Source organism: Neovison vison, chromosome 8 (assembly GCF_020171115.1).
Source record: "Neovison vison isolate M4711 chromosome 8, ASM_NN_V1, whole genome shotgun sequence".
Classification (NCBI taxonomy): domain Eukaryota; kingdom Metazoa; phylum Chordata; class Mammalia; order Carnivora; family Mustelidae; genus Neogale; species Neogale vison.
The window spans coordinates 14,757,736-14,818,683 of record NC_058098.1 but is presented as its reverse complement, the minus strand read 5'-3'; the positions used below and the strand labels follow the sequence as shown (position 1 = coordinate 14,818,683).

General features: G+C 48.0%; 3 protein-coding genes across 3 annotated transcripts in view; 2 read left to right on the top strand and 1 right to left on the bottom strand.

The window, feature by feature from the left end:
• Nucleotides 1-459: 459 nt before the first annotated feature.
• On the top strand, nucleotides 460-9,540 carry PIGT (phosphatidylinositol glycan anchor biosynthesis class T). Its single transcript, XM_044262952.1, has 12 exons — nucleotides 460-667; nucleotides 1,219-1,396; nucleotides 3,220-3,347; nucleotides 3,682-3,782; nucleotides 3,896-3,982; nucleotides 4,516-4,603; nucleotides 4,713-4,810; nucleotides 4,900-5,065; nucleotides 5,711-5,911; nucleotides 7,809-7,974; nucleotides 8,078-8,161; nucleotides 8,883-9,540. The coding sequence occupies exons 1-12, from the start codon at nucleotides 481-483 to the stop codon at nucleotides 9,133-9,135; spliced, it is 1,737 nt and encodes a 578-aa protein (XP_044118887.1). The 5' UTR covers nucleotides 460-480; the 3' UTR covers nucleotides 9,136-9,540.
• Nucleotides 9,541-15,316: 5,776 nt separating this feature from the next.
• SPINT3 (serine peptidase inhibitor, Kunitz type 3) lies at nucleotides 15,317-18,290 on the bottom strand. The gene is made up of 3 exons (XM_044262591.1): nucleotides 18,227-18,290; nucleotides 16,117-16,332; nucleotides 15,317-15,327 (listed from the first exon to the last, which is right to left on the bottom strand). The coding sequence occupies exons 1-3, from the start codon at nucleotides 18,288-18,290 to the stop codon at nucleotides 15,317-15,319; spliced, it is 291 nt and encodes a 96-aa protein (XP_044118526.1).
• Nucleotides 18,291-56,328: 38,038 nt separating this feature from the next.
• Nucleotides 56,329-60,948, top strand: part of WFDC2 (WAP four-disulfide core domain 2) — a 5,523-nt gene continuing 903 nt past the window's right edge. The window contains exons 1-3 of the mRNA XM_044262305.1: nucleotides 56,329-56,415; nucleotides 56,975-57,119; nucleotides 59,139-59,291. Of these exons, the coding sequence (XP_044118240.1) occupies nucleotides 56,338-56,415; nucleotides 56,975-57,119; nucleotides 59,139-59,290 (375 nt within the window). The 5' untranslated portion in view covers nucleotides 56,329-56,337 and the 3' untranslated portion in view covers nucleotide 59,291. The remainder of the gene's footprint in view (nucleotides 56,416-56,974; nucleotides 57,120-59,138; nucleotides 59,292-60,948) is intronic.

Here is a 60,948-nt window from a genome sequence, read left to right as displayed (position 1 = left end):
TATTCTTCCAACTTTGCTGATGTTTGACATATTTCATGATAAAGGGGCCAGTTATTTGGGGGTTTTACAGGAAAGCTCTGCACCCCATTTAGGACTGGGCAAATGGACACGCCTAGAAGCTGAGGAAGCCGCATACACCAGCCCTGCCATGTGACCCTCGCGAAAGACTCTTTTCCTCAACTATATCACAGAGGCAGAGCGGCAGCGCTCTCTATTATTAAGCACATTCTGATAGACACCAATAGCCCAAAGTGGGGTGGGGAGCGGTCCTCAATCCAGCCCCCAGTAGTGCCAGACGTCCACCACCCTTCGTGCCCCCCTCAAACCCACCCGCTCTGAGCGACCCAGCCCAGCCGCCTCTCTGGTAACCTCAACCCGGTTTCCGGGATAGCACCGGAAGTCATTTCTCTTACGTTCTTCCTATTGGAGGCCGGCCTTCGTGGGGGCGGGCACCGCTGAGAGACGGAAGCAGCCGCAGGCATGGCGGCGGCCTTGCCGCTCGCCGTGCTCGGGTTGCTGCTCCTGGGGCCGGGCGGCAGGGGCCATGCAGAGCCCCCACGCGACACCCTGCGGGAGGAGCTTGTTATCACCCCACTGCCGTCTGGGGACGTAGCCGCCACATTCCAGTTCCGCACACGGTGGGATTCCGATTTGCAGCGGGAAGAAGGTGAGAGGCTGAGACTGGAGAAAGACAGCTGCGGCACCTGCTGGGAGGGGGCGCGGAGGCAGGATCCCGGGGGCGGAGCCTGGTCCCTGGGCGGGGGGAGTTCTGGCCCCTGAGCGTGGGGCTGGATAAACTAGCTCTTTGGGGAACATGGGGTAGTTATTGAAGAACCCCATTGTACTGGTGGTGAAACTAAGGCCCGGAGAGGGGCACTGACTCCTCCAGACTCCTAGACCAGGTGCTCTTCCTCAGGTCTGGGCTGCCACTCCCATCCTTTAGTTAGAGCCCTTTGTCGACAACTCGGATGATGATGTTGTTGGCTGTTGCCGTCTAGCCTGGGAGCTAGGCACAGAGCTAAGTTCTGTAAGAGGTTGTGAGGAAGAAGTTAGAGATGTAGACAGATAAGGGCACTTGGTCAAGATCACATCGCTAGTGAGTGGCAGTTTGGTCCTGCATTCAGATCTCTCCTGCCTCAGAGCTCGGGGTCTATTGCTGCTTTGGGGTGGCTGAGACCCCGCCCTCCAGGTCATCACTCACCTACTCCCCTTTTCCAGTGTCTCATTATAGGCTGTTTCCCAAAGCCCTGGGGCAGTTGATCTCCAAGTATTCTCTTCAAGAGCTGCACTTGTCATTCACACAAGGCTTCTGGAGGACTCGGTACTGGGGGCCACCTTTCCTGCAGGCCCCATCAGGTGCAGAACTCTGGGTCTGGTTCCAGGACACCGTCACTGAGTGAGTGCCCACCCTGAGTCCTGTTGCAGGCAATGGAGGGAATGTGGCAGCGGCCAGTGTTGTCATCCTGCCACTGCTCTTGGGGGACAGCAGTTCCAGCAGGCAGCAATTCCTTGGGGGGTAAAGGCAGCATCGGAAATAAGAAACGATATTACCATATTACTGAGTGGCATTCTTTACTTTGGTGTTTTTCACTTCCCTGACACCTCCAGACCTCAGGTAGCACATGGATGTATCTACAGAGATAGGTGATAGATAATTTGAAGCTTACTTGGATGTAAGGCAGTAGAAGTCTGTGGCAAACTGGATCACCTTTTAAAAGACATTCATATAATGATGATGATGATGATGAAGATGATGGTACCATGAGGGCCAAACAAAACATCTGTGGGCTAGAATTGACCTACAGGATTCCAGATCTCGGCACTGGAGGACTAGCTCTTGTTTGGGAGAGGGACAGGTTTAGGTACCACGTTGTACCACAATTTGCTCTTAATCCCAGTATGAGAAATCTGTAGGACAAACATGATTTTAAAAGGGGGACATAATAGGGAGTGGTGGGGACTGTGGCAGGCTAGAGAGCTTGAGAGGACAGCTGTCACTCCCCCCCAGTGGATTGTGGCCATCTGGGAATAGAGGCCTAGTGTCATCAGGTAATCTCATTTTCAAGAGATGCCAGAAATCTGGATTTTAGGGTGAAAATTGGCAAACTTAAATATCAGTCAGTAATTTCAAAATGTAAGAAAAACGGCATGGGTCAGTGTGGTCCTCACCACATGAAACATAATTACAGCTTGTATAGAGCTTTCAAGCTTCAACTCTGCAGTCTTTACATGAGGCTTAACTATTGGAGCAATTGAAAAGTTCTGAACAGAGGGTTATCAAAAAACCCCAGGACAATGCTAAGATGATATAAAATGAGGTGCAAGCTGTGACTTCTAGATTTGCTGAGTCTTTCTTTTTTGCCTGAACTCTAACTCCTTTGTCCCCCTCCCCACCAATGCCCCCCTCTGCCTGGCTATCACTGTCTCCCCTCAGCTCATAATTTCCTATAACATGGTGCTGGTGTTTAGAATTTTGATTTTATACTTTCTGTTCTTAATATGGAGAGCAAATCTTTTGTGATATTTTTCTTTCTAAGTTAATTTGATATTTTTGTAGGGTACTAGAATGGTTGTTTTCCCTTGTTCAATTAGCCTTTATGGATGTAGGACTTCCCGCTCTGAGGGTAGAGGCAGGACTTACTTTCATGGCCAGGGTGTGTGCACCAGAAAGTGTGTTTTTTTGCCTAGCTGGGCACACTTCAGAGTGGATCAGCGGGCTGATCTAAGCCTCTGAAGATGTGGGCACTTTACGTGGTGTTGTGGGATATACATAAGTGACCCAGACTTGTTCCCCATCCCCAGGTTGCTCATAGCCTAGTTGAGGAGAAGAGATGTTTAGAACAAGAGGCTGCTGCTCCCTCGACATGTCCTAGGAGGGACCTCAGGAGAGGCTCAGATAGTCAGATGGCAGCACAGGAGGAGGCTGTGGGTGTGGAAGGCTGGAAAGTCTTTCTAGAGGAGGGAGCCTCTTTGACTGTGAGTGAAGAGGGGTGAGTATTGCATTGCCAGGCAGGAGGAAGAGTCACCTGAGCAGAGACTTACGGGGATGCCGGGATGTCCAGAAGAGAGTAAGGAGGAAGCGGTGGGTAGGGCGAGACCCAGGAGGCAGCTGAGCAGGGCAGGGGGCGAACGGCAGCTGCATCAGCTAGCCCGTCTGTTAAGTGCAGGCTTGGAGGGAGGGAGCCCAGTGCCAGTGAGTGGCTTTGTGTCTCCATCCAGTGTGGATAAATCTTGGAAGGAGCTCAGTAATGTCCTCTCGGGGATCTTCTGCGCCTCTCTGAACTTCATCGATTCTACCAACACGGTCACTCCCACTGCCTCCTTCAAACCTCTGGGGCTGGCCAATGGTGAGATAGCCCCGTGGCTCTTTCCTTCTCCCTCTTGCCCGAATGTTTGCCTCCTTTTATCTTCAGCTTCCTCCTCCTTCAGGGGCCGGATCCTAAATCCCCTGGGTGTGCAGACCCCGGAGGAAGCCTTCCTGAGACCGTGCTGTCTCTAACTTGCCTTCTCCCAAGGAGGGAAGGGGTGGAGGGGTCCCACCCCCAGCCAGCACCATTAGGGTGGTGGTACTGGAGAGCTGCACGGCGAGCAGGAGGGGGTCCTCCCCCACTGTCTTAGGAGTGTAGGTCCTGAATTATTGGGCCACAGGGTCCACCCCAGACAGACTTGTGTCTCCCTCAGGCACTGATCATTCCTTCCTGCGCTACGCTGTGCTGCCGCGGGAGGTCGTCTGCACGGAGAACCTCACCCCCTGGAAGAAGCTCTTGCCCTGTAGCTCCAAGGTGAGGCCAGAGCGCTCTAAGCACCCGCCGCTTCCCTGCCTGACCTCCAGGCCCCTGTGCAGGTGTCCCACAGTGAGGGGCCCTGACTCTTCCTCTCTTCCTGCTTCCTCCAGGCAGGCCTGTCTGTGCTGCTGAAGGCTGACCGCTTGTTCCACACCAGCTACCACTCCCAGGCAGTGCACATCCGTCCTGTGTGCAGAGTAAGTCATGGGGAGCGGGGGCAGGTGCCCTCAGGCGGCTCTGAGGGAACGTGCCGTTGAAGCACATAGCCTGGTGTGTTTTGCGGGCCACGCCAGTAGCGTTAGCTGGGATCCCGATTATTTGGGGCATTGGGACACACCGTGGAAATGGAGTGGCTGCCTGGCAGGCGTTCAGTAAATCCATGTCATGGGGCATCGTGGTGGAGGACAGAGCTGTGCGTGCAGCGGCCAGCCCGGTCACTCCGCGGGCATGACCTCGAGCACATCGTTTCATTTCCCTGAGCCTGATTTCGACATCCGTCAAGTGAGAATAACAGGAGTGCCAGTGCCTGTGGGTGGCGGTGGCGGTTTCTCCGGCTGGTGCACGTCCCGCTGCTGGCACAGGGCCGCATGCTCAGTTGTGAACGGCAGCAAGTGGATGGGTGGGAGGGCGCATGACAGACCAGGGACAAGCGCAGGTAGGAGTCCCCGCAGCGGTGCGTGGGTGTGGGGATGGGTGTGTCCCGACTGCTGCTGTCTGGCCCCTGTGGTAGAACGCGCGCTGTACCAGCATCTCTTGGGAGCTGAGGCAGACCCTTTCCGTGGTGTACGATGCCTTCGTCACAGGACAGGGGAAGAAAGGTAGGCTGCCTCGGCAACTCGCTGGCTACCCACCGTCGCGGGTCCCGCCCTTTGTCTGCCCACCCGGCCTAGTCTTCAGCCCCGCTCAACCCTCCTCTCCGCTCCTCAGACTGGTCCCTCTTCCGGATGTTCTCCCGAACCCTCACAGAGCCCTGTCCCCTGGCGTCGGAGAGCCGTGTCTACGTAGACATCACCGGCCACAACCAGGTACCCGCGTCTCCAGTCGCAGTCGTCCCCTCCACCCAAGGCCAGTCTGAGCCTCTGCTCACTTCGCAGCCCTGCCCTTGTGCCCCCAGGACAATGAGACGTTGGAGGTGAACCCGCCCCCAACCACCACATACCAGGACGTCACCCTCGGGACCCGGAAGACCTACGCCGTCTACGACTTGCTTGACGCAGCCGTGATCAACAACTCCCGTAACCTCAACCTCCAGCTCAAGTGGCGGAGCCCTCCCGAGCATGGTGGGTGCTCATGGGCCGGCAGGGCCCTGGGCTCCGGGGCTTTCCGTCTCAGGGGAGATTCCTGCCTTGGGATGCGAGGCGTGTGGTTCAACCTAGGTCCTGAGTCCATGTCTTGATTCTAACTCCACATCTAAGCTCTATGACCTTGAGCAGGTTCCTAACCTCACTGCCTCATCTAGAAAATGGGGACATAATTACCCAGAAGATTGGATGAGATTATTAATGCAAAACACAGAGTTTATTCACACATTCATTTAATTATTAGCAAAGATTTTTTGAAGACTGAAGATACCCTGCATTCAGGAGACGTAATGTCTGTCGACTGAGGCAGGTCTGAAACAATTACCGCATTCAGTGTTCCCGAGGCCAAGTGCAGACTATCATGAGGGCACCTGGTTTGGGTTGGAGGGGCACAGGGCTCGGCACATATGGGAACTTAGTACAGAAGAGTGGTTCTGTCATGCTGTCGGTGGGGGGAAGACAGGAATGATTCCGGGATGCACGCTTCCCAGGTCTGGTGGCCACGCTCTTCCCATGGCCTCCCGTCACCTCCCTGGCTGTGAGACTCTGGATGTGACCAGGGAAGCGGGGTCGAGGAGTGACCCTTTCCTTTAGAAGCTCTTAACCGTGAACTCATCTTCACAGAGGCCCCTCCGGCGCCGTTCCTGCACGCCCAGCGATACGTGAGTGGCTACGGGCTGCAGAGCGGGGAGCTGAACACGCTTCTGTACAACACTCACCCGTACCGGGCCTTCCCCGTGCTGCTGCTGGACACTGTGCCCTGGTACCTGCGGCTCTACGTGCACACTCTCACCATCACCTCCAAGGGCAAGGAGAACAAACCGAGTGAGCGCCAAGGCCCGCAGCTGCTGCCCCTCCCCTGCCCTGTCTTGTTCTCCCTCCAGATCCCCCAGACCCCCCTTTCTCAGGGCAGTGATTCCTCATGTACCTCAAAAAACCACACAGGCAGAATTTGGAAGAGTTTGAAATGTGGGGAGGGCAGCCCTACTGTGCCAGACCTGGAAGTAATTTATAAAGCAGAGATAATTAAAACACACAGGACTGGGGGTTCTTTTTTTAAAATATTTTATTTATTCATTTGACAGAGAGAGACCACAAGTAGGCAGAGCAACAGACAGAGAGAGGGGGAAGCAGGCTCCCCGCCGAGCAGAGAGCCCTATGTGGGGCTTGATCCCAGGACCCTGGGATCATGACCTGAGCCGAAGGCAGAGCCTTAACCCACTGAGCCACCCAGGTGCCCCAGGACTGAGGGTTCTTAAGAGGACTTCGTGAGAGCAGTGATTTCCTGACTTTTTTATTTTTTTGCCCCTTCCTCCTTGGTGCCCCGGGCACGTCCTTTTGTGCCAATTCATAGGCCTGCAGTGGAGAATGGGTTAGCTGCAAGGAAAACAGTATCGGAAGCCAAAAAGATAAAACTGGAGTAGATGGTTTTTGCCTCTTCGGGAGGGGTAAAGAGGTGCTGTTTTAAAAATTTATTTTTATTTGCCACGCTTTTTCTGGAGAGGAGTTAGTATTTACTGCGTGCTTTCTGTCAGGTGGCAGGCATAGCGCCAAAGTCATTGTGGTTTGGAGTGGAGGGAGACCTAACCCAGAAGACTTGTCAGGAAGAGGTTCTGGCACATTCCAAACACCCAGACTCGCCGTCCATGACTACCCCATCGTTGCCTGCACTTTCCAACCTGACTGTTCTCCTTACCTTCAGCACCACTGTGTCCCCTTCAGAATCTTCTCGAACATTACGCCTGTATTTTGTAGGCTTTTCTGGTTTGTTTTTTAACCTTTGGCTCTGGAAAGTGTCAAGCGCACACCCACGTGGGGGAGCGTGACACATTCCCACGCGGCCGGCTTCCGTCTCTCGCTCCCCCGCTCCGTGTGTCATCTCTGCCCTTGATTCGTTTTCTCGGTTTTGTTACTTTTCTGCTGGAGTTTCTTTTGATCCTAGACGTCAGATCCACCTTTCAGTGCTTCGGTCTACGTCTCTAACAGGGAGAGGGCCTCCCCAAAACACCGCCTGTCCTTATCATGCCCACTCGCCCCAGTGAACAGTAACACTTGATAGTTTATTTGAGTTAGAACTAAACAGGGTCCTCGTATTGCATTTGTTTATCTTGTTAATAGACTTCATTTTCTTAGGGCGGTTTTAGGTTTAGAGAAAACCGAACAGAAAGTACAGAGTTCTGTGTCCTCTCCCTCTCCTGCCACTCAGGTTCCCCAAGAACAGCATCTTGAATTGGGCTGTTTGCTTTTAAGTCTCATAATCTGTAGCAGTTCCCTCTCTCTCTCTCTCTCTCTTTGAATCTATTTGTGAAGAAACTTGGTCATTTGTTGTATGGAATGGAATGTTCTACACCCTGAATCTCTCCTTGGACCTGTGGTTAACGGGCCCTTCTCTCCCCTGCATTTCTGGGGTGTTGGTGCTTAGATACAGAAACTTGATTAGATTCAGGTTCCACATTTTGGCCAGGAAACTTCCTGGTGGTTCTGTGAACTTCCCATTGCGCCACATAAGGCGCCTGATGGCTGGGCGCCCCAGTTTCTGTGATGAAAGGATTAACTGGGTTGAACGTGCCCTTGGGACAGCTGCCCTTTCCCGAGACCCTGCCCCCCTCCCTAACCTGCCTGGCTCCTGTGACCCAGAGCCTCAGGCCTCAAGGGGTAGGGACGAGGGTGCGGGTAGTGTGACGGCCGCAGAAAGGGGTGGGTGACCCTTGTCTGTCCCCAGGTTACGTCCACTACCAGCCCGCGCAGGACCGGCTACAGCCACACCTCCTGGAGATGCTGATCCAGCTGCCGGCCAACTCGGCCACCAAGGTCTCCATTCAGTTTGAACGGGCGCTGCTCAAGTGGACCGAGTACACCCCGGACCCCAACCATGGTTTCTATGTCAGGTGGGCTCCCCTCACAGTCTGCCCCCAGCCTCCTGGCCACCCGCCATGCCGCTCGCCCCGATGAGGGAGCCACACACACTGATGCCCCTCTGCCTCTCCACAGCCCGTCTGTCCTCAGTGCCCTTGTGCCCAGCATGGTGGCAGCCAAGCCCGTGGACTGGGAGGAAAGCCCCCTCTTCAGGTCCCTGTAAGTGTGACCTCTGCCGCCGGTTTCGGGGTGGGCAGCCACGTGGGTGACCAGGTCAAGGCGGGGTGTCGCCCCTTCCAAAGCAATGTGCTGAGTTAACTCAATCCCAGTAAAAATCTTAGTGGTCTATAATATTTGTCCAGACTCTGGGAAATGATTCTGAAGTGGTTCTAGAAGAAGAAAGAGGCAAGAAGAGCTGTACTTAGAGCCTGCATGTACTCATTGTTTCTCGTCACGAATATTTCACTGAGCGCTTATCGAATTCCAGGTTCTTCAGAGAGTACTGGGTGTACAACAGGACACAGAACAGCTTTGCCCCTCTCCTGCTCGTGTAAAGAGGCTGGAGGGGAGATTTTGGTCTGGGGTAATGGGGTCAGGGGTGCTGGGAAGTAATCTAGGGCCTTATCCAGGAGGGCTTCTCTGAGGAGACAGCCTCGAGGTGGAGACCAGAGGCTAAGGAAGAAGCGGCCAGCAAAGGCGGGGGCCCCGTCCCTCCCTTCATTCAGCACAAGGCAGCTCGCCTTTGATCAGGCTCCCGTGTTGTCTCATGTTTCTGTGTCGACCTAAGATGTCTTTTGTCAAAAAGGCTTTGAGGCTGACAAGGCTTTGCATACCCCTCCCACCGGGAATGGGCCCGGTGCAGCTTGGAGAGGCAACGAGGTGGGCTGGCGGGGGGAGCATCCTAGGCCTGCCTCCCTAACCTCTCCTTCCTGACTCTCAGGTACCCGGTCTCGGACAGCTCCAGCTACTTTGTGCGCCTGTACACGGAGCCGCTGCTGGTGAACCTGCCCACGCCGGACTTCAGCATGCCCTACAACGTCATCTGCCTCACGTGCACCGTGGTGGCCGTGTGCTATGGCTCCTTCTACAATCTCCTCACCAGAACCTTCCACATCGAGGAGCCCAGCACAGGCGGCCTGGCCAAGCGGCTGGCCAACCTCATCCGGCGTGCCCGTGGTGTCCCCCCACTCTGAGATTTGCCCCCTGCACAGCGGGGCTGCTCTTGCTCCCTGGGGAGGGCTGCTGGTGGCCCCAAGGGCTCTTTCTGCCACTTGCTCTCTCCAGAGTTGGTGTGTAAACCAGACTGGCCCTGGCTGAGGCCGGGGCATAGCTGTGCTGTCTAGTTCAGTAGCCCTGAGCCAGGTGTGGCATTTGAATTTAAAGTAATTTAAAAATTCATTTCCTCTGCTATTCCAGCCATATTTCAAGTGCTCAGTAACCAAAGTGGTTCGTGGCTGCTCTCTTGGACAGTGTGGACAAACGTTTCCATCACAGCAGAAAGCTCTAGGACAGGATTGACCCAGATATGCTGTGGAGAACTTGTATTACTGTAGTAGCTGGGACTTACCGGTTGTGGAATAAAAGCGGCTTCCTTGGTTCTTTGCCTCCTGTCCTTGAGGCCCAGGAAGAGGGAGCTAGGGCTTGTTTCCTGGGTACCTGTGTAAGACTTCCTACATTGCCCCCCAAAACCCCAACAGATAAATCTCCTCTTCCTCTTGCTAAAAATTCCTTCTTCTCTCTTGCTTCCTCCCCACTGGGATTCCCAGAGCTCCCTGGGTTTGGCTGGGAGTATTTATAGAAGTGTATCCATGACCATGACCATGACCATGACCATGAACCATCCTCCTGCCTCTCAGGAGCCCTGGGAACCAGTGCCCTATCACCAGGGGTAGAGCTGGGGAAGGGGAGGAGCTTCATGTGTTGGTTTTCTGTGTTGTGCCCTGGAATTCCGTGAGATGCTTGTGAAAATAATGCAGATTTCTGGGGTCTAGAGTCTGTGAATTCAGTTGGTCTGAGTGTAACCCAGACTTGGAATTTCTGTCAGGCTTTTCATGAGCTTGTGTTCTGGGTGGTTCCTTAGACCTCCCACAGGCATTGAAGCCAGGTCCACTGGATCAAGGCCTGCCCCTGCCCACCTCCCCTTTTGGTTATAAAACCCTGGATTCCTGTGGTAGGTCCTTAGGTAGATGCCCCTCCCCGCCCCCATCTTCTGTCTCTGCCTCTGGCACACTTGGCATTAAGTGTAGTAAGTATTTGCCATCTGCCCGTCCCTTTCCCAGCTCTCCCATCATAAGAGTTCGGCTTAGAATGCCTGTTCCCTCCAACCAGAGACTGTCCTCTACTGCCTGGTTCACTCTTAAAACCACTCTTAAAAACCAGAGAGTTGGTTTCTCCAGGAAGTCTTCCTTGATACACCAAGCTGCTGTAGGTGCCCCTTCCCTCTGTTCCCAGAGCTCCCTGGACTTAACCTTTACAGATTCCTTTCACCCTCGTTGTTCTTGTTCTTTAACTTCCATTGAACCCTAAGCTCCCTGGAGGCATAGGGGCTGTCTTCCATCTGGACCGGATCCAGCTCAGGACATTATGTATGTGTGACTGGGTATAGGCTATTCTGGCCTGGGATCTGGGGTTCAAGGGTAGGAATGGGAAGGGCAAGGAGCACCAAGAAACCCCACGAGTACGAAGGCAGAGTCTTGAGCACGATAGTACTGGCGATGTCCTCACAGCCAGCATAGATGGGATCGGTAGGTCGCCTCTGAGGGTTTTCCAAGAGCTCCCAGGACGTACGAGGGACGTGTGTGTGTTGGAAGGAGGTGATGAGCTCATCTAGCCCACAGGCAAAGGCAACTTGGTCAAGATGCTTTTCTCTTGAGTTTCTTCCAAGCACGAATAGGCAGGGTGTAAATGAGGAGCATGCGGTGGGCGGGGGGTATACGAGGCTCCCGCACGGAGCAGGATGTCTGCCACGTCCGGAGAGCATGGAGTTGTGGCCTGGCTGTGCCTTCTACCCCCAGCTGGGCGGGCACTGGGACCACCTCCGCTGCCACGACATATGTCATATACATCGTACGTAATCTGTGCACTGGCAACACCATGTCTCATGCCCCTCCCTGAATTCCAGATTCATTTTTCCCACTGCCTGCCTGCCGGCTGCACTGGGACATCTAACGGACATCTAGCTTTAGTATCTCCCAAGCCAAGCGTCCGCACCCTCTCCCCTACTATCCCCAACACACACATGGGTGGTCGGCCATCCCGGTCGCCCAGGCCAAAAACCCTAGAGCCATTCTTGATGCTTCGCTCACCTGTCAGGCTTGCTCTTTTGACAGCTCTGCTCTATCTTCAAAGTAAATCCAGAAGCCGGCTCCCCTCTCACCAACCCCCTCCTGTACCATCTGTGGATGAGGGCTTCCTGGCTACACCTGTTTGAATCGCTGCACCCCCTACGAGCTCCCTCCTTTGCCCTTCTCTTTGCCTCGATGTCTCTCACTGCCATCAACATGCAACGTGTCTTACTTACCTTGTTTATTCATTATTAAGCTCCATAAGGACGAGGATTTTTGTCTTTTTGTGGCTTCAGTGTCTGTAACAGAGCCTTCTATGTGGTCTGCGTTCCAGTGATTGCCGAGGGAACGAGTGCATGAATGCACCAGTATCACGCAGTACCTTCACTGCTGAGCGAGTCAGGTCACCCAAACATCGGGGTTCTGAGCCTGAACTTCTTGCTGTGCCCGCACCAGGACCATCTTCCCTAGTCCACGCACTCAGGGCCTGGGCATTTCCAGGGGAAGGGCCAGTGGTGCTGAAGGCCAGGCCAGTCAGGGCCCCCCGGGCATTGTGAGGTCTGCTTTCGCCTCACAAGAACTGCCGTGGGCATAGCACTGGGGGTAGAAAAGGGAACTTCTGTTCTCTGACGGCTCCCTCGGGAAAAGCAGTGAGTGAATGAGTAGATGAAGGAGATTTGCACAAGCGGAACTGCCCAGAAGAACTAGTCTCCTTTCCCAGTTTTCCTTCAACACCAGGGACAGTTCCTTGTGACCAACTCTCACTGTTACTATCCCTCAGTCACTGCACAAGTATCAGGAGACCTGGGACACGGCAGGGCCGGTCCTCTCGGAAGACGGCTGGGAGACAGCTGGCTTGGGGGTCAGGCAGGCTTTGGCAACAGCTGCCCAGGGAGGTTTACTGCCGGCCTGCCTGGTGCCTTCAGAGGGCTCAGGGAGGAGCAGTGGGGCACCCAGATCCCGACCCCTTTTCCCATCCCCCGTGACCAGGATCTGGAGAGGTGGCTGGGAGGCCTCAGCCTTGTGGACCCACAGTGGGACAGGCATGTTTTTCACACACACAGAACTGGGTTGAGAGACAGAGAACCCCCGTCCTGAGCTAGGGGTGCTGGGAAGCGGGAGAAGAAGGCAAAGTCAATCAGCCTTGCATTTTCCGGCTTCCCTGCCTCGGCGCCTGTTCTTCCCTTTCATGCCCTCCTGCCTCTGTCCCTGACCTGGAGCTCCTTCCATGAACACTTTTGTGACCATTCTCACTTCCTCACTGAGGCTGTATGCTCATTCATTCATTCATTTACTCACCTAACCTCTGACCTGTCTGTCTGGCACTTCTATTATCCATCTGTCTACTCATTCAGCAAATACGCGTCAGGTATCTGTCCTGTGCCCAGTGCTCCTCTAGGCACTAGTGAACAAGAAAGGAAATCCCTGCCGTGTGGTGTTTACAGTTTAGCTAGGGAGGCAGACAAAAAAACTTGGCTGCACTAAAAGGTATATAGTGCAATCCCACTATGTCCTCGTAGCGCTATGGCCCCGAAGAAAAGGAAAGCAGTGGGAACAGGAAATGGATGGTCAAGACCTCTAAGAAGGTGAAGAATGATCAGGGATCCAAGCAGAGTGAAGGAGAAAATCACATGAAATCCAATGAAAGAGCAAGAGCAAGCACCGTGTGGCAAGAGCTCACTGAGTGTGTCTGCAAAACAAGGAAGTCCCAGTAGCTGAAGCTGGGGATGGGGTGGGGTTGGGGTGAATTTGCACAGGCTGGCCGGGGCAGGAGGAAGAGAGCCCTGGAGGCAAGGACACTATCAGATTTGCATTTGCTTATTTGCTTATATACTTTTCTGGCCTTCTGATGCATGGTAGGTTAATAATTCTTGCTTCATCATTCTCTCATCATGGGTCCATGTGTGGCCCGTTTTATGTGTTACTTACCTACTCATGCATGTTTGTCGGTGCAGTAAGGACCCAGGAACCTACCCTCCAACAGGAAAACTAGCACGTGGAAGCAAAGGCTTTGCTGTTGAAAGGATCACTCTGGCTGCTGTGAAGAGCACAGACTGTGGGAGGTAAGAACGGACATTGGGAGGCCAGCGAGGAGGTGAGAGTATCAGGAAGAGCAGACTGGACTGATCCCAGCAGAGGGGGAGAAGGTGGTTGAGTCTGGAACAGACCATTGGATTGGGTGTGGCTTCATGTGGTTTCTACGAACCCAGGCAGTTAAGAATGAAATCACAAATTATTGATTCATTCAGTGCTTGCTGGTTAACTGCTTACTATACGTTAAGTTCTTTACAAAACATGCATTCCACACAGTCCCTGTGCTGCTCACGGCCCGGAGGCAGAGATAAACAAACACACTTAAAACACTTTGGAGTAAGTGCTGCGATCCAGGAAACCCAGGGAAGGGAGAGAAATGCATGGTTAATTACTACTTGCACAAAGGTGCTCAGTTACTGTCCCATCTCGTGACGATCTGAGCAACTGATTAAATTCTTGAGTCACATGTGTTTTTATATTTTTTACTTTAAAATTATTTGTAATAATCATATTTTTTAAATGCCTACATTTCAGAGCATAGACACAACTTCAAATACTAATCACAGGCTGTCCTCAATTAGTCTTCCAGACCTCAATCTCTCAGATAGTTTAAGAACACGAAAGAGAATGGGGGAAATTAAAGGGGAAACATACCTTTTCTCTCAAGTAGAAATATTTTTGGGACGGGCACACCAAGGACATGGAAAGACATCACCAAAGACAGGGGTCTAGTCTGGGAATTCCAGGTTCTGGATTCTAGTATTTCTGTTTGGTCCTGGGCAGCAGTGTCTTTTTCAAGGAAGGGGAAGTGGCTGGACTACACGTAGGGCAGCAGAAGGTTGTGGAGGAGGTGGCAGCGATGGTCAGGGGAGAAGCCATCCAGCATTTCAAAAATTACGTAACAACAGAATATTCTTTTTTTTTTCCAGAATATTCTGGAAATCCTGACAGAGGATGCCACAGGGATGAACCTTGAAAATATTACGCTGACTGGAATAAGCCAGGCACAAAAGGACAACTACTGTATGGATCCTCTCCTATGAGGTACCTGGAGTAGTCAGTTAATTGACACAGAAGGTAGAATGGCTGTGACCTGGGCCTGGGGAAGGGGACAGGGAAGGGGAATTAGTTCTAATGGGCATAAAGTTTCAGTTTAGGAAGCTGAAAATGTTCTGGAACTGGATGGTCACGATGCTTGCACCACCATGTGAGTATACTTAAGACCTACTCCATCATATACTTAGAAAGGGGCAAAATGGTGCTTTTTTCTTTGTTTGCTTTTGAAGATTTTATTTATGTATTTGACAGAAAGAGACACAGCGAGAGAGGGAACACAAGCAGAGGGAGCAGGAGAGGGAGAAGCAGGCTTCCCTCCGAGCAGGGAGCCCAAGGCAGGCCTCGATCCCAGAACCCTGGGATCATGACCTAAGCCAAAGGCAGACACTTAATGACTGAGCTACTCAGCCGCCCTGAAATGGTGCATTTTATGTTGTATATACTTTACCACAATTAAAGGAATATATAAAATCCTCATTTTTCCGAGATCCCTCTGCATGGAGGGAAATTCCCACCTGGATGACCAAGATTCCCTGACTTTCTAGCCCTTTCCACCCTCTAGGGTATATCTCCTTTTGGACAGGAAGAGTAGAAGTAGACCTATGAGCAGAGCCCCAGGCAGCAAGGAACAGGTGGCTGGGCTTTGGAGACAGACATGCAAGGTCCCCAAATTTGCATTGAGTCTGGCTCCCATGCGTCCCTGGTGGTAGGAAACGTGTCCTTTGTCCTCAACCACCTCCCCCTTCTTCTTCTTCCTCTTCTTCTTCTCGTTCTCCTCCTCCTCCTTCTTCTTCTAATATTATTAAAATTTATTTTATTGAGAAAGAGAGAGCACGCAGAAACAGGGAAGGAGCAGAGGGAGAGGGAGTTAATCTCAGCTGACTTTATGCTGAGCACAGAGCCCAATGCGGGGCTCGATCTCAGGACCCTGAACTCATGACCTGAGCCAAAACCAAGAGTTGGGCACTTAACCAGTTGAGCCACCCAGCCACCCCAGTCCTTAGCCTTCTTCTGAGGGCACAGGACAATGAGGGCCTGAGGGGGTAGGGGTGGGGATGAGGCAGGTTTGATCACTCTTAAGAGCTGAGGTGGTTGTGAGCAATTCATGAGGAGAGCCCCAGGGCCCTCATAGGAAAGCTTCAGGCCACACCAACTTTGAATGTTTTATTGATCCAGACCTGGAGGGTAATAGGATGGGTTCCAAGCAGGGACCAAGCCCAGGAAGGGAGGCCCAGTAGCTTTCAGACAAGGCTGGGAGGATGCAAGCTTGGTCTTCAGCTGTCCTTTACCTGGTCTCTGTAATGGAGATGGCAGTCAGTTTCTTTCTTGGCCGGCATATTGGTGACCCAGGGCCAGAGCCATCAGCCGAACTCGTCAGCTACTGCCTTCAACAAACACCATCCCGGGAGCCTCCTCAGCTCTCTCACTTCCCACCTTGATCACCGCCACCAACACCATCATTTCTGTCAACACCATCATCCCCTTGAAGTTTACACAGCTATCTTCCCCGTGGCCAACACCACCACTTACATGAAAAGCCTCACTCCTCACCAAAACTGCTTTCATCTTCACCCTCCAAACCACCATCAACCACATCCTTGCTGTGTCCTCCCCAGCACCCCCACTGCCACACACGCAGGCACCTCTTGGAGGCGCATCTGATTATTTCCGTCCCCATCACTCGCACAGTACCGTCATCAGGACTTCACCACCATCCTCCACCACGCCGTCTCCCTTCCCGCGAGCAGCCCCTGCCCCAGTCACCAGCGTGGCTTCTCCTGTTTCTACAAGAGGACTCACCAGGGGGCTTACAGATCCTCACGCAGATCTCCGTGGTCTCAAAATTGTTGGCATTGCCCTGACAGCCACTGTAGGTAAAACGCTCACACTCACTGGACGTGTTGTTGTAGAAGTACCTGTAGAAGAGGCCTCTGCAGGGACCCCTCACTGGGGGGAGCTGGCACAGGGCAGGCAGAATTTGGGACAGCTCCCAGGGAGCCCCTTTCTTGAGATGGGCTGCAAGGGTGAGGAAGGACATGTATTGTCACTTAGGTGTCCTTTGAAGGAACTGACACAGGCTGTTAGTTTTTTTTTTGTTTGGAAGCACACCTTCTACACCAAGCACTGTGCTAGTGCTTGCCATTTTTGTGCATGACTTAAATGACTTTCTGGAGTGGACATTACTGTCCCTACCCCACAAATGAAGAAACAGTTTCAGAGAGGTTTGGTCATCTTCCAAATCTCCTAAAACCAATCATTGAGGCCTGGCGTTTAAACCCAGTTCTGATTTCAAGTCCCAGGCTCTGCCTGCTACACTTTCTTATAACCTGACTCAAGATAGTTGAGCTAGCTTTGTTTGTGATTGCAAAAAAGCATATAATTTGGAAAAAGTATCCACGTTCATCAACGGGGGATTGATAGGTTACATAAAGTCATTGATAAGCATAGCGCTGATCAAATGGAGGGAGGTTCATAATTTTGTGGAACAAAAATCAAATTTCAAAAGACAAGATCTAGAATGGTCCTGTTGATGTAAAATAAATCTATAAACCCATGTAGTGATGACTAGAAGGTGGTTCACCACTATATTTGTAGTAATTTTCCTGGGTGGTGGAATTTCAAATGATTTTTATGTTCTAATTATTTTTAGTGTCATTTAAATGTCAATGAACAAGGGGCGCCTGGGTGGCTCAGTGGGTTAAGCCGCTGCCTTCTGCTCAGGTCATGATCTCAGGGTCCTGGGATCGAGTCCCACATCGGGCTCTCTGCTCGGCGGGGAGCCTGCTTCTCTCTCTCTCTCTCTCTCTCTCTCTGCCAGCCTCTCTACCTACCTGTAATCTCTCTCTGTCAAATAAATAAATAAAATCTTAAAAAAAATGTCAATGAACAAGTATCACTTTTTATAACTAGGAAAAAGATATTTACAGTAAAAAATCTTCAGTATCCATGAATAATGAAAAAATAAAGAAATGGATCTATTTTACCGAAACACCTGTTATTTTAACTCCTTTCACATCTGGCTCTGGTTATCACAAGTGATTTATCCGACACGTGTACACACAGACATAGAAACGCACACGCACACATACACATACCCTTACCTACTAATTGGCTATGGATCCCGGTGTATCCTTTCATGGGGTACAATACACTCTGCCTTGATATGTACACTCCCTGACAAAGACAGCATCCCTCACACAATGAGTTCATGGGTCAACTCTGCTCCATGGTACCATTTTGGGAATCTTCAATTGATAGGACATGAGTTTCCTGGGAGAACCCTAAGCTAGAATTCTAGGAAGGGAATTCAAGGTCTTTCATTAGGGCAGCAATTCTGAATCTTGGTGGAACATTAGAATCCTTTAAATGCCCAGGTTTTACCCAAGACTAATTAAATCAGATTCTGGGAACGTGGGACCCAGGTAGCCCCCAGGTGACTCCAGAGTACAGCCAAGTTGCAGAACCTGACCTCCTTTTTAAAGCAGTATGAAGATTTTTTTTCTCATAAGAATCCATGGAGTAGGATTCTGGAGAGAAGGATTATTTGGGAGAAAAAAGAAGAAGGAGAAGGAGAAGGAGAAGGAGAAGAAAGATTATTTGGGCTCTGTAAAATAGGGGACCCACTTACTTTTAACTTCACACATTTCCATATTGTTTGTCTTTTTAAGACCAACACATGTATTGCTTTGTAATAAAAATTAAATTTGGTGATGATTGAATTCAATCAAATAGACATCTGTGAGGTCTGACCCCAGATAGACAAGCCTCTTGCCGAGCCTAGGCCCTGGTTTCCATCTGAGGTGGAAGTGACCAGGTGGCCCTGTGGAGCCAGCCTCCCCACCTTAGACCTCCCCTACCCCAGTCACAGGCTGTGGGTCTCAGGGAGCCTCTGCTTAACCTTTCAGCTCACCTGAGCTGGTGATGTTCACCAGGCAGAAGAGGACGCAGAAGACAAGGAGCGGTCTGAACTTCATGGTGCCAGTAGCCGTTTCCTAGGGTCTGGCCAGAGGCTAAAGTTATACCTGCAGCTGAAGCAGAAGGACCCTATTCCTCTGAGTTGAGAGAAGTACCTGGCCTCTCATTACCTGGAAGAGGAAGCACCTTGGGCAAGGAGTGTGGGCCCAGAGGAAGTGGGTGTCTACCTGGAGGCCTCGCCTCTTGGCTTGGAGGGCTTTTTGGAGGCTACTGGGCAAGTGCCCTAAGTCAGTGTTTCTGCAGCATCTGGAATGGCAGTCCCTAGCCTCATCTACTCCAGACTTGAGTTCCTGTGACCTTGGACTGATGGTCTCAGTCACCTGAAGTGACTTTAGGTGGCCTCAGTTTCCCTATCTGTAAAATAAGTGGGTTGGACAACAGAGTCGCTAAGAAACCAACTTAGCTGTTTTCCATTCTGTTATTACTGGTTCCCATCCAGATGGTTCCAGCTAGTTGTCTCGACATCCCAGGAGAGAAAACATAGCTCTTTGTTCACTGCTTTATTTATTTAATTTAGAAACAATGAGTTTATTGTTTTATACAAATCAACATACTTATTTTTAAAATATCGAGCTATAGTGAATAGTAAAAAGAAGCAAATCCCTCCCCAAATTCTACTATAGTCCTGTGCAACAGAAATATAATGAAATACATTCCAGTATAATTTTCTAATATCTGCATTTTAAAAAGTAAAAAGAAGAGGTAAGACTAGTTTTTAAAAAAAATCTTTTTTTATTTTAGAGAGACAGAGTGTGTAGGGGGAAGGGCAGAGGGAGAGAGAGAGAATTTCAAGCATATTCCTCACTGAGCACAGAGCCTGATGTGGGGCTTGATATTACGACCCTGAGATCACAGCCTGAGCCGAAATCATAAGTCAGACACTCAACCAACTGAACCACCCAGGCATCCTAAGACTACTTATAATAATACTTAATTTAACTTAACATATCCAAAATATTGCCATTGCAATGTATAATCAACATGTAATAAACATACTAATGCAATATTTTTAAAATTTATTTTTTATTTATTTTCAACATAACAGTATTCATTATTTTGGCACCACACCCAGTGCCCCATGCAATCCATGCCCTCTATAATACCCACCACCTGGTACCCCGACCTCCTACCCCCAGCCCCTTCAAAACCCTCAGATTGTTTTTCAGAGTCCATAGCCTCTCATGGTTCACCTCCCCTTCCAATTTCCCCCAACTCCCTTCTCCTCTCTATCTCCCCATGTCCTCCATGCTATTTGTTATGCTCCACAAATAAGTGAAACCATATGATAATTGACTCTCTCTGCTTGACTGATTTCACTCAGCATAATCTCTTCCAGTCCCATCCATGTTGCTACAAAAGTTGGGTATTCGTCCTTTCTGATGGAGGCATAATACTCCATAGTGTATATGGACCACATCTTCCTTATCCATTCATCTGTTGAAGGGCATCTTGGTTCTTTCCACAGTTTGGCGACCGTGGCCATTGCTGCTATGAACATTGGGGTACAGATGGCCCTTCTTTTCACTACATCTGTATCTTTGGGGTAAATACCCAGGAGTGCAATTGCAGGGTCATAGGGAAGTTCTATTTTTAATTTCTTGAGGAATCTCCACACTGTTCTCCAAAGAGGCCGCACCAACTTGCATTCCCACCAATATTTTACTTTTCTTCATACTAAGCTTTTGAAATCTGGTGTGTGTTTCATATTTGTGGCACCTCATGATTCATACTGGCCCTATGTTGCATGCTTAGCAGCCATATGTGGCTAGTGACTACCATATTGGACAATGAACTTCCACCACATAAAGTAACTATTAGAGTTTGCAGGTATTATTTTCTGAGAATTTTTGCATATTGCCTTAATACTTGAAAGAAAATTTGATGGGGTAAAAAATTCCTGGGTTATGTTTTCTTTTCCCAAAACTTGAGACCTGGGCAGACCTGGCTCCACTGGTTCTGCCATGGAACATTGCTAAGACGTTGCCTGAAAGTCTTTCTCCCTTAGGGGTTATTCTTTTCCTACCTGAATATCTAAAGACTTCTTTGCTTCTCTTTGAGACCCAGTAAATTAACAATGTTATTTTGGTATCATTCTGCATTTTTTTTTAAGATTTTATTTATTTATTTTTCAGAGAGAGAAAGTGAGCACAAACATAGGGAGAGGAAGCAGAGGGAGAAGAAGGCTTCCTGCTGAGTGAGGAGCCTGATGTAGGACTTGATCCCAGGATGTCAGGATCATGATCTGAGCTGAGGACAGATGCTCAACCCACTGAACCACCCAGGCTTCCTTTTTAAATTTTTAATGGGATATGGAGTGCTAAAAATCTGCAAATTAAAAAAATATATATTTTATCTATTTATTTGACAGAGAGAAATCATAGGTAGGCAGAGAGGCAGGCAGAGAGAGAGGGGGATACAGGCTCCCTGCTGAGCAGAGCCCCCCCTTCCAACGTGGGGCTCTATCCCAGGACCCTGAGATCATGACCTGAGCCGAAGGCAGAGGCTTAACCCACTGAACCACCCAGGTGCCCCAAATCTACAAATTTTTAAGAGGATTTTATTTATTTGAGAAAGAGAGAGAGGGGAAGAGTGTGAGGTGGGGGGAGTGGCAGGGGGAGAGAGACGAGTAGACTCCACACTGGGCGTGGAGCCTGCTGTAGGCAATGAACTCACAACCCTGAGATCAAGACCTGAGCCGAAATTAAGTTGGGCACTCAACACACCGAGCCACACAGGTGCCATACAGATTTTGGATGGAGCAGAGAATTTTCTTCTGTTATGCTTTTAATAAATTTTCTGTCCCTACTGTTGAGTTTTCTACTTAAGAGGCATAAATTGTGTGAGATTATCTTCACTTGTCCTCTAGTACTTGTTAAAAAGTATGGCCACTGCAGACGGACAAATTTAAACATCAACATTTCCACTCACATTCTGTGCGACCTCTGCTCATCTCTTTAACCTTTCTGGACTTCAGTTTCTATTTGGAGATAACAATGGAAACTCCCTGTGTTTGAAGTCCCCAAGACCATGCTCAGATTCCACTCATGAAAAGGACTCATGGGACTCAGAAGTCGTTATAGTTAAGTTTACAGCAAATGGATACAAATTAAAATTAACAAAGGAGAGAAGCATAGGGTGTGAAGAATGGAGGAAACCAGGCACAGGCTTCCCTCCCCCAGCCTAGTTATACAGGATGTGTTTCATTTCCCCAGCCCAACACATTTGAAGTGTTGCCCATCAGTGAAGCTCGCGGAAGACCAAGTGTCTGGGGTTTTTACTGTGGTCAGGCACATGGGCAGGACCAACTCAGCCTAGCACAGGCACCTTGGATTTAGGTGGTGAGCATTCATTCTCACAGCTCTAAGGTGCTTGGCCCACGCCCACCAATTTTCCAGCTTTGGCTTCAGAGATTCCCATCTGCTATTGATCTGTTATTCCTTGCACAACAAGAAGATTTCTTTAAAGTGGAAATTGCCCTAAAGGCTTTTTATGACTTGTGCCTACTTAGAATTTAATGTGCCATTGGTCCAAGCAGTCATAACTTCTTAATTGATGAACCCAAGTGTGGTTCTGACGACCATTTCAGAGGGAAGAAACTGGAGCTGGGGACATTCTATAGCAGTGAGCCTGTAAGGAATGCAGCTTCTCCTGGACAGCCTCACCCCAGACCTGCTGAAAGGAATCCGCATTTGAACAAGATCCCCAGGTGACTCACAGGCGTGATAAAGTTTGAGAAGGCTATTTACTGAGCATTTTGTCCCCTGCAGGCAGAAGCCTGGGGAGGTGGTGAGGTTACTCAATGAACAGGACTGACCCCAGGCTCTCCCCTTCCCCAATCCTTCTCCCTTTCCCAATCCCCTCCCTCCCCATCGGCTGTCCCCACCCCTCTGCTGGGATGTGAAAAGCTCTGTCAGACCTTAGGTTTCCATAGGAGCCCTTCCAAAGGCTTTGAAGACGATCCCCTTCTGTCTCCCTGCAGTCCTCCTCCTTCTTCTGAGCCCCCAGTAGCCAGCACCCCCAGGGGATGAAATCTGTACCTGTTCCCCAAGTAAGTCCTGCTCGCCTGTCCTCTCGAGGCTGGGGCCTGGAAAGGAGGGCAGTTCTGTGAGGGGAGCCAAACCACTCTGTCTTCAGGGAAGGTAGGAAGTTTTAATGGCAGGGACTTTTCATGACTCTAAAAAGTAAATCAGCACGTTTTCAGCTTTTAAAACATTATCCTGCCTAATGCTCATCGACCAGAACCTGAGCCTCATCTCTGAGATTCCCTGTTCCTGGTTTCTGCCTCTCCCCTGAACCACACAGTAGTATAATGAAACAAATAACTCTTAGATCTTTGTCCCACTTATAGCCCAGACTCTAGAAACACTTGGGAGGTACTGTCTTTTGGATGCTAATGAATGGCCACAGGAAGGAGCCCCTGGATGGCTATTGGAGGGTGTAGGGTCCATAAAAACTGCTCAGGTTATTAGGGGGTTGGGACTTTCAGCCCCTACCCTCACCCAGCCTCTGGGGAGGAGGAAGAGAAGGCTACTTAGAGAATTCAGTCACCGATGGCCAAAGATTTAACCAACTATGCCTATGTAATGAAACCTCAACAAAAATTCCTACAGATCAGGGTTCAGAGAGCTTCCAGGTTGGTGATAAATGGAGGTGCTGTGAGGGTGACCCTCTGAGTCCTCCCAGCGCTGCCCCCCTTGTCGTATACAGCCCTCCATTTGACTCTGCCTGAGTTTTATCCTTGATAATCAACTGGTAATGGTAAGTCAAGTGCTTTCCTGAGTTCTGTGAGTTGTTCTAATGAATTATGGAACCTGGGCCAGCGGTGGTCAAGGAAGCTCTGAATTTACAGCTGGCTGGGGAGAAGTATGGGTGGTCCCAGGGACTCGTGACTGGCACCCGAATAGGGGGCAGTCTTGCGGGACTGAGCCCTTAACCTGTGGGGTCTGTACTAATTCTGAAGATTTCGCGTCAGAAGTGAATAGACTTGTAGGACGCCCAGTTGGTGTTGGAGAATTGGTTGATGTTGGTAGAGACAGCACATTTTTGGTGCCAGGGAAAAAACCCAGACTCACTAATCCCTGTGCTTTGGTGGGTGGGGTGAGGCTCAGGGACAGGGGAGTAATGGGTGTGGGCAATGCCCCCAAAGTCCTATTATCTGCATTTCTACTAGTTATCTGCATTTTAACAATTTCCCACAGAAGTCAGGGGTTTTGTTATAGGGGTTGGTTTGGAATAGTATCTTGTCCTGACCTTACCACTTTAATAGCCATGTGACTTGGGGCAAGTCACCTATGTTCAGATTTTTTTAACTTTGTATGGGGCTACCTGCCACACAGGTTCTTTGAAAGGATTACCAACCATGAATACAAAGATTTAGTAAGGCTTCATGGCCCATGATGTCCATTATCCGCTATGATGTCTTAGTTTGAAAGACTTTGTCTACCTGTCTCCTTTCCCCAAGGAAAAAATAAGTCAGGTGTCAAAGAATCATTTTATTTCTCCATTGTTGAAATGAAACAGAAGGGCTGGAGAAGCTGAACAGAGCTTCTGCTGTGCCTGAGGCAAGAGAAGACAGAGAGCAAGAAATGAAGCGCTTCAGGGAGTTTGCCCAGAGGGCTAAGGCTGTGCTTCTCCCAGACTGTTAGAAAATTAGTAATAACCCAAGGCCCTTCCCTGTGTGCCCGTGTCTGATATTATCCTGTGATCCTCCGAGGATACAGAATGTTAGAGCTAGCTTCCTAATTATACAGAGGTGCCCCGTGATCAAACAGATATTTTATTAACAGGAATCTCGTTATATTCGTTCTGTTCAGTGGCTGTGTACCCGTGTGAACAGGGGATGGGAGATGAATTCATCTGACAAATATTTGTCAGGTACCTACAAGGCATTGTTCTTGGTGTGGGGACACAGCTGTAAAGCAAACACAACAAAGAGCCTGCCCGGCAGGAGGGAGACAGACAATAGAGAAAGAGGGTCAGTTGGCAGGCCATGGCTAGTGTTTTGCTGATAGGGAGTGACGGGGATAAAGAAGGCGATGCCAGTACTATGGACGGGTCAAGGAAACCCTCTGTGAAAAGATGTTTGAGCAGAGCTGGGGGGAAATGAGAGCGTGCCAGGGGACCAGCTGGTGGAGTAACAGTGCAGGAAGCAGACTAGGAGGGAAGAACTTGCCTGGTGTGTTTGAGCAGCAGTGAGGAGGTCAGGGTGGCTGGAACTGAGGGGGTGGGGTGGGACAGTGGAATGTGATGAGGACAGAGAGGTCCTGTGGGCAGGTCGTGCAGAGCCTTGTAGGACCTTATGAGAACTCAGACTTTGGCTCTAAGGAGAGACAGGGAGTTGCTAAGCATTTGGATGTAGGAGCAATCCAATAGTTCTAAAGTGATAACAAGATCCCTCTGACTGCAGTGGAGAGTGGAGTCTAGGGGGGCCCAAGGGCAGAGACAGAGGGACCATATTGCAGGATATATTGCCATATATTGCAGACCATATATTGCAGGATACTGCAATAGTCCAGGCGAACAGTGATGGAATGTGGACATACATGACTCCCTCGGTCTATCCAGTTCTCTTGAATAAAACAAATATCTTGCTTAGTTAGGAATGATTCTGTTCCTCAAGTGAGTAATTAAACGTCTTTCCTTTTCTGTTTTCTGATAATAAATGCAGTAAAGTGTTCATTACAGAAAACTTAGAAGATAAAGAAAATCATGAAAAAAAAAGATTTTCAATCAATTATCATATGATCTCCCTGATATGAGGAAGTTGAGAGGCAATGTGGGGGCTTTGGGAGGTAGGAAAAGAATAAATGAAACAAGATGGGATCGGGAGGGAGACAAACCATAAGAGACTCTTAATCTCACAAAACAAACTGAGGGTTGCTGGGGGGGTGGGGGGCGGGTCGGAAGAGGGGGGTGGGGTTATGGACATTGGGGAAGGTACTTGCTATGGTGAGTGCTGTGAAGTGTGTAAACCTGGCGATTCACAGACCTGTACCTCTGGGGCTAATAATACATTATATGTTAATAAAAAAAATAAAAAATTATATAAAAAAATAAAGATTTCCAAACCCTACAACCTAAAGATCACAGAGAAACCATTCTACTTTGAATTCTTTTTTTTTTTTAAAGAAGATTTTTATTTATTTATTTGACAGACAGAGATCACAAGTAGGCAGAGAGGCAGGCAGAGGGAAAGCTGGGGAAAACAGGCTTCCTGCTGAGCAGAGAGCCCGATGCGGGACTCGATCCATCGATGACTCTGGGATCATGACCTGAGCTGAAGGCAGAGGCTTTAACCCACTGAGCCACCCAGGCGCTCTCTACTTTGAATTCTTAATGGATGTGATTGAATTGATTCACTCATCAAAAGGTGAAGAGGAGACAGTAGCAGTGCCAGGCAGAGCCACAAAGAAGCTTAAGGCTGTCCTCTAGAACCACAACCTTCCCTTTCATTTCTCTTCTACCGGCAGCCCCCACAACCAGGCACCTGGTGCCACCTTCCCTCTAGGTCCCTATCAAGTCACTCTCAGAAGAATATGCAGCTCGTGAAACCCACCATGAGAGAAGTTACTCTTCACCTCAGGAGCAGGGCTGGGCCAGAGGTGAGCTGAGGGAGGCACTTGCCTCTCACACAGAATCTAAGAGAAGCCAAAAAGCTTAATAATCCAGATAAGTTGTATTTGAATACAATGGTTTAGAAAATCAAAATTAACGCCAAAAGCCTTTTATGAAGAAAGTATCAACATTGTCAAAAAACAGAAGAGCTGCCCTTGGACTTGCTTGATCCTGCCTCACCCCAGTTCCCGCCCTGATCCACTGAGACCCAAGAGTTTTACATTCAGACCTGAATAGGAGTCATTCCTGATTTCAAGTACAGACGTTTATCAGATTTTGATTTCCAGTGTCAAAAAGAAAAATATTTCTTTTAAATAGAGAATTGTGGTCCCTCATGTGCATGGAAGCAACTTCCAAATTGATATACATGTTTTCTCATAAATGAGAGCTTTCCCTTTGCCCTCTGGACAGGAAATTTCTTTCTATTGACTTGATAGTTTATTGAAGGGGTTAAGAAGTCTGTCGCTAAATAAACACATTGAATAATTCAGACTTAAGACTTAATATTCATCAAGATATTTTACATTATGGGAACACCTGGGTGGCTCAGTTGGTTGGGTGACTGCCTTTGGCTCAGGTCATGATCCCAGAGTCCCAGATGGAGTCCCCCATTGGGCTCTCTGCTCTGCGGGGAGTTTGCTTCTCCCTCTGGCCTCTCCCCTCTCATGCTCTCTCTCTCTCTCTCTCAAATTGATTTTATCTATTGATAAAATCTAAAAAAAAGATACATTTTGATAACTCAGATGTAAAATATATGATAATTATTTTTCAAATTCCTGAATAGATAATACATTTTAAAACTTGAGCTGGCATACAATATATGTGTGGATTAAAAAAAAATAAAATCTCTATATAGCAATCCTTAAAAGGAAGCCATTAATCTGATGCAGGAAAAAAAGAGAAGCATCCTACCATTATGCTACCATTGGAAAATCTGGCTGTGTTGGTCTCTGGGGTGGAGGGTGGCTGGAGAGGAGTCTATTGTGCTTTGATGGGTTGGGGTGAGGTTCAAGGGCTTTTCATGGACAATTTTGTCCTGGGTTATTTATAGCTTGAATATCAACAAGGAGCATTAAATTAGAATTTATCAAGTTCATCGAATATCTACTCAAATAACTAACACTTACTGAATATAATTCATTGTTACTTATTTCATAGACATCATCTCTAATCTTCTCAACAAATCTATGAGGTTGCTCACTTCACTGACTAAGCTACTGTGCCTCAGAGTGGTTAATTTTCTAACCTAAAATCACACAGCCAGTGAGTAGAATCGCTGAGCTTAAAGAAAATGAAGTCCAGTTTGTATAAGAGGCTCCTTGAGCCTTGGGGGTACTGGGGTAAGAAGGAGTGGGAAGGTGGGGGACAGTCAGAGGGCTGAAGATGGGACTCCAGACCCCACACCCAGGTACTTACCAGACAGATGTGTTTCAGTAATATTTCATTTGAGAGAAGGGATCTGCTACAAAAAAGAATTGGCATCCTCATCCTCATAGCTCATATTCTGTTCTTTAAAATACCAGGATGCCACTGGATGCAATGTTTTCTTACCCTGCAATATCCTTCAGCCATTTCCCAATGTCAATATTCTTCTACAATATTACTTATTTGTTGCAAAAATGTGGCATATTTATTTTAAATATTTCTTTATTTTTGAATTATAAAAGTCATATATGCTTATTATAACTAGTGGAAGGATATAAAGATGTGTAAATAAAGTTTTAAGACTCTGACTCCAGTGTTGGGGAGGAAAAATTTTCCTCTGTCCTTCAAAGGTTCTTCTGGCTGGCCTCAGAATTAAATTGACATAGGGGCGCCTGGGTGGCTCAGTGGGATAAGCTGCTGCCTTCGGCTCAGGTCATAATCTCAGGGTCCTGGGATTGAGCCCCGCATTGGGCTCTCTGCTCAGCAGGGAGCCTGCTTCCTCCTCTCTCTCTGCCTGCCTCTCTGCCTGCTTGTCATCTCTCTCTGTCAAATAAATAAATAAAAATTTTAAAAAAAGAATTAAATTGACATGAGATAGATTCATAGGAGAAAATCAAATTTAATTTTGTATTTACAGGAACCCAACATCCATGAACAGTTCAAAGATAATAAGGCAAAATGAGGTCTGTAGGCCCCCCTGGGCTAAGGAATGGGATAGGGACCCGGGGCTTCAAGAGGGAGGAGGGCAAGTCACAGGGCAACATGAAGAAGGGCTGATGTTTGGTAATTAGATGTTTGTCCTGTCATACAGATGAGTCAGGCAGATAATCTATCTCTGGAATTAACTCTTACTCTGTAAAAGATCCCCAATTTAGATTCTTCTAGGTAGTTAAGGGAGGTGTAAAAATTTCTTGACCCCACAGGGTCTCAGCTGCCTTGAGCTTAAAACAGACCAGATGTCAAAGTGGCACATTTTGGGAAGACTATTTCTGAACTCCTTCAATGGTAAGAGTTTGTTTTTTCCAACATCATCAAATAATTCTCCATTTCTCAGTGAATACTGACTGGGTGTACTACCATTTAACTCAGCTCTGACACTGTCTGCCTGGTAATAGTGACAGATCCCACAGGTAAAGTCTCAGTCCTATAGAACTGCACGCCTTCCTCTCTCACTTCAGATGCCAATTGCAAGTCCAGATTGTTACCTGTATTTTTTACCAGTTCTTACTTACAGATTGGAGGTTCCCATGATCCCCTCTTCAGGTTTGATTAATTTGCTAGGGGATCAGAGAAACATTTTACTTAGTACCCTACAGGTTTATCATAAATAGATGTAACTCAGGAACAGCCAGATACAAAAGATGTATAAGGCAAGGTAATGGGGAAGGGTGCAAAGTTCCCATGCTTTCTTCAAGGATGCCACTCTCCCAAACTTCCTGTGTTCACCAATGCTCAAGCTCTCAGAATCCTATCCTTTTGGAGTTTTTAAAATAGAAATCTCAGCACAATAGCATGATTGATGAAATCATTGGCTATTGGTGATTAAACCAGTATCCAGTCCCTTTCCCCTCCTCTAAGGCAGGGGAAGGGGCTGACATTTCCAACCCCAACACTGTTGCCAGGGAAATCCCTCTCTTGGTTAGCTAGGACCTTTCCAAAAGTCACCTCACTGAGGTAGCGAAAGACACGTTTATGGTTCCATCGTTTATGGAATTCTGAGGATTTTAGGAGATTTGTGCCAGGAAAAGGAGGACGATCAAATATCTATTTCTTATAAATCACAACATTGCTCCCCCTTGATATCCAATTATTCCTAAACCCCTTGGGGCAGCCACAGTTAACACACTGGTACTCTTTCTTCCATGCTTTTCTTCATTACAGCATGATTCTTTCAAAACTTTTTTTTTTTAAACAGTGAAAGCTTTCAAACATTCGCAGGAATACAGAGAATAGTATAATAAATGCCCACATACCCATCATCCAGCTTCAGCAATTATCAACATATGGAAAATATTGTTTATGTAAGTCCTTCTTCCCCCTGGAGTTTTTTTGAAGCTCATCTCAGGCATCATGCCAATGAATTAATAAACACCTCATTAAGGATATCTAATTTTTTACATGATCACCATGTCATTATGACATCTAACAAAATCAATAATAATGCCCTAGAAATCAGGCCACCGAATGGAGGTTGTACACTTCACCCTCCCCATCCCCTCCCACTCTCTCTCTCTGGAGACATGCTGGCTGTTTCAGCTGTGCCCCGTGCAGACCGTGCAGACGGAGCTGTGCTGACACCTCATCACTGACCCAGAGCAGCACCCCCGCAGGCCTGTGGCCTGCCTTCTTCCTGGAGCCTCCCTACCCGGGTTGCTGTAAGGCCCTGAAGATCCAGTGGTTCTTCAGCATCACTGTCAGCCACTGCCCAGACTTCACTCGCGGAGGCTGCAGAAGGAAGGAGAAGAGCCTCCTGGATGAGCCGGGCTGCATCTGCACCTGCGGTGTTAGGAATGAGCCAGAAACAGACGAGTGAAGTGGGGTGCAGGGTAGGGAGGGGAAGGGCTAGCAAGGAGGTGGAGCTCAGGGGCCCCGTGCCCCTCACTTCTTCCTGAGAAGGAAGTGGCAGTGTCGTCCTATGAAACCACAGACTGAGCACAGCCTCCAGGGACTCGGCAGAATGTCCCTGCTAGTGGTGCCTAGAGATAATCTAACCGGCCCAACTGTGCCCCCTTTTCAGATGGGAACACTGAGGCAGCCACCCTGCAGAGCCATCTGCAGTGCTCATGAGTGGACACCACCCGGGCATGGAAAACTCATTTCTTTCTTGATGGTCATCTCAGTCATTTCTGGGTGGCTTATTTCTGGGATGATCCAGGACCTGTTAGTGCCTGAGCTATGAGAGTCAGGGTCACCTGTGATGACAGCCAGCCTGTTCTTTGCTCCTTGCAGAGAGCCTAGCAAGTGAATTCCCCTGAGATGCTAAAGTCCAAGGACGTCCCATGCAGGGCCTTCTCATCCCTACCCCTCCTCAGCAGAACCCTGCCTCTTTCTCCCAGGGGCCTGCTTGGTTTAGTTCCGTCTCACTCAGTAGACTCAAAGCATCACAAGAACAAGAATTGTGCACTTTTGTTTGTTTTTGATTTTGTTTGTAAAGATTTATTTACTTATTCAAGAGAGAGAAAGGGCCGGGAGAGGCCAGGGGAGAGGGAAAGAGAGTCTTTTTTTGGACACAGAGAGAGATCACAAGTAGGCAGAGAGAGAGGGGAAGCAGGATCCCCGCTGAGCAGAGAGCCTGACTTGGGCTCGATCCCAGGACCCTGAGATCATGACCTGAGCTGAAGGCAGAGGCTTAACCCACTGAGCCACCTAGGTGCCTAAGAGAAAGGGAGTCTTAAGTAGACTCCGAGCAGAGCACGACCCCAACTTGGGGCTGGATCTCACAACCCTGAGATCATGACCTGAGCTGAAACAAAGAGTTGGATGCTCAACTGACTGTGCCCATCAGGTACCCCCACCTTTGTTTTTTTCCCCATCACTTTATCTCTAGCACTTCGTGAGGTTCCTGGCACAAAGGAGACAGCCCGTATATATCTATAGAATGAATGAATGAGTGCATGAGCCCGTCTCCTCTCTAATAGAGTGACCACAGAGTGAGAAGTTCAAAGCCAGGACTCTTCCCCAACTTCATTGTCACTATGTCCTCACCACCATCCCGCAGAGTGACAGCAGTGGGCTTTCACCCAGTTCCAAGCATTATGGTGGCAGGAGTACTTTTGCTAAAGAAGCCTCTTTTCCCCTCGGTGATATGGTACATTTTATGGTCTGGCTTCAAACTCTCTGGCCTTCTGTTTTTAAAAACTCATTTTCCAAATGAACTCCCCGGAGTGGATTCTGTTGTTGGCAATGACAACCTTAACTGCTACACTCCCTCGGAGTGGTGGTACTTTACGTTCTTCTGCCCAGCAGAGCAGTGGCATCTCCTCTCTTCCTGTCTCCAGACCCAGCCGAACCGGTAAGGGAAGCAAATCTGTGACAGGGTCATCGACCTCTTAATGGCTTCCCCAAGCTACACCAAAACCTGGGTGACTTCCACGCAGCTTCAACATGAAAACTTTAGTTCTTTACGTTCTCGGGCCGGGTCAGATGTGGGGGCGGGCTGTTCTGGACTTTGAAGGAGAACGGAAGGAGCGCGGGGCTCAGTTGTGCACTTGTCCAAGGAACCCCTTCCCCGCCATAGTCCGTGTGGCAGGGGAGGGGCTCCCTGTTTCCGTTACAAGAACAACCATCCATCCAGTGAGCCCTTTCCATGCAGTGGCTCCGTGTGAAGAGAGTTACATGCATTATTTGAGGCAATCATCCTAAGAACCCCATGGGGGAGGAAAGGGAGGCTTGGGGATGTCTCATAGCTGGCAAAGTCATTTCCTGGGGCTGCTATAATGGAGTACTACAAACCAGGTGGCTTCCACAACAGCTGTTTATTCTGTCACCGTTCTAGAGGCCAGAAGCCCGAGAGCAGGATGTCTGCTGGGCCTCGATCCCTCTGAAGACACTGGAGAAGGATGTGTCCTAGGCCTCTCCTAGTTCCTTGTCCCTTGGCAGCATAAATCCAGTCTTCACACAGCATTTTCCCTGAGACCTGATTTCCCCTTTTTATAAGGACCTGAGTCATAGTGGATTAGGGCCTACCCCAATGACCTCATCTGAACTTGCTGACCTCTGTGAAGACCCTGTTTCCAAATAAGGCCCCCTTCTGAGTACTTGGGGTTAGGACTACGACATATTTTTTGGAGGGGGAGACACAATTCAACCCATAAGAGCAGAGGAATGACGGGACGTGGACCTATCTGCCTGACCCAAAGCCTTTGCCCCTTGGAAGGAGAAAGACTGTGGAAGTTAATGGCCCAGCCTCTCCAGAAAGGCTGCAAGGAGCCAAATACCTGGGTCTGTCTTAATTCGGGCTCCTAAGAAGCAGAGGGCAAGCAGCTCATTGGGTAAGGTGGAGATGCGTGAGAAAGGGAAGGAAAGGTAGCCAATAAACACTGAGTTATCAAGGCCACAATCTTGGCTTGGCCGGTGGCTGGCACTTAATCCCACGCAGAGGTGGGGAGAATACCTTCCCTGCAGTGACCTCCCCCCCACAAAGAAAGGGAAAGGTGTTTACCCACCAATCCCCTGTTACTCATTGGTTGAAGACTCCTGGCTTGCTTTGTGCAAGGTTTTCTTTGTGTGGCTTCCAAGAAAACCCTTAGGCAAAGAGGTACAGAAACTGGCCCTTGGAAGTCAGCCAGTAGCACAGAACGTGGCAGCTCCCAGAGGTAAGGGTAGGGTATGTATCTTCTGCTACACTATATGTGGCTTTGAACAAGTTATTTAACCGCTTTGTACCTGTCTTCTCCCTACATGGGGTCACTGTGAGGCTAAATGACTTAAAACATGCTGAGCCCTTAGACCAAAGAACCTGGCATGTAATTTGTGCAATTGAAACACTAGCTAGGATTCATATTGACTAAATTATATTGTCTTTTGCTGGAGACACCCATCTTTACAACACTCTCTTTTTCTCTTTGAATCCCAAAGTGTCTCCATCGCCTCAGCGCTGCCCTTGCACATTGGTCCCGAGTCTACTCCCAAGAAACTCACTGACCAAGTCTGCTGTCCTCCTCCTAAGGCAATTATACAGAAACTAGGAGATGGCCATCAAGGACGTACTCCCATCTCCCATAAAGTATTTTTTAAGGTTCTTGGGCAACATTTTGCTAAGTCCCCTCCATCAGCTTTCAGATTCTTGGGACTCAAAGTAGGAGGAATCCCTCTTTTTCAGCTCCCTACAATTTATGCAGAGACTTCTAGGATGCCCCCTTATTATGTTGTAAGAACAGGAGGATGGTCTGTAAGGTAAGAGGTCCCGAACCACCCTCCTGACTTGCTACCCCCAGCTGGGCAAGAGAGGGGCAATCAGGTAATGTGAAAATAGGAACAACTGAAAGAGGATCGCTGGAGGGAGGGGGGTAGGAGGTAAGTAATGGGCAGGAGTCCAAGTTCATGATATATTTCCCAGGATGCACCACTCTTCAGTTCATCATTACATCTTCCCAGGTACAAGGCATTGTGGGAATGACTCGTTGAGAATCCAGGTGTTCGGCAGCCAAAGGGAGACCCCCCCCCACAGCCAGAATTCCTAGCTCGCCCAAGCAGATGACCTTGACAAAGCTTTCACACTCTTTTTCTCTGGGAAGATGTGAGCTGGAGGGACCTCTGGAGAGCACTCTAACTGACTCACTACAGATGAGGAAATGGAGGCACAGACTGGACTCAAATAGCAGGATCGTTAAACAAAAGAGAACATAGACACAGCTGGTTCTGTCACACGTGGCCTTGTTGTCGGGCAAATTTCTCAACCTTTCCGAGTATCACTTTATTTATTTATAAAATAAGAGTAATAAATACCTGTTAAAAACTCCAGCCAAATACCACCAGAAACATTCTTGTTTCTACCTGAATGAGCTGGATTTATTATTACTCATTGCAGCAGGGGAGAACCTACACCTTGGGGAACCACATGCTTCTCATTAAGAAGATGTCATAAAGGACTTAGGGGATTTGGGCTTGATGGGGTGATTTGGGGACGGGTTTAAGGAAGCTGGCTTTGTTCTGTATCAGATGCCTTCTGGAAATGGGGCAATTCTCTGATTGGGTATCTTAATCTCAACCACAAGAAAGGAACCCCATGTAGGGGTTAAAGCTGTAATGGGTAAAGAGTCAGCAGCCCCTCAGATTGGCCAAGATAGGGGATGCTGGCTCATTTGTGCGGCTTGGGAAATACTCACGTTTTGTCTGGGTTCAAACAAGCTCACAGAGGGTCATGTTTTTGTCTTGATCCACCACAAGCACAGGATGGCCTTGTCTGAAGCTGATGTTCTGTGAAATTGTTTATGTCCAGCAGGAGAACATCAAAGACCCACTGTGCGTGCCAGGTCGGCTCCCCGAAGCCCGGGGCTGCTTTTCTCTGTCTCATAACAATCTCCGAGCATTACGCTGAGGATGAAAATGATATGACATTTGTAAAATGCTTTGTTCAAGTGGCCGGCAGAGAGACTCCCTCAGCAAATGACAGCTCTGAAAATAGCAATAGCAATAGTAATACTTTTTAAAAATTTTTTAAATTTTTTTATAAACATATATTTTTATCCCCAGGGGTACAGGTCTGTGAATCGCCAGGTTTACACACTTCACAGCACTCACCATAGCACATACCCTCCCCAATGTCCATAACCCCACCACCCTCTCCCTACCCCCCTCCCCCCAGAAACCCTCAGTTTCTTTTGTGAGATTAAGAGTCACTTATGGTTTGTCTCCCTCCCAATCCCATCTTGTTTCATTTATTCTTCTCCTACCCCCTTAACCCCCCATGTTGCATCTCCACTTCCTTATATCAGGGAGATCATATGATAGTTGTCTTTCTCCCATTGACTTATTTCGCTAAGCATGATACCCTCTAGTTCCATCCACGTCGTCGCAAATGGCAAGAATTCATTTCTTTTGATGGCTGCATAGTATTCCGTTGTGTATATATACCACATCTTCTTTATCCATTCATCTGTTGATGGACATCTAGGTTCTTTCCATAGTTTGGCTATTGTAGACATTACTGCTATAAAGATTCGGGTGCACATGCCCCTTCGGATCACTACATTTGTATCTTTAGGGTAAATACCCAGTAGTGCAATTACTGGGTCATAGGGTAGTTCTATTTTCAACATTTTGAGGAACTTCCATGCTGTTTTCCCGAGTGGTTGCACCAGCTTGCCTTCCCACCAACAGTGTAGGAGGGTTAGCAATAGTAACTCTTGATAAATATATTATTTACTTATTGATTTAGAACAGTGTAATAAAAACAGATTTAGTAGTAATGAGAGGCAGCTCTGGATCTTGCTCTGTGATCTGACACAAGTCATGTTACCTCTCTGAGCCACAGTTGGTTTCTGGGTAAAATAGGGAGATGATATCTGCTTGAAGAAATTCCTAAGTGTGGGGAGTTTTGAGGATGACAGCCATTATGGTGCTGAAGTGCTTTGAACACCAGAGACCAAAGCAACTTTTCTAAAACCACATAGATTTTTTGTTTCCTTGGCTCTGGGGTGCTTTTTAAAAATGTCCTGTCAACTGCATTAAAGAAAGGAACAAACAGCATTTTTTTGGTGTGGTTGTCACCTCCGGGAAGTCCGTCCCTGGAAAGTCCCTCCACTGCCCAAGGAGTGTCACAATCTCTCTTCTAAATGGGTCCCAGTCTTCCTCAGGAGTAACTTAAAGTCCTCTTGCTTTTCTGAGAGCAAAGCCTCACCTTGGTCCATACCCAGTCCTGCCCCTCCTTGTCTCAAAAGTGTGCGCAAGTGGTGGGTGACAGGGCTGGTTTTCTTTGGGATCAAGGACCCCTCTTCAGCCAGTGGGAACCTCCCTTTTAGGAAAGCTCTGCCTGCCCCCTGGTGGCAGCAGGGGAAATGTCACCTTCCCCAGAATCCCTGCACACTCCTCCCCTATAACAAGGAAGACTCACATCTTTCGGTATTAGCTTTTTAAAAAAACTTTTTTTTTTTTTGTATCAGAAGCAAGTTCACAGATCATAAATAATAGAAATAATTAGTATAAAATACTTATTGTGCATCTGTACGCAGGACAGACACAATCTCTGCTCTCATGGACTTCACCTTCTAGCAGGAAATGCCATGAGACATTGAACAATGCATGTGGTGACTCTACGTGAAGGGGAAGTGCAAGTGTGACGGGAAAGTTAGCAAGGGTCCTGGCCAAGGGTGGAGGTGGCAGCGGTGGTAGATGGGAGGGATGCCCTAGGGAGGTGAATTTGCAGCTGAGACCCAAGGGGTGAGCAAGTTACTCAGAGGAAGGAGGGGAGGAGTGCTGTAAGTAGGTGGGAGAGCTAGGATGGCTTAAGGAAAAGAAGACACTCAGAATGAGTGGGAGGAGAGGGTGAGACAGTCGTGGGTGTAAAAGCAGGGACCAGACCCCAGGAGCCTTGCAAGCCAAGCTAAGGGTCTGGAGCTTTCTCTGAAGGCCAGAGGAAGGACCTGGGCATCTTAAAACCTGGTGGCTAGATGGTGACGGGGATGGAGGTAGTAAGGACTGTCGCCGGGCTTTACTGATAGATTTCTCATGGGGGAGAGACAACCCTGGGAAGCCTGGGGTACTGGCTGTGTGTGCAGGCTGCCCCCCAGGACCCGACAAGCTGCCTGAACCCGACATGTCTGTTTATCTTCAGTTATTTCCCCAGTGCAGAGGGAGAGAGAAAATTGCCCTGCCCACCTCCCAGGAATGCACGGAGCATAAGGTCAGATAAACCCCAGGAAAGGATGTTGAGCAGAAGGAGAAAGGGTTTCCTTCTTCCTCTCTTTCCACTTCACAAAGTGAATGTTGCAAAGGCAAACGATCTTTAGGTGTCTTGACCTGGTGCAGAGCGCATGCCCAGAGCATCTTCGGTCCAGAAGGCGAGGCTGCCTGAGCCTGAAGGGAAGTGACATCATTGGAGGCCCCTGGGACGACGCAGGGCCAGGTGCATGGGGCCATTATAACAACAGGGCATTATAACAACAACTAATTGCCCGCACATTGGCACTCTCTTGACAGCTTTGTGAAAAACTCTCTCTTACTCCGTGTTGCCCTTATGAGGTTAGAAATATGATTTCACCCTGGAAATGAAGGAACTGAAGCCCCACAGGTTAAGTCAGTTGCCCAAGGTCGCAGAACTAGGAAGTGGTAGATTTGGGCTTCAAACCAGATCTTCTAGACTCAAGAATCAAATGGTTGATTCTTAACTACTCTGGTAGGATGGGAAGGAGGCGCCATTTGCAAATAATGAGACGACTGGCTGGGGTATCTTCTTCACTTCTGCTGCAGAATGTTCCTGTGGGCACGTCAGTAATTGATAGAGAGCCTATTCTCATTCTACGAAGTTCACTCAAGAGGCCAACAGGATTTTAAAAAAAAACCCTGCCGACTTTCCCCCACTGCTCCCGCTAGTGTAAAATGGCAGTCACTTTACTACGCTCATGGATTCTATGGGTCAGGGTTTTGGACAGGGCCCAGTGAGAACGGTTTGTCTCTGTTCCATAAAGCCTCGGTCCTCAGCTGGGAAAACTCAGACAGTTGAAGGGGACTCCATCTGCAGTTGGAATCATCTAGTGGCTTCTTCAGTCTCCTGTCTGGGCTGGGATTACTCAAAGGCTGGGTTAGTTGGGACTGTGGCCCAGACTGCCTACACTGTGGCCTCTCCATGTGCCCTGGGGGTCCTTACAGCATGGCGGCAGCAGGCTAGTCAAACTTCACCCATGGCGGCTCAGAGCTCCAAGAGCTAGTGTTTCAGTAGAAACTTCCAGAACAAAAGGTAGAAACTTCATGATGAGTCAGTAACCACACAGCCCCTCTCTGAGACTTTATCTTCCTTTGGGTGACAAGCCTACTAAGTCAGCCCAGTCTTCCGGATGTGATGGACAGAGCAACACCAAGTGATTCATGATCTTTTGCCTAATATAAGGGACTGCTACCATTGATCCTTTGCTGGGTCAGCTGCAAAAAAGTCTCCTCATTCTATCTCCAGTTTCCATGACTGCACTCTTTTAGAGCAGCTGGAGTGATTTTCCAGAATAATAAATCAGATGATTTCACGCCCCTACCTCCCCGCTGAGACTAGCCGATGACTTCCATCACGCTGGGAAGGGATCCCACATTGCAGACCCTGCACGATCCTGTCCCTGCCAAGTTCTTGGATTTCGCCTCTTCCAACTCTAACTTTCAACCAGCTGTGCTAATGTTTTACTATTCTTGGCAATTGTCAGGCTTGTTCCTGCCTTAGGGCCTTTGGACTTGCTTTAGGTTTTTGTTTTTGTTTTTTTTAACAATGGCATTTTATGTTGTTGAAAAACTCGAGTTTACAATCCCTTAGTAAATGATGAACAAACGCTTCATTTTCCTATTCTATAACTCCTTAGAAAATCGTTGGTAAATAAATATCCGTGAACAGGTGAAGGGTAAGGCGGACTGGGGAGCGGTTCTGATGTTCACGTTCCCAGCGTGTGGCTCACTCCACAAGGGGGAACACAGCCCTGGTGAGAGCGAGCTGGTATGATATGAATGTTGAATTTCAGCTCTAAGCATTCAAATCCGCCCAGTGACAAATAACTTAGTTTTTGTGCATTACAGACAGTCAACGATACATATTTTACTGAAGGAATACTTTGAGAGAGTCCTGAATTTATATCGTGCATCACAACTATAAAAATGGCTTGAATCCTTACATTTAACCATCATTTATAAAGTACAACAATATAATAGTCCGCATTTTATCTGGGCTGTGTTGAGTATCAGTCTAGACCAAAAGTACCCCAGGGGCCCATTTCTACCACTTCTGAAAAGATCTAGATCTGTGAGAGAGGACTGTCTTCCACACGAATATGACTATGTCAGGAGTTTAACCTTTAGTTTTTTCTTTCTTTTCCTCAACAGTTGGCCCCCAGAAGATCGTATGGATAGATCGCACACATCTTTCCGATATCACTTCAAATGTCACCTGTCAGAGAGCCGGTCCCTGGTTTCCCCCAACCCCAACTTATAGTCACATGACCTCCCTTTATGCTCTTCATAGCATTGATCCACATCGGAAGGGTATTTTCCATTCACTAATTTATTTGCTTTTTTTTTTTTTTTTTCCCCACTAGAGAGTAGCCTCCATGAGAGCAGATATCCTATTCATCTGGCCTACCACTATTCTGATCACCTGTTGGTGTGTCAGGAACATCCTCCAAACTCAGCAGCTTAAAACAATTTATAATTATTTCTCATGGTCATGCAGGTTGACTTGCCGCTCAGTGGTTCTGAGCGGCAAGAACCACTCAGAATCAGCTGAGCGGTTCTTGCTTGGGTTCTTTATGAGGTCAAATGGTGGCTGAGGCTGCTGTCTGGGAAGGCTTGACTGGGACAGAAGTCCACAGTGGCTCCCTGGCATCTGAGGCCGGCTGTTGGCTGAAAGCTTGGTAGGGGGTGTCCACTGGAGCCCCCATATGTAGTTGCGAGTGGAGAATGGGTGGAGTGTATGAAAGGGGGGCCAACATGCTAATCCTTGGAGCAGGTGAGACTGGTAGAAATGACAAGTAGCCTTCTTGTAGGCCCGGACGCAGGAACACCTCTTGGTTACTGCTCATACATTCAGGTACACATTTGTTGGTCTTGTTTTGTGTAGATAAAGGCTCTTGTTAAAGGGTATCTCAGAAATCAAAGAGCCCTAAAAGAAGAAAAGAAAGAAGAAAAGAGAACGAAAAAAGGGGAAAAAAGAAATTGGTGAGTACCGATTGAGCATTTAAGGGGTATTAGAGGGCTTGCCACTTCAAGAAGACTTCGTGGTGGAGTAAGCTGGTCACAGAATGGGTTCGGTGGCCACTAGGTTACCTGCCAATCTCAAGAAAATTTCTGGGCAATGAGGTACATTGTAAAGCACACACAATCCACAACCCTTCTGCATATCCTTTTTAGGTATTAGTTCAGCTCCGAGAAACCCAAAGTCTTAGCTAATGGGATCCTTAAATTCTAGAGTCAAGTGTGCCACCTTCCAGCACACCTGCTTATTTTATGTCTAAGAACTATACCCTGGAAGTTACAGACATCCAGCAAAAATGGCAAAATCTTACAAAGCTTATTTGTATCCTAAGGGAACTTGGCTTGGTAGCCATCCAGTTGGGGGCCCCAAAATAAAGCCAGAAAATATGTGAATTGCACCTTATTTGCAGCTAGATACAGCCGGGCAGGAATGTGGGTTGGGTTCACTTGGGGTCAGGTTCCTACTAGACTGCTGCCTGTCCTCAGGGAATTACACCACAACCCAGAAATACAATGGCCATAATGGAGAATGTCCAATTAGGTAAGATCATTTAAGAAGTGCCCTTGAAAGCAAGGGTTCCCAAGTTAAAATGGGAACCCTATTTTAATTGGCAAGCAGAAGTCTCCAAAACTTTCACAATTCCAAAGGAGTTTCATGAAGAGTTTCATTGCAAAAGGCTAATAAAGAAGTAAAGATGGAAGAAGTACCTAAGACAAAAGTCTGTCAGACTGATATAACTCCCTATTCCCCTCGGTCCTCCTTGGTTTTTGTTTTTGTTTTTTAACATTTTATTTATTTGACCGAGAGAAAGACTGTGAGAAAGAGAAAGACTTGTTACTCCCAAGCAGGGGAGTGGGAGAGAAAGAAGCCGGCTTCCTGCTGAACAGGGAGTCCCAAGCAGGGCTTGATCCCAGGCAGGGATCATGACCTGAGCCAAAGGCAAATCTTAATGACTGAGCCATCCAGGCACCCTCACCCATCCTCCTTTGAACGCCCATTCTACCAATCCCCTTTCTGAATGGTTTTTCCACTCTGAAATGACTACCTACACTAAGGAAAAGTCTACAGTTAACGGACTTAAAATGAACCACCACCGTGACACCATCCCTGCCTCCACCACCTTCTTACCCCCCACCCACCTGTAGAGTTGTCAGAACTGAAGGGATTCTCTGGTAAATTGCTACATTATTTCCCTAAATGGACAAAGGGAAACCAGAGTCTGGAGTGGGGGGTGGATCTTGGGAAAACCAGAGGAGCCCGCAAAGGGTGAAAATTCTAAACAGAATCATCTCTTCTGAATCTGTCTGTTGTGTCCTATGGAGAGAGGAAAACACAATCTCATGTTGTCCTAATCTGGACCCACTGGTGATTGATCCTTTCTCTGCCAGAGATAGCTACTGTTCTCTTGCATCGTGTCCTTGGCACTGGGCTGGGCTTTCTGCCTGCCTGGGCATACAGGTGGCTGGTTCTTCCTTTTGGCTCTCACTGGCAGTGATTTGGGTTTTGGGGAAGGTGATATTCCTTGCACCCTCTTTGGGGACCAAGGGGAGTTACTCCACAATGATCACCACAGCTGGAGATACTTATAATGACCACTACCTACTCAAACGGACAGAAGCAAGTTGAGAATAAGGGGCTTGGAGAGGTGGATCAGCCTGGGAGAACACTGAAGGTACAAAGTGATTCTTTGAGAAATTGGAAAGCAATTTTCCACATTTTGCAAATCTTTACAAGATGGGAAATGCAGTTCTGGAGGCAAGTTTAAAGCTTTCCTCTCCCTTTACCAATCCCTCAACTTTCCCTCTGTACGTTAAACAGCTTGTAAATTACTGGCTTTAGGGAACCAAAGTCCTTAGAAACACTCGCATTCTTTCTCGGATCCTTGAAGTCATCCATCTTATCTTGTCCTTGAAAAGTGAGCACAGCCCACACTCAGCTGAGACTGAGGACAAGACGTGGGGAGGGGCGGGCACAGGCCTTTTTAAAATACAAACCGTTTGAACGGTTCTTGTGCCCAAACTGTTCTATAGCTTCTTTAAGATGAATTCCAGGGACAACTACGAATTTCAAAAATCTTTTTTCACGAATCTTAGTAACTATAAGGTCTTTACATCTGTGTGTTTATGCGTCTGTTGTAAATGTGAGATCCTGTTCTACCTCTGGGTGACACGGCTAACATTAATTTGCATTAGAGCCCTGTTTAGTAGGTTTGAACATAAGCACTTGTAAGGATCGGGCCTTCTAAAACTCTCAGAAAGATAGAAACTAACCCCCATTTTTTTTTTTAAGTTCATTTAATCCAGGAAAACGTTCGATTGTTTGTTTATGGAAAATAGACATGTCTTGGGGCACCTGGCTGGCTCAGTCTGTGGAGTGTGCTTCGTCTCAGGGTCCTGAGTTCGAGCCCCATGCTGGGTGGATTATTAATCCACCAGATTATTAAAAAAATAAATAAACTTAAAAAAATAGTCTTCAGAGTTATCAGTATTAAAATTAAAACTTTTATTCTGCCAGGGTTTACTTCAGTTAAATAAATTGATATGATCTCTGTTACAAAAGAAAAAAAAATTTAATACCTTGGGTGAATGACTAACTTTGGTGTCTTATAAAGTTCTTATGGGTAATCTAAGCATAACTGTTAATGATGAGTAAATTAAACAGGCATAAATAAAATAAAACAATTTTTAGATAAACTTTAAAAAGACTCCCTAACCTTTTTGGTAACCTAACACCTTTAAGTTTTGCTGAGTTAGGTTAAGTGTAAGTTAAGTTAAATTCATTAAAGATCTAGATCATTTCCAAATAAGATAAAATACTGCAACATTAATTACTGAACGTACTGAATTTTGGCTTCCTTATTGCAGAGAAACTACAGATAAATTTGGGTCTGTTAGTAAGCATGCTTTATTAAAAGACTATACTATACTATGAAAAAGTATGCATCTAAAAATTATGAAATACATTTATCAATTTGCCAGTCTTGAGAATGCTGGTGTAACAGGTCACAATTGCCTACTTATCAGCTTTCAGTAGAAATTAAGTTGTCTAAGAGGTAAAAATTCTAATAAAGGAAACAACTATGTGAGAAAGTAAGATGTGTATTTTTGGTAAAAAAAAAAAGAAAAGAAAAGAAAAGAAATACATTTTTATTAAGGGAAAAGAAAGTAATTTTGTCCTAATGTGAGGGTGGTTGGTTATTTATTTATTTAGAAAGAGAGAGGGAGAGAAAGAGAGGGAAGGGAGGGTGGGAGGGGCAGAGAGAGAGGGACAGAGAGAATCTTAAGCAGGCTCCACTCCCTGTCCTGGGCTCCATCTTCTAGATGAGGGAGCAGGAGGCTGGCTGAAGACAAAGCAAAAGCTGGCGCCTTGCACCCCCTCTCCACCCGCTCCCCTGCGTAATATGTGTGGCATTCCTCAGGCACCCCTGACGGCCATAAAACGATAAATAGTTAACTTACAGAGATCACAATCCTGCAGAACAGGAATCTCCCTTGCTCTACAGATGTCCTAGAGATCTAAACAGGGAGGTTACCTTATCAATATCACAAATTTCCAGAGGCAAATAACTCTCAGTTCTTGAAGCCCTAATGTCTCCCTCCCCACCATAAACTGGAGGAGGCTGAGGTAGAAGGGAATGTAAATGACAGCAGGATCATAATACCCCACCAAGAATCTCCCAACTATCTTGATGTTAATGCCTGACCTAAAGACGACATTGATCAAGCCATAAGGGCAAGGCCTCCCCCCCCCCCGCCCCCCGGCACCTTGTAGGCCCTCCTTAACATGTGAAAACTCTGTTGAAACCTCCCATCCCTTCTCCTCACCTCCCCCCAACCACAAGGTATATAACACGCCTACCCTCACAACCTGGGGCAGCAGCTCTTCCTGCCCACGGGTCCTGTCCCCGTGCTTTAATACACCACCATTTTGGACCAAAGATGTCTCAAGAATTCTTTCTTGGTCATCGGCTCTGGACCTCAGCCCACCGAACCTCACCTAGGTTCCAGAACTTCATCATATGGCACCCAACATGGGGCTGTGAGTCTTTACATTTAGACTCTGAGCTTCGGTGCAAAATTGGTGAGTACTTTCTCTCCGTTTCCTTTCCTCTCATTTCAGGGCTTTTCAAGGAGTATGGTCTTATTGGAACACTTGCATGTCAATTGCTCAGGCTGTAATCCTCTAGCCCGTGGCTACTCTACGGGGAGGAGAGCGTCTGCCTTTTGGCTGTAAGTTAGTATTCAGAAACTTGATGGCCTCTCTTTATTCCTGTTCTTATAGAAAGTTGTCTCTCTTGGGCACGGGACAGCCACCTAAGTCACCAGGATGGCTGCCAATCTTAAGACTCCCGTCTGAGGTTTCCTCCTGATTGATCTAATGTGATCCCCTCCACATCCTGGTCTAGCCACTTCTGGCCGAGAGACCTCCACTGGGAGCCGGCCGAAACCAGTACCCGATTGAATTAAAATGCAACCGGGGACCGTTTCCTAGGGAAGTTGGCTGTAAGGACCACATGTGTTGGAATGTCGCATAGACCATGATGGATTTCAGTCTTGACTGTTTCCTGTCAGTGTCTTCTGCAAACTGCTTAAAGCTATAAAATTGGGTAATTTCCCCTTGCCAAACTTTTCTAGTATTTCCATGGGTTAAAATGGCAGGACAGCACAACCTTTCGAGTATAGGATGGCACAGTTTCCTAGTCCATTCACCAGGCACCCATCTGTAGCCTAGGATGCGATGGGGAAGAGGAGGGATGCCGGCACCCCTCCAGGGCCTTTTATGGCAGAGATGCCTTCCCTGGGAAGGCAGTGATCAATAGCGATATCTTGAGGGATGCCTCCAGTCGCTTTTGACACCTAAAACCTCTGACATACCCTGTGTGGGACGCCAGCCAGGAGTCAGGGGATTTAGTAATGGACCTTCTTTACTTTTCTGGAAGCATGGCCTGTAGGCTTCTTTAGCTCCCAAGGACTCTACCTTGGGGTGCCTTTTTACCCACTGGAAATAATTTAGATTGCAAAACTTAGGAAAGGGACTGAGCTCCTGTACCCCAATGAGTCAGCTAAGTAAACTTTCTCCTGACATATTGGATGGTAATTATGTAAATAAGCCTTCTTCTAGTAAACCCAGGTTGCTGGGCCATCCCTAGCAAAGGGGACTCTGACTTTATTTCTCTCTGTTTCTCCTAATAGATGTGGGGGCTTCTCCCTCAGTCACTTCCTGTGTTAATGGCTATACCTGGAGCCAACTGGGGTTAGTCTAACTCGAGACAGACCATAAGGAATATTCCCAAGCAGCTGCTGAAACTCCCTTTGTTTCGGGGAAGTTTCCCTATCTTCTCTGGCCGGACTTGGACTGCTTAACCCCTCCCCCACTTGCTGGTGGGAAAGCATGGCATCTGCTCCTCTGTTGGGGCTTATGAGCTCTAAAACCGGGAATCCTTTCTCTGCCTCCTGGCAGCACTTTGTTTCTTCGGTTTCCCCCTTCTCCTGTTTCTGCACCAACGTGCGTGCAGCCTGCATGACTAGCCTCTAGATCATGCACCATGGCTCCTCTCTCCACTGTCAAGGAGCAAGAAGAGCACCCCCTGGACCTAACACCCCCCCCACTCCAGATCTTCCCACGCATGTCTCAGGTAAACATTCAAAGTGGAGTGGGTCCAGGTGGAACGTAAATCAGTATTGGAACGAAGTTAAGTTTGTTGGTTTAATTAAGATAAGCTGTGTCTTGGGCGCCTGGGTGGCTCAGTGGGTTAAGCCGCTGCCTTCAGCTCAGGTCATGATCTCGGGGTCCTGGGATCGAGTCCCACATCGGGCTCTCTGCTCAGCAGGGAGCCTGCTTCCTCCTCTCTCTCCCTCTGCCTGCCTCTCTGCCTACTTGTGATCTCTCTCTGTCAAATAAATAAATAAAATCTTTAAAAAAAAAAGATAAGATGTGTCTTTTAAGTTAACAGTAGTAAATGTGAAACTTCGAAGTTTACTGAACGTCAAATAAGCTTGTGTTATTTATTAAAATTTATTAGCAAAGAAATGAGTAAACTGATGGTTAATTGTCTGTCTCAAAGTTTTAATGGGTAATTGCTGAAGTAGCTTTCAAAGTCTTTGGTAACCTGAAAGTTTAAAAGTTTTACTTGGATGACAAATGGAATTAAATTGTGGACATCTAGGTCTTAACCAAACAGGATAAAATGCTAAGTCATTAATTACTGGATAGAGGTTTATGCTTTTGACTTCTTAACTGCAAAGTAACTAAGAGTATTTAAATCTGTTGGTAAACTTGTTTTCCACTTAACTGATTCATAAATTTGCCACCTGAAGAATTCTGTTGTAACAGTTCACAATTGGTTAATAACTAAAGGTGTTTCTAAGAATACAAAGTTCTGCTTAGTGTAACTAAGACTGATGGAAATAAGGGAAACAACTCTGTATGTAGGAAAGTAGGAGATATGTAAGAAAAATTAAGGAATGGGAATACATTTTGTTGAAGGTAAGGGAAGGTAATTTTTGTCCTAAATGAGATGGTTGTTTAGAAGGAAATGGCTTGGGACAAAACCTGAATGCAAAGGAAAGTTGTAGAAGGTTTTTGAAGGGAAATCTTCAGAAAAGGAATTTTAGCTATGGTCAGGACTGACTAAGATGGACTAAATGAATGGGTTTTAAAGGTACATTGGTACAAGACTGAAATTCTCTGTTCAAAGGACAAAGTTTTTCTTAGATTAATTGATCTGCTGCTAAGAAAATGTAAATGGTTTTCTCTTTGCCTGCCCAGAAAATTCAGTTCCTATGTTTTGTTTTATCAGGTGTTTAACATCCCTAATTATATTTAGGCAGGTGCTTTAAAACTTTATAAGATTTTAGCAAATGTTGACAAGATTTAAGTTGTAAATCTCTTTAACTCAGGCTTTTCCTTGGTATGCGAAGTTGCTCATGAAGTACTACTGAACCAATGATAAACCTTGGGTTACAATTGGGAAAATGCTATAACTCTTCTAGAGATTCTACGCACTTCTAAAGTTTTAATGTTTTGAGAGATCATCGCTTGATATTATAATTATGGAAATGTTACGTGTCACAGAAGTAACCTGATTTCCTTGCAGCTAAATTGTAAACTCCCGTCTCTTCAGCTCTAACCATATGCATTCCGAGTTTTTGTCATTTATAATTGTTTTAATTATCTTATTTTTAATGAGTTTTATCTTCAAGGAGATTCATATAAAGGACTTCCAGGACAAATACAGGTATTTGATATACTTGAAAATCCTAAAACTGAAATGGGTAAGAATTTCCAAAACTAACTAAAGCTGCATTCACCAGATTTAGTAACATGGGACTAAATGAACTAAAAGATTATAGTGTTGTGTCTCTTAATGTTTTGTCTTACTTTAAACATTGCTGGTTCTCTCTAATGTTTGCTCTTCCAGACTAGGGATACTTCCTCCTAGTTATCTGTAACTTATAGAGATGTAAAAGTGCTCATTTGTAAAGTGCTCAAAGCATTGAACCTTTTCTCTCTATCTGAACCCTCTGAAACCAAAAGGTCTCAGTTAAGTATTCTTTCTTCCATGGCAATCAGTCATTTGCATAAGTTCAATAAGAATCTGTTCTCCTTGTAACAGGAAAGAATTGGAAACACGGGTTATTTTACCAAGGCTTTGACTGGGATGTCATATTTGAAAAGACTCAGATATGACCAGACAGTTTAAAGGAACTAAGGTTGACTTTATGAAACCTGGAGCCATAAAGCCCCTTGGGACTGTTGGCCTCATACCTTGCTTACAGAGTTCCCAGCATCCTCACCAGGTGAGTAAAGAATGTCACTCCTTGGTAGGTGCAGTCTCAGGAAGAGGAATTCTCCCAAAGGTATTGCAGGCACGCCTGATGGCAAGTACAGGGCTTGGCTTCTGGCCGGGAGAGGCTACTAAAAGTTCAACCTAGAGATTCCTTATAAGAAGTTCCAGCAAAGCAGATTCTAAAAGATCTATTTGATCACACTCACTGTTCTTGCTGAGCTTATGTAAATAATTAGGCCAAGTTTGTTAAAACTGGACTTGTTTCACAAGTGAATTGGTCATGATTTGGCTATCTCTGTAAATGAGGGTTATTTTAGAGAGAAAAATTATGTTTTAATAACACGCCTTTATGGATGTTAAATTCTATATTTGATTGTCTTTAAATGTTTGTTTACCTAAGCTAAACAATTTGAGGTAAACTTCAGAAAAGTTGCACAATAGCGATCTTATTATTTTGTGGAGATAATAACAAGACCCCACGGCACATGATTAAACAACTGGAAAAATGGCATTGATTCCCCTACCATTGTATAACTTAATTAACACCTTGTGTGTGGCTGGGATAACAAAATTGCCTAAAAGCCAACATACCGCACTCCATAGGATTAACTATGGACTTGTGGAGATAATGGATGATCCCACTTTCTTTATGAGTGGATTGGATGATGCATGGGGGACTCCCCTTATCTCTTGACAAGTTTTCTCCCACTTGCCAATGATCCTCTGTAATCAGGATATTGTTAAGCCGGGACCACTCAAAGGGCTTATTGGTTTCATCCCTTAGTCATATTTATCCTAGAAGCCACCTCTGTTGAGGTGCAATTGCAAACAGATGCTTTAGCTAAGCATAGAACAGCCCTCATAGAAGAGCCTCAAAGCTCACTATGGGGCAGTCCTTGACTGTAATGACTTCACATCAGGTCCAGATTTGTCTTAGAAGCCAAAGGCCACCTGAATGGATGATGGAGGCCAACTAATTAAATATTGGACTATACTTACAGATATGCCAGAAATAATACTTAAAATGTGTCAAATTTTAAACCTAGTTACCTGTATGCCTGAACCTGACCACTGTACTTCTTTCTCTATAGAGCAAAACTGTTCAGAGGTTATTGATCTTGCTTACTCTATATGGCCAGTTTTAAGATGCCCCTGTTAAAAATACAAATGACAGTTGGTTTACTAATGACAGTAGTTTTCATAAAAAGAATAAGAAAAGCTAGGTATGCCATAGTGCTCACTAGCACTTTGAAATTGCCAAAGCCTAAGAATAAACATTAACACTGACTCCAAATATGCTTTCTTGGTACTACATGCCCATGGAGCTATTTGGAAGGAAAGGGGATTGCTAACAAGCCATAACTCCCCAATCAAATATGGGCTTAACCTAAGTTACAAAACCCTCCTTATCACTATACTGAAGATGGCATATATCAGATCTGGGATACATATTTGTGGTTCACACCCACGATTGGACAGCTCAGTCAAAAGGCAGTTTTATGCTGGGAACAAAAGAATCATACATATCATACTTGGGCAAATAACACATGACGTCTAGGATGGCTATCATTAGAAATGTGTTTTCCCAAATAATAGTACTCCAGACTACTGACTGGTTTGCTACTGATTGGGTAAGGTGACCTGACATTAGATGGTCAGCTCCAAATGGAACCCACTGGATATGTGGAACTAACCTGTGGCCCTGGCTTCCTCCAGGGTGGATAAGGATTTGCCTTTAGGATTTGCTAAAACTATCACCACTCCAGCTAATCTCCCTACTTAATACCGAAGTCTCACAAATACGCAAGGCAGTCCTACAAAATAGGATGGCCTTAGATGTCCTGACAGCAGCCCAGGGTGGCACATGCACAATTATCAAAAGAGAATGTTGCGTGTACATCCCAGACTATCACAAAAATGTCACAGGACTAATAAAAGATACGAATACTCTACAAGATCCTTCTCTCTTTCTCTCAGTGATTGGTTAAGTTCCTGGTTTGGAGGAGGGCTATGGCCAAATCTCCTTTTCGGGCTTCTCATTCTTATCGCCTTATTAATCTTAATATGTTGCTTTGTGCGATGTTTCTCTACGTGGTGCTGAGACTCCATTGCTGCAATGACTTCACCACGACAGATGATCCTGACCAGGCACAGAGACACTTCTTTACTGTCAAGCGCTGGATTCAGCTGCCTCCACCTTTTGTAACTCCCCGATATGTTCTTCAACTGATCAGTATTGACCCGAGTAGGTAGGGACAGCTCTACACCCCTATTCAGCAGGAAGAAGTTACAGAAGATGAGACCTTCCACCTTCAACCACCTTAAAGATTTAAGGGCCAAAATTGTTCAGGGGGGAATGATGAGGGAGCAGGAGGCTGGCTGAGGGCAAAGCAAAAGCTGGCACCTTGCACCCCCCTCTCCACCCGCTCCCCTCCGTAATATGTGTGGCATTCCTCAGGCACCCCTGACGGCCATAAAACGATAAATAGTTAACTTACAGAGATCACAATCCTGCAGAACAGGAATCTCCCTTGCTCTACAGATGTCCTAGAGATCTAAACAGGGAGGTTACCTTATCAATATCACAAATTTCCAGAGGCAAATAACTCTCAGTTCCTGAAGCCCTAATGTCTCCCTCCCCACCATAAACTGGAGGAGGCTGAGGTAGAAGGGAATGTAAATGACAGCAGGATCATAATACCCCACCAAGAATCTCCCAACTATCTTGATGTTAATGCCTGACCTAAAGACGACATTGATCAAGCCATAAGGGCAAGGCCTCCCCCCCCCCGCCCCCCAGCACCTTGTAGGCCCTCCTTAACATGTGAAAACTCTGTTGAAACCTCCCATCCCTTCTCCTCACCTCCCCCCAACCGCAAGGTATATAACACGCCTACCCTCGCAACCTGGGGCAGCAGCTCTTCCTGCCCACGGGTCCTGTCCCCGTGCTTTAATAAACCACCATTTTGCACCAAAGATGTCTCAAGAATTCTTTCTTGGTCATCGGCTCCGGGCCTCAGCCCACCGAACCTCACCTAGGTTCCAGAACTTCATTATTCTGACCGTGACATCATGACCAGAGCAGAGATCATGAGTCACAGTCTCAACCAACTGAGCCACCCAGGCACCCCAAGGGTGGTTATTTAAAGAGGGAAATCTGACGGCAACATTTGAATATGAAAAAGAAAGTCGTAGATGTTTCATGGAAAAAAAAAAAATCTTTGGGAAGGAATTTTTTTTTTTTTTTAAAGATTTATGTATTTTAGAGACAGAACTTGTACAAGCAGGGGGAAGGGCAAAGAGAATCCTCAAGCAGACTCCCCATGAAGCAAGGAGCCCAACATTAGGCTCTATCCCAGGACCCCGAGGTCATGACCTGAGCAGAAATCAAGAGTGGGCCACTTAAGCCACTGAGCCACCCAGGCGCCCCCTTTGGGAAGGAATTTTATATGTGGTCAGGACTGAGAAGATTGGAATGAATAAGGTGGAGGTTTTGCTGGGTTTTTGTTTGTTTGGTTTTATTTATTTATTCTTTTACTTTACTTACTAGTGAATTGTTTATTTGTATCTTTTGCACAATTTCTTTTGGAATGAGTAGGTTTTAATATCAAAAGTAAGCTGGCGCAACATTAGCATTTGGTTTTCTCTCTGTTAAAAGGACAAAGGTTTTGGTTTTTTGTGTGTGTTTTTGTTTTTAAATACTTTTGGTCTGCTTCAGTCTTTTCAACCTCGAACATTCCGAAAGACTGGCTGAAGTAAGTAGGCTTATTCGACATGTCCAACAGCGTGGGAAGCATTGTCAAATAAGCAGTAATACTACGCTTTCTCTATGTTGTATTTGTAAGGTCGTGGCCCATGGGGGTGAAGTCCTTTCTGCTTCTATAGTAATGGCCCCTCATTGCCAGACCTTTGCCATCCTAATGTCCTGGTAACCAGGCAACAGTTAGCTCCTCAAGCAGAGAAATTAAGGTGGATAAACAATGGCTATACATTAAACAAACGGGGCCCTGGGAAAACCAAGACGCCTGCTTGGTTCTTCCTGGCTCCCTGACAAACTCCACGTTTTGGTGTTTGCATTCCTTTGCCCACCATAAGGGCATTTAAGATGACTCTGATTATAGGGCACCTGGGTGGCTCAGTGGTTTAAGCCGCTGCCTTCGGCTCAGGTCATGATCTCAGGGTCCTGGGATCGAGTCCCGCATCGGGCTCCCTGTTCAGCAGGGAGCCTGCTTTCCTCTCTGTCTCTCTGCCTGCCTCTCCATCTACTTGTGATTTCTCTCTGTCAAATAAATAAATAAAATCTTAAAAAAAAAAAAAGATGACTCTGATTGTAAATGGACATCGGTGGAAAGACTTCTAGAATATTGCAAAAAACAGTCTATGCAATGTCTGACTTGTCAAGTCCATGATCCTGGAAAACTTGTTTTTGTCTCCAGGGGCCTTACTTAGACCTCCTTCCTCTGGACACTTTGAACACCTGCAGCCAGATTTTTTTTTAATGGCCACCAAGTGTGAGTTACCAATATGTTTTTGTTTTCTCTTACATGTTTTCCGGATGTGCTGGACCATTTCCCTGCTGCAAGATTGTTGCCCTCATGCTATGAGGAGAAGACTGTTAAAAATGTGTTTCTCACTTGGGATAGATCTTCTAGAATCTCCAGGGACTGAAGCTCCCACTTCCCTGGACAGGTCATACAACATCTCATGAAAACCTTGCAGACTTCTTGGAATTCCATCAGTATACAACCTTCCACGGATCCCTTATCTCGTTCTAATATGCACAGCTACTGTAAGCTTCTAAAGTCTTATGCTCAAGTCTGTCATCCACAGGTTAAAGAAACCTTTCCAGATCCCAGTTCAAAGGAACCTATTGGTCACAGTCTAAAGCCCGGTGACTGGGTATTCTAGAAACATCCTCAGAGGAAGACAGCCCTTGAGCCCCGTTGGAAAGGACCCTACCAAGTGCTCCTGATGACAACCCCTGCTACAAAACTAGAAGATATTGAGCCTTGGGGACACATCACACAGGTAAAGGAGACTTCCACCCACTACCTGATCCCGTATGGATGCTGGAGACCTTCAAGTCCAGTTGACAAGGAAGAGAAGTAGCTGACTTCCAGGTAGACGGCCTCCATCCAAGAGGACCGATCGACTTCATACTTTAAACATGACACTCTCCTTCCCTTCCTTCCCTTTACTCTGGCATTGGCCTGGAAAACAGCACCTTCATCTGTATCTCCTCAGCCACTGCTAAGGGGGTTAATGCCTAGAATTTAAAACCACTTTTTATTTCAGGCTAGGGGAAAATCTAACTGCGCCTTTAACTTTTCTTGAACTAAGTAAGACAGTCCTGATATTTACATCCTAAATTACAAAAGATCTACCAGGAGGTTTTCGTGATTCAAGACTCACTCATTTCGGTAGGTTCCTACCTCCCTGATTAAGGATAGATGGAAGTGAGGTTGTGATTGGGAACTTCTTAATTCTTGAAATTGCATCATTTGCCGTCAAAGCAATAGTTGCCCAACAAAGATCCTTAGAGTTTCTGGCCAAGGTTGTTCTTCATAATAAAATAAGCCCTTGATTATCTTTTAGCTGAACCAGTAGGTGTCTGCTGTGGCCCACACCACCTGTGATCCTGGGATTAAAACTTCTGCAGAAGTCAAAACTGATTTACATAAGATCACTGAGCAAACCACTTGGCCTGAAAGAATGACTCCTTCAGTGGGGTTTTTCTTTGACTCATTTAAATTTTTTTAAAGATTGTATTCATTTATTTGAGAGAGAGAGAACTAGCAGGGAGAGGGACAGAGGGAAAGGGAGAAGCAGGCTCCCCGCTGAACAGGGAGCCTGATTCGGGGCTCAATCCCAGGACCCTGGGATCAGGACCTGAGCCAAAGACAGACACTTAGCTTACTGAACCTACCACGCACCCTGACTTACTTAATTTTGATTGGTTTGGGGACCATGGCTTCGAAGCACACTCCGAATATTGGGAATTATCTTGTTCCTAACAATCACAATAATCTTCCTGCTGTGTTCTAGCCTCTCAAAAGCTTTAAATGTGTGTTCATAGCCTCTAACCACCATGCAAATGATCTCCTTACCACTGAAACTTCAAAAAAGGAATGAAGAAAATGACCGATTTAAAGCATGTGAACCTGAAGTCACAACCTGTGAATATCATGGTGACTAAGCAGAAACATCATGACCCATGTACCTCACGCAAGGGGAGATCAGCAGGGGCTGTGAGCACTACCAGTCGGAGCTAGAGAGTGAGGCTGATGCCTTACATTTTGAGCATATCTTTTGGTTAAGCTGAGATTCTGATGGAAAGGGAGTAATTGTTAAAAAGAAAATCACAGGCCCCCAAAATGGCTTAACTTAGGTTTGGGCCCCAAGTCAGTAAACCAAGACTTAATACCTAACCTGACTACAGTCTCAACCCCCTAGAAACGTCATGTTTTACCAGTCAACATTGGGATTTCCTGGTCCGCGCTAGGAAATTTACTGATAGACCCCTTCTGCTCCTCTTGGGAGGGTGAGCTTGCTGAAAACAATAGATTCTTTGTTAATAATTTCCTTTCTTCTGCTCCTTCTCTAACTTTAAAAACCTTTGCTTTTTCGTGGCCCTTTGGCGCTCCCCTCTACCCACTAGACGGAATGCTGCCCCATTTGTGAACCGATTAATAAAGCCAGTTCGATCTTTAAAATACACTTGGTTTAACTTTCGTTATTTAACACCAGGAAGTAGCCTATCGCTGACTTAGACCTGAATATGTTTGGTTCTAAAGCCTCTGCCCTTTTTACTTTTTATGCAGAAGGGAATACATATGAATGTTCCTGGCACAGAGGCTAGCATCACAAAAGCGAAACATCTTTTCAAGCCATCGGTCATTGGCAGAGGAGATGTCTCCATCTTCTGCCGCACCAGATCCCCTCGGCCTTAGACAAAGCTGCTTTCCTGCAAGAAGAGAGGACTGGACAGCAGGGAACCCGGGAAGGCTGGGGAGGAGTGTGGCTGGGCAGTTTCCCTGACTGGGGAGCTAGGTAGGTCCGGGAAGCTGGGCCCAAGGCTTAATGCCCAGTAAGTAGTCGATTGGGTCCAAAGGCGAAAACTGACTGCTCGTCAAAGCGTCCTCTGCATGCCTTGGACTGTGTTTCAGGAGCGTGCCCAATGCTGTCCCCCACCCGGTTCCTGCCTGGTTGCTGTGGACTGCTCTCTGAGCTCGGAGTAAATAGACCCCAACCCTCCCAACTATAATACTCTTCTATTACCCAGGATTGGCACGGGAAGTCGGGGGGAGCATTCTTTTTAAAAATTTTCTTAAGATTTTATTTATTGATTTGAGAGCGAGAGAGAGCATGAGCAAGGGGGACGGGCAGAGGGAGAGAAAGAAGCAGGTTCCCCACTGAGCACGGAGCTCCATGTGGAGCTCCATCCAGGACCCTGAGATTATGACCTGAGCCAAAGGCAGCTGCTTAAGCGACTGAGCCCCCAGTCACCCCCGAGGGAGTCATTCTCAACCTCTTACCAGAAGTCATCTGTGAGGACAGTGGCCTGATACACTAACGTCACCAAAGCTCTACTCATCTATCATCCCAGTGTGCAGTGCCCCAGATGCCCTCTAGCCTCCAGGGGCAAAAACCTCCTGGGGCTTACAGAATCTCAGATTGTTGGAGCAGGAAGGGTCTCTTGTCGAATGCCCTGGGTAACTCTGTTCTGGCATTTGCCAGCCTGGATTCTCAGGCGTCCGTGTATCCTGAGCAGGTTCCTTGGTGACAGTAGGCACCATTTATGGAGCCCTTCCAGCCGTTTATCTGCTCCCTGCTGTGCGTCCAGGCTGGAGTTCCTATGACAATGCTGCGGACCTAGCCCTCAATGAGGACACAGCCTTTCCACATTCATGTTCTCCCTGAATTCTTATATCATCATTATCTTTGTGGATGGCAGAATGGAGAACTGATTTATTCAAGGTTCCTCAGCTAGGAAACAATGAAGATGGGAGTCACAGCCAGTCCCCACGTCCACAGCCAGTCCCCACGTCCACGGTCAGTGCCAGACAGAGGGCTCCTTTAGCTACTTTCTCTATCTGCCCCCCAGTTGTCTTGCTCCATAGGCAGTAGGCACCTAGTGAATATTTATGACGGAATGGGGGAAAGAAGGAGGGGCTTGGAGGAAGGAGGTGTGGGTTCAAAACCTTGTCTCTAGAGCGTGGCCTGGGACCTTGGGAGAAGCGTTTAAACCCCTGAAGTCTGGTTCATCAGGCATATACAGTTGATGATAATAGTAACTCTCTATTCCTGGGAAGATCGTCAGACTCCCTGAGATGGTGAGCGCTGAGCCTGGCACACAGTTAGCTCTGTCGTGAATCCTTAAACCGGGATCTGCGCTCTGATTTGGCTGCCCCAGGGCCAACCACTTAATCCCCAAGCTCTATTTGCCTCCCTGTGGGCCCCGTCCTTTCTTCCCCGGGGGCATTACAGGGAGACCCAGGAATCCTGGACCAAGCCCTGGCCGCCCGCAACCTTGCGCTCAGGCCCCAGCGAGGAGGAGGGAAGGGAGGAGCGGACAAGGGTCCGGCTGCAGCTGGTCGAGCTGCGCCAGGCCTGGAAGCTGCTCAGGTTCCTGGTTCCCATCGGGGCCAAGAGTGACACCTGATCCCCAAGGATTGTGAAATGGTCTGAGGTGGCAGCCCGCCCGCGGTGGCCCCTGAGCCCCCTCCCCCCGCGGGCGCGGCCCCACCCCTACCCCGCGCCCCGCCTCCCCAGCGCGTGGTTAAATCCCCGCATCCCCGCGGCGGCTCACACCTGCACCCCGCCCCGGCGCAGCACCATGCCCGCCTGCCGCCCGGGTCCCCTCGCCGTCGTCCTCCTCCTCGGCCTGCTGCTGCTGGGCCTCCCCCGGGTCCCAGGTGAGCGGGGTGGGGACAGCCCTGGGGCCCAGAGGGGCCGTTCCAGGAGCACCAGCCAGGACTGGGCCCAGCCGAGGCGCACGTAGGCTCTCTGGGAGCTGAAGAAATGGGGATTCCTGGGGCGGAAGTGGGGAGACACATGAAGACTAAAATTTGAGGATTCCCTGGGTCCTGAAAGTGGTGACCCTTGGAGCTTGGGGTGTGGGGTCCAGTGTGCTGGAGGCGGGGAAGCCCACTGTGAAATTTGGGGCAGAGGCTCTGTGCTAAACGTGGCCGGTGGGGGAACCCTCTGCTTAGACGTCGGAAGCTCCTGGATGTTCAGCTGTGCGGGGGGGTCCCTAAAGAATGAGGGCGCCAAGGATGAGGGTTCGGTACCCCTCACCCCGTACTTCCAAGTATCGGGGCCTGGCCTGGAGGTGGGGCCTCTGAAGGCTGTAAGAGGGACGCCTAGGGCCAGAGACTGAGAATCCCTTGGAGCTTGAGATCTGCAGCCCTGGGGGCAGGAGGTGGGCTCCCGCTGAGACGGGGGCTCCGCGTCCACTGACTGTGCGCCTCCCCGGCGGAGAAGCGGAGAAGCCCGGCGTGTGCCCCCAGCTACAGGCCGACCTGAACTGCACGCAGGAGTGCCTCTCTGACGCCCAATGCGCGGACAACCTCAAGTGCTGCCAGGCCGGCTGCGCCACCGTCTGCCACCTGCCCAACGGTAACCCGGGGCGCCCGGGGAAGGGCAGGGAAGGGCGGGGTGGGCTGGAGGAGGCAGAGCTTCCGGATCCGGGAAGAGGGCCCCCACTCCAGGGACCCTTGCAGAGTCGAGACGGACGGAACCAGATGCCCTCGTGCTTCCTCGGGGCCCGGGGAGACAAAGGCGTCTCTGAAGCTCAGCGGGAGGTGGAGGGGTGCGGGGGGAGGTCCCCCACCCCTGGCTGGATTCCATTCCCTGGTGCGTGACGGGCTTCCCGGCAAGCACCAGCTGGGACGATGTTCCCGGTGTTCCCGGAGGTCAAGACACCCGGTTCACAGATTCCTCCCCTGCGGGTTGGAGCCTCGGGGAAGCCCGGGACTGGCGAGCGGGCTGGGTCGCAAGACCCGGGGCGCCCAGCCCTTTTGGAGTCCCTCCCCTGGGGCGTCCTTCAGCTCTGGGGGAAGCACTTGGAGCGCCCGGCCTAGCAAGACTCCCCGGATTCCTCTGTCCAGACGGAAAGAGGCTTTACACGTTAAGAGGAGCGCCCAGCCCATCCCTAAGATGTGGTTGTGAGTGTCAGACAGGAAGGCTCTTGCCCAAGGTCACACTGTCACTCCCTGGTTGGGGAGGAGTCACAGCGAGGGGCTTCAACTTTTGCCCCTTCTGGAAGGCTGGTTTGAAGGAAATCAGGACTCCTCCTTGAGCACCCCTTCTCTCTTCCTGTATTTAAAACAAGCTCTAACACTCTAAAGATTGAGAGAGAGAACTATGGAAAGCGCTGGGGGTCCACAGAAGGTCCTTACTAGAGCTCTCTCCCCCGGGGTTATGGGGACGCTCATCAGAGCAGGGAGTGGCATTAGACAAGATGAAATCCAAGCTTCTCATTTTTCACAGGGAAGAACTGAGGACTAGAAGCAGGGATATATGACCTGGGGCACCAAGCTGTGGTGATTGCTGGTCTTCAGCCAGATCACAGCCCCAGGATTCTCCCTCTCCAGTTATTTCTCCCCAGATGCCAGTAGGGGCTGGGGTGGTTTGTAATTAGAGACCTCAGACATGGGTAGAGGGAGGACTGGCCCATGAGGGGCACTTACTGGGTTTGGAGCCTTCTAATCTGGAGCAGGGAGAGAAGGATCAGGAGACGTGAGGATTGAGATAGAAAGAGAGGGGCAGACAGACAGACAGATGAGTAAGGTGGAGGGGGACAGAAGGCATGCCTACTTGTAGGTGCAGTCTTTGCTGGGTTTTTTGTTTGTTGGTTTCTTTGTTTTGTCTCAGATGGACCGACTGAGGCAGGAAGAGGGATGGGGTCTGATGGCCTCCTGAACTAGAATCTCAGAGCTGCCCATCTGCTGGCTGGGTGATCCTTAACAAGTTGCTTTACATCTCTGAGACTCTGCTTTCTCATCATCAGAATGGGAATGATAATCCCAAATTTTGTGGGACTGACATGAGGCTAAATGAAGTAACACACAGAAAATGTCTTTGTAGAGAGCAGATCCTCTCTCCGCAGGGGTGTGTTTTGTCAGTAAAAGGTTCCTGATTCCCCTTTGTCCTAGGGAACCCCAGTGTCCAGACCTGCCCTTTTCAAGGGAATGGATTTCTCTGTGCTGGGAAGGCAACCACTCCTGTCCTGTTGAGCTAATCAGCCAGTTCTGTGCCTGTGTTTGAACTTGGTTGGGCTTACTCTTGGGGTTCTTGGGAATAGAGCCCAGTTCCCTTCTCCTTGACCCAGGAAGTGGAGCAGAGGTTGTGTGAGTGTGTGTGTGTGAGTGTGTGTGTGCAAATGGATGGCCAGAGACTGGGTTCAGGTCTTGGTTTTTGTTCTTCCAGCAGCATCGTGTTGGGTGGTTCCAAAATCAAGGATGGAGGGAACAGGAGAAGGAGGGGTTTGCAGGTGGCCTCCCCAGGTACCCCCGGGGATCAAGGCTGACAGGCAGCTGTCCTGTTTGTGACACAGGGGTAGGGCAGCGTTGCGGACAAGCACTCATCTCCCGGCATCCTGTCTGCCCCCTTCCCCTTGCTCCTTTTTCTCCCCAGAAAAGCAGGGTTCCTGCCCCAAGGTGAACACTGACTTCCCCCAGCTCGGCCTTTGCCAGGACCAGTGCCAGGTGGACAGCCAGTGTCCTGGCCTGTTGAAATGCTGCTACAATGGTTGTGGGAAGGTGTCCTGTGTCACTCCTGTCTTCTGAGGTAGGTGGGGGTGGGGAACAAGAAGGGGAGGGAGAGTGCACTGATGTCTAGCTGTAACGGTGGCTGAAAAGGAGGGCCTGGGCAAGCACACTGCTCTCCACTCTCTGTCCATTTCTTTGCTTTCATGCACTCAACAAGTCTCTGCTGAGCGGTGCCCGGCCCTGGGTACTGAGGATGATACATGAGCGAGCGAATCAGACAAAAATTTCTCTCTGATGCGGTTTACAGGCCAACGGAAGAAAAATACATAAGCGAGTGGATTCTGTAGAATGTTCAAAGGAGAAAAGTGCCGTGGAGAAAAAGGAAACAGAACAGGGATGGGCGTGCTGGGGTAGGGGTGGGGCAGAGTGGGCAGGAAGCAGGGCTGCTTTTTTTTTTTTTTTTTTTTAAACAGGGATACTCAGGGAAGGTCCCACCCAGAAGGCAGCATTTGAACACAGACTTGCCAAAACTTGAAGCTATGAGGATCTCGGGGAGGGGTGGGGTGGGTGGAGGGTGGTGGTGTTAAAGGTGAGGGGCAGCAGGTACAAAATCAGGAGTGTCCCTGGTGTTTCAGGAAAAGCCAGGAGGCTGGAAGGGAGCAAGGAGAACACAGGAAGAGGAAGGTCAGGGGTAAAGGGAGCAGCTCCTCAGGGGCCTGATAGGTTGCTACAGGACTTTGGTCTTGACCTGGGGATGTTGCCTCTGTGGAAATGGACATGCTCTTGCTTAGATCTGAAAAGGATTGCTCAGGCTGCTAGATGGAGAGTAGACTGCAGAGGGGGGATGGCAGAAGCAGGAGACCAGCGGGAGGCTCCTGTGAGAGGCTAGCCCGGAGATGACAGACCCGGGGAGCTAAGTGGCTGGGTTTGGGACATAATGTGAAGGTGGATGGGACAGTATTCGCTGATGAGTGACATTATTCATGGGACAGTATTTGCTGATGAACTGGGCTGCATGGAAAGAGAAGATTTACTCTGTTTCCATAGCATGCACCTAGAAAGTCAGCGGTGGGAGGAACAGCTGTGTCCTGAGAGAGGGGACAGTAGACAGGACCTGGAGGGGACGGCGAAGGGGCAAGCTCTTTAAACGTGGCCAATGGGAGGCCGAAGACTGATCTTTAGTTTCGCCAAAAGCTTGGCTTTTCAGGACGCACGCACGTGGCGGGCATCAAATGCGTATTCGAAGTGTGACAAGCACTCGCTCCGGGGCAGGTGGGGGCTGTGTTTGATCACCTCTGGTGGCTCAGACTGCGCTAGGAAAGGACTGTGGAGCGTCTCTCTCCCCTACTTACAGCTAAAAATAAAACAATACTAAGTCCTAGAAAAAGTGTGAGTAAGTAAAGAAATACAAGGCCCAAAGCACGTTTGGTTGGCCCAAACTGGAAGATCCAGCGCTGTGCCAAGGTCTCTGTGTCAGATGCTGGGACGGAAGGTGACCACGGCCCTTCCTCACAGAGCAGCCCCGTGGCCGAGGCGGACGGATGGACAGACACTCCCAGTGCCTGTCCTCAGTGCCATGGTGAGGGAAGGGCTGAGTGCTGTGGGAGCAGAGGAGGAAGGCCTCCCGGGGGCGGGGCGGTGGAATGGTAGAGACAGCAGGCTTTGCAGAGGGATGACCGTGGGTCTGTCCTCAAAGATGGCCCGAAGGTCAGTAGTGGGGTGACGTATAGGAGGAG

Excerpts from the sequence above, each read along its gene's own strand:
- PIGT (XM_044262952.1), top strand. The coding sequence starts at position 481 with ATGGCGGCGGCCTTGCCGCTCGCCGTGCTCGGGTTGCTGCTCCTGGGG. Across the intron at positions 4,811-4,899 it reads ACATCACCGGCCACAACCAG|GACAATGAGACGTTGGAGGT; the intron begins GTACCCGCGTCT and ends TTGTGCCCCCAG. Across the intron at positions 8,162-8,882 it reads AGCCCCCTCTTCAGGTCCCT|GTACCCGGTCTCGGACAGCT; the intron begins GTAAGTGTGACC and ends CCTGACTCTCAG.
- SPINT3 (XM_044262591.1), bottom strand. The coding sequence starts at position 18,290 with ATGAAGTTCAGACCGCTCCTTGTCTTCTGCGTCCTCTTCTGCCTGGTG. Across the intron at positions 16,333-18,226 it reads GGTGAACATCACCAGCTCAG|CCCATCTCAAGAAAGGGGCT; the intron begins GTGAGCTGAAAG and ends TCACCCTTGCAG.